This window comes from Adiantum capillus-veneris, chromosome 10, assembly GCF_014529385.1.
Source record: "Adiantum capillus-veneris isolate H3 chromosome 10, ASM1452938v2, whole genome shotgun sequence".
NCBI lineage: Eukaryota > Viridiplantae > Streptophyta > Polypodiopsida > Polypodiales > Pteridaceae > Adiantum > Adiantum capillus-veneris.
Window position 1 is genome coordinate 10323929 of NC_140940.1, and position 72089 is coordinate 10396017.

General features: G+C 42.2%; 1 protein-coding gene and 1 pseudogene across 1 annotated transcript; one reads left to right on the forward strand and one right to left on the reverse strand.

Moving 5' to 3' along the window:
• Positions 1 to 28228: 28228 nt before the first annotated feature.
• On the forward strand, positions 28229 to 38917 carry LOC147448438 (uncharacterized; annotated as a pseudogene).
• Positions 38918 to 49587: 10670 nt separating this feature from the next.
• Positions 49588 to 53755, reverse strand: LOC147448439 (10 kDa chaperonin 1, chloroplastic-like). The gene is made up of 7 exons (XM_086521057.1): positions 53585 to 53755; positions 53325 to 53437; positions 53141 to 53191; positions 50349 to 50414; positions 50017 to 50064; positions 49905 to 49934; positions 49588 to 49803 (listed from the first exon to the last, which is right to left on the reverse strand). The coding sequence occupies exons 1-7, from the start codon at positions 53691 to 53693 to the stop codon at positions 49735 to 49737; spliced, it is 486 nt and encodes a 161-aa protein (XP_086377183.1). The 5' UTR covers positions 53694 to 53755; the 3' UTR covers positions 49588 to 49734.
• Between the last annotated feature and the right edge of the window lie 18334 nt (positions 53756 to 72089).

The window sequence follows — 72089 nt, forward strand, 5'->3', positions numbered from 1 at the left end:
TCTTGGGAGCCATCACCAAACGACCTCCAATCAAAGTGCTTTTTGGAAATTGTGTATCTTAGGGTTGTGCACAGTTCTTTGGACTACAAATGTGCAAGTAGTCCGGGTGTGTTTCAACCTCCATTTTGGAATTAAAGTGTGTTTTGCATGCAAAATGCTAAGGTTCGGGCTTCTGCAAATCTTCATTTTGGTGATGCAAAAAGCTCTGTTTTGGCTCAATGTTCACACATACTATTTAACATCGTAGAACAAGTATATGTAAGCATATTATGGTTACATGTGGTAACTTACTATTTTTAGCAATCTGCTTAGAGATAGTGCATAGTAATGAAGTTCTGCAAGTATGTCTTGATGGACTTAACTAAATTGTCAATAAAGAGCTGGACAAGAACAACTTCCATGCTAAAAGTCTACAATGATCAATTTCCTTATGAGTAAAGGTTATTGGGAGTACATTGATTGAGATTATGAGAAAGCACCAATGTTTGCAGAGCAAGGTGCAATTGTTGCGTAGATAAAAGACTTTAAGGATTGGAACCAAGGAGTTCAGAAGGTCATGTATTGTCTTTTTATGAGTGTGCAGGACACTATGATTGGGCACGCACATGCTTGCATCCCTATGGTGGCTTGGGACATCCTGCTGTCATTGGATGTGACCAACATAAAAGCAAGGAAGCTACATTTGAAAATTGAGTTGAATTCAGTGCAAAAGAAAACCTATCTACCAATGACTATTCATTCAAAATAAACACCATAGGTGAGTCTCTTGCATCAATTGGCGTTATAGTTGACGATGATGATAAGGTGGACGTATTGTATGTGAGGTTTAGGTCTTAAATACAAACAAGCTCTTGTTCACCGCATCACTCCAGGGGGGATTTGTTACCATATACATGTGGTAGTGATGTGTGTGAACACACTAGGACCGCCGGAGCTTTTTTTTCCTCTTTAGGAGGTTTTTTCCCCCCGTGCATTGTATATACGCCCATCACCCCTGGGCTATCCATCTTTTCCATTGCACACTAAGTAATACACTCTCCATTGTGTGCCTTGAGCTTCCTTTGTCTTCTCCAAGCTGTGTGCATTTCCTTGCAACCCTAATTCCAACAGGTATAAAAAAGACTTATGCTCTCGTACGACGAGAGTTTTACTGGCCAGATTTACATGGCTTTGTTCAAGATTATGTCTTGCATTGCCAAAAATGTCAAGTTAACAAAGCAGAGAGTCTAAAGGCAGGAGGACTCTGACATCCTTTAGATATTCCCTATGGGAAATGGGAAAGTATCTCTATGGATTTTATTGTGGGTTTACCAACCACTGTACGAGGTCTTGACTCAGTATAGGTGGCTGTAGACCGGTTGACTAAACTATGCAAGTTTATTCTAACAAAGTCGACCATAAAGACTCCAGAATCAGCTAAGTTATTTGTGGACGATCTATACAAGTCGTATGGCTTGCCAAGTAACATTTTAAGTGATCATGATCCTAAGTTTAATAGTCATTTTTGGAGGGTTGTGTTTAAACGATTGGGTATACAACTCAACCTCAGTACAACCGATCATCCAGAAACGGATGGTCAAATTAAACGAGTTAAACAAGTGCTAGAGGATATGCTACGCGCTTACGTTAGCAAGAAAAAAACAGACTGGGAAGAGTAACTTCCTCTTCTTGAGTTTGCTTACAACAGTGCTAAGCATGTCACGATTGGATTTAGTCCTTTCATGCTCATGTATGGTTTTCAACCTAGGTCACCCGTTACGGTGGGGTTGGCAACCGAAAAACTCTAGCAGGTTAAGGATTTTCTCCAAGACCATATGGATATGCGAAAACTCGCTCGTCAAAATGTCCGGCAAGCGCATGATCGGTATAAAAAGTACGCTGTTGAGAAACATCGGCGAGTTACCTTTGAGGAAGGGGAATACGTGTTTTTACGTGTGCCAGAGCATTTGGAAATTCTGGGGACTGGGCCAACACCTAAATTATCTCCAAGATATTGTGGGCCTTTCAAGATACTCAAGCGAGTTGGTGATTGTGCCTACAAACTCTTGTTACCGACACACTCTCGTGTCCATCCGGTATTTCATGTAAGCTGTTTACGTAAACGATTACATGGGGATGACAATGTCATTGACCAACAAATTCTGGTCGATTTTGTTGAACCTCCTACCCCATCGCATGAACTTGAGTGGATTCTTGACTATCATGATTTACGTACACGTCATCATGTACGTCGAAAAGCTTTAATAAAGTGGAAAGATCGACCTGAAGAAGGTGCCACTTGGGAAAACATTAGTGCTCTTAAGAAGAAGTTTCCCACTTTTGTTTTCGAGGACGAAAACACTTCTCCGAGGGGGAGTAATGTCAGGCCAAGGGCTAGAGGGCAAGGCCGACCTAGGGGAGTCAAGGACTTAGGTCAAGGGTCGGACTGAAGGTGCGGATAGGGGATCCATTTAGGGCAAAGGGCCATGAGCCTCTATAAAAGGTTGGCTGGGAGGAGGATCCAGGATTCAGTCTCCTCTGGGTTTTACAAATCTGCACAAGGGAACTGTCTAAAATGATTTCACCTACAGAAATAAATTGCTCATTGATATCCTTGACACCAGCAAGCAAAGTGTCCATATCATCTTCCTCATGCATAATCTTTGACTCCACCTCTTTATGCAGCAACACAATTTTTGCCTCATTGCGGCTTGCATAAAGACCATCCAGAATATCCCAAGCTTGTTTTGTAGATTTCACGAATGTGAGGAGTAATGGTGTGCTTCAGAGACAATGCAATCAACGCATGAGCCTGTGTATCCTTTACATCCCAACGAGCTTGTTCTGCTGTAGGCAAAACAACTCTAACAATAGCAATCCTTGCAACAAGACCTGCAACATCCTCAACATCGCCTACATCCTCAGAACGAGGACGTACATCAATGCCCTTCACAATATTCTAGACGTCCTTTGACACAAGAACATGTTGCATCATGTCAGCCCACAGTGGATAATTGTCCCCATCCAATCTATCCGCAATAGCAAACATCTTGAACACATCTGTGTTGTTGTCAGCCATGGAAAATGCATGCACCCGATGTGAAAACTGCCCGAAATGAGGAGAAACTGAGTGGGACTAGCACGTGCTATATAGCACAACCCACAGTAGAATGTATGGGATCTGTTATGCAGTAATTGGCGCTGATAGAAATTTTACACAAAATTTGCATGTGCAAACCTGGCGATAGTGGAAACGGAGGTCGAAATGAGCCCGAATCAGAAATCTGAGCAGACTAAGCTCTACGAATTTACCCAAATGTTTTGTCGACCTGCAAACGCTTGCCAAAGCTCACTAAAATTGGAGAAAATGACCACGCGTATGTTGGAGTAGCTGGCAACTAAGCCCGAGAGGACGCGACCTGCTCTGATACCAATTGTTGGAATTAGGGTTGCAGGAAAACACACAGCTTGGAGAAGACAAAGGAAGCTCAAGGCACACAATAGAGAGTGTATTACTTAGTGTGAAATTGAAAGATAGATAGCCCGAGAATAAATGGGCGTGGCATATATACAATGCACGGGGGAAAAAACCTCCTAAAGAGGGAAAAAATGCCCCGACGGTCCTAAGTGTGTTCACACACATCACTACCACATGTATGATAACACATGCCAAAATTTTGCATATGAAATAGCCTTTGAATACACAATTAAATTTGCAAAATCCTATCGACACTTGTCATACAAAGTGAGCTTATACTGCCCACAACATAAAATGCCAGATGCAACAATTTCATCACCAAAAGTGAGATCATGTACTGTACATCTGTCATCTACAAATTTCACTACAAGACCAAGTCTAGCAAGTGCAGATACAAACAAAAGATTCTTCTTAATCCGAGGTACATAAAGTGCATCAACAAGTGTGAAAGAACTACCACTTGCAGAACCAGATAAGAGGCATTGTTGGCACAAGTTACTGAATTTCCATGAGGGATAGACCCAAGAGAGGTGAATAAATCATTATGTGAGGTAATGTGCTTTGTAGCACCACTGTCAAAATACCACACATGTGAATCTGCAGCAACTGACATGCATGCATCATGGACAATAGGATTAGGGCCTTCTTGTCCAACCTCTTGGTTACATTTGCTTTTTAGCAAACCCCCTCCCCCCCCATCTTTGGATAAGCACTCCCCACTCTATCCCATCCATTTTTGGTGAAGCTCCACCCCTCTCTACCTCACCACCATCTATCCTATCCTATTTCGATGGAGCTCCCCCATCCCTATTAAGAAACTTCCCGAAGATAGAGGAAGGAAGAGGCATAAATTTTGGCTTCCACTCATAAACCCACATGCCTATAAACTTACAATTTTTGGTAAGCTCCCTTCACACACCTTGGTCAATAACCTTTGTACTAACTTTGTTCATAATCTCACCACCTGTCCCCTCTCTATTGATGAAAAGAAATGCTTAGGCCTAGGGATTAAATACATTCTCCCTCCCCCAAACCCCCCTCCCAAACTCATTGTCAAAGCCCATGACTCTTTAGCAAGGAGACTACAACTCAAAATTTTTTTTCAATCATCTACATCCAACCCACCCTCCCCTTACAAAACCCCTAACCCCTCTTGGATGCCCCCCTCTTTAGATCCTACACTAGAGGGCATCACATCCCTTAACCCCCTCAATCTTAAAGATACACTTTCACACTACAAAGCCTCCCGCTCAAAATTTCCCAAATTCGTCAATTATGCCCTAAAAACCCTTTCAATAGACCACACAATAGTCATTTACTGGCAGATAAAAACCTAGGCCTTACCATGCTATCACGGGAATGGTATGAACAAGAGGCCCTTAGGCAACTCAATGATTCCTCTACATACCAACCCATAACCCCACCACCACAAAATTACCTCGCCTCCTTACTCCACTCCATCACCATCACCATCAAATATACTCTCCTCACCCTTGACAAAGCCACCTTTATCCTCACACCATTCTATAAACCCTTCAAACCCTGCATATCCAATTCCTCCCTAAGATACACAAACCCATACTTGTGGCCCGTCCTATTTGCTCATACCATGGTTATTTGTTTGAAAATTCTTCCAAATGGCTACACCTCCAACTTTACCCTATCCTCCTCTCACAAAAACAACACCTTAAAGACTCGTTATCCCTCATCACCGATCTCCACTCTAAACCCTTCCCTCCCCATTGTCTCCTATTTACCTTCAATGTGACGTCCCTCTACCCTAGAATCCTTAAGACTGAGGGACTCATAGCCCTCAAGAACACTATCACTAACTTCTTTGATACCCCAAAAATAGAGTTCATTATCTCACTTGCCACCCTTATTCTATCACACCATTATCTTTGCTTCAAGGATAAAGTGTGGAAGCAAATTAAAGGCACCACAATGGGATCTAATTTTGCATTGGTTTATGCTTGCTTATTTCTCTGCCATTAAAAAAACCACTCCCTCCTTATCCATAGCCCGAACCTAGTTTATTACAAAAGATTCATAGATAATGTTTTTGGGGTCTGGACGGACACTCGAAACTCACTCACCAACGCTCTTGCATCTTAAGTCTTCCCTTTGCAAGAACATATAGTGATCTCACACATCATATCCACTTTTGAAACTACCATCCTAGATGTTCATTTCTACAAGGGACATACTTTCAACCATTATGGTATTCTTGATTCCAATTGTTACCAAAAGCCTCTCAACTCCTACCAATATATCCCTTGGATCTCTTGGTACCCTCTCCACAAAAAAATAGCCCTTATCAAAACGAAAATTAGATGCTATATTATCAGGAAAGCAATCCCTTAGGATTCTCTCGTTTGAGAAACCTCTTCTTCCAAAGGCTCCTTCACAGAGGCTATCCAAGAAAATTTGTCCTTAAGGTATTTGGATTGATCACTTATAAGGAACGGACCACTCTCTTAACCAAAACCCCGTCTTCCAAAAATCCTCCCCCAAACATCCTTGAACTCCCTTTTACACCAGAAACCCAGAGATTAAATCCTACCTAACAATTGGCAAACCTCTCCATCTTTCTTGCAACCTCTCCCCCACCCTTTCTCATCTTGACAAACCCATCTTATGTTGGACCAATGGCCGCAACTTAGGCACTCTTTAACTAAATCCAAAAACAAAAATTGAACTTAATTTTACAAGCCTACTCTTTGTGATTACCCTACCCTAACTCCTACCTCTTGTTTTGCAAGTGGAATCTCTCCTCCCCCCAAAGTTCTCTGGTGGAAAAATCCCTCCTAACCACACACCCCCTTCTTTTTGGATTGTACGTTCCAAATTTTGTCTCTTTAAATTGTACTCCTTGAACACCATTTTTGAATCAACCTATTCTCCCTTGCTCCTAAGGTTCTCTAAACAAACCCCCCCCCCCCCCCCCCCCCCCCCCCCACCCCCCCAATGAATGTACACCATGATCTCCTCATGGAATCTCTACCCAATCTTGGATGAGGGAGTCTCTACCCAATCTTGGATTAAAAACTCTTTTGGAATCAAACACCTCTTTTTAATTAACACCACACTTCGTGTTATTCTTGACCCCCTCCCTGCCCTCTCTCCCCTCCTCTTTTTTGCTAATCAAACTCCCCTAATTATGACTCCTCCGATACACCTTTTTTGGATACGACTCCCCTATTTCACCAAACAATATTTTAGGCCCTAACACTTTTTGTGCAAAAAGATTCCCTCTCTCTCACTTCAACCACCCCTCGGTAAGAAGTCTATGAAGAATTTTTTACTCTCTTTTGGAATCAAACACCTCTTTTTAATTAACACCACACTTCGTGTTATTCTTGACCCCCTCCCTGCCCTCTCTCCCCTCCTCTTTTTTGCTAATCAAACTCCCCTAATTATGACTCCTCCGATACACCTTTTTTGGATACGACTCCCCTATTTCACCAAACAATATTTTAGGCCCTAACACTTTTTGTGCAAAAAGATTCCCTCTCTCTCACTTCAACCACCCCTCGGTAAGAAGTCTATGAAGAATTTTTTACTCTCTTCTTACCTATGTTGTTACCCCTTAATCTTTACCATTGGTAGACTCTACACCACCCTCTTTCTTTAGTTAGGTACGTAACTCCCTAACTAAACCCCTTCAAGTACACCCCCTTTAATTAAAACCCTCCCTCGCCCCCCCCCCCCCCCCCCCCCCTAATAAGAACATCCCCTCCCCTCTAGCCCATTCTTAATCTCCCTACTACTATCAGTGATGAGCTCCTCAAGGAGCAAAACGCGTTGGTACATCTCATAGCCCACCCCACCTTCCCTCCTTGTGCTCTAGAGCAAAGTGCTTCGCATGCTTAAATGTTGTTATTTCATCAACGTCACAGTCTCCTTTCACAGAAGACTCACAATATCTGCATTTGTAGTGGAACCAGCCTTTTTCTTCTTAGCCTCTTTGTCCTTCAACTTAGGACACTGCTTGATCAAGTGATCATTAGCTTTACAATAATGACAACTCCTTTTGCCCTTATCACCATAATTTCCAGACAAATTGCTGCTAGCAGAATCATTAGGAACGCGTGATTTTCCCTCTCGTAGAAGAACGCTAAGAATTGGCTGCATTGCTGTTACCACCTTTTCTTTGAGCAACAATAAAAGCCTGTTCAATCGCACACTGTCTAGTCCTGTTTTTCTAGAAAATGACTCTTTCAACAACAATGTGCACAATGCATCAAACTTAACAACTTCAGGATTTTCTTGGATCATAAGTCTCCAAGTACTAGCAAAAGTCTGGTAAGAATCTGGCAAGGCATCAAGAACAATTTGCACAAGGGAACTGTCTGAAATGACTTCACCTGTAGAAATAAGTTGCTCATTGATATCCTTGATACCAGCAAGGAAAGTGTCCATATCATCTTCCTCATGCATAATCTTCGACTCCAACTCTTTACGCACAGCAATGCAACTTTTGCATCATTGCGACTTTCATAAAGACCGGCCAAAATATCCCAAGCCTATTTTGTAGATTTCGCTGAACGAATGTGAGGAGTAATAGTGTGCTTCACAGACAACGCAATCAATGCATGAGCCTGCGCATCTTTTATATCTCAACGAGCTTGTTCAGTTGTAGGCAAAAAAACTCTAACATCAGCAATCCTTGTAGCAAGACCTGCAACATCCTCAAAATCGCCCAAATCCTCAGAACCAGGACGTACATCAATTCTCTGCACAATGTTCCAAACGCCCTTTGATACAAGAATATGTTGCATCATATCAGCCCACATAGGGTAATTGTCCCCATCCAATCTGTCAGCAACAAACGTCTTGAACACATTTGTGTTGTTGTCAGCCATGGTATATGTTGCACTTGATGTGAAAACTGCTTGAAAAGAGGAGAAGGAATGCGGGAAAAGCACGTGCTATATAGCACAAACCATAGAAGACCGTAAGGAACATATTATGCAAAAAACGGCACTGACAAAAATTTTACACAAAATGATAAAATAGCATGCGTGGTTCTGCCTGTAGTGGAAACGGAGGCCGAAATGAGCCCGAATAAAAAATATGAGTAGATTGAGCTCTTTGAGCTCACCCTGAATATTTGTCGACCTGCAAACACTTACCAAATCTTGCAAAAATTGGAGAAAGTGAGCAGGTATATGCTAGAGCTGTTGGCAACCAAGCCCGAGAGGATGCAACCTACTATGATACCAACTGTTGGAATTAGGGTTGCAGGAAAACACACGCAGCTTGAAGAAGACAAGGAAGCTCAAGGCGCACACAATAGAGAGTGTATTACTTAGTGTTCAATGGAAAGATAGATAGCCCTAGAATGATGGGCATATATACAATGCACAAGGGAAAAAACCTCCTAGTGAGGGAAAAAATGCCCCAACAGTCTTAAATGTGTTCACACACATCACTGCCACATGTATATGGTAACTGTCATCCAATTTAATATCTAACCAACTCAAATGATTTTCTCATATTAAATTGATCATTTAATGTGGGATAATAAACAGGAACAAGGGTTAGAATATAGACATGTGCTTATGGATCTATCTCAACACGGGGCCCATGGTAAAAGGGTCCAAATGAGAGATGGTCTATCAAAGATCAATGCTACCTACTAATGGAGCTTAAAGACCGTAGGGTTAGATTCATTAAGGACCTCCAAAAGTTAGTGTTCAAAAGTCCTTTGACCTTAGGCAAAGCTAGGGCTGACCTTGAGGTGGGAATCCTACCCAAGCATGAGGTGCTTGTTGGCTTGCTAAGTTTTAGTGGGAACTTTATCCAAAAGCTTGAGGTGTTTCTCACATTCTTAAATGATTAAATTTCTTGAAGTATTCAATTCAAAGATAACTCTCAAGAGACATGAACATGCCATGCTTGATTGAATAAGTTCTTAAAGTATTCCATTGAACCAAGTGACTTAATAAGCATAAAAGATATATGTTCAAATGATCCTCCACATGTGACCCTCATGATGTGTTTGAATGCTATTGGATAGGTTTTAAAGGAGTCCAATGAGAATTTAGATACATAAAAATAAATAATTAAGTTCTTTCTCTCAAAGAGAAAAAAGAAGACACATGTCCAAAGAAAATAATAAAATAATACACGAAAGATAGAGATAGAGAGAGAGAGAGAGAGAGGGAGAGAGGTGTGGACCAAGCACAAGAGGGGAGGTATACTCTCCCACATACACACATACACACATTCTCTCATTGTGCGGAGTGCAAAATGTAAGAGCTCCATCTCCTTCTCCAAGTTTGTTGAGAAGTGAAGAGCCTACACCAACACTCTTGGCTATGGAATGCAAATCCAACCAAGAGCCATGCTTCAATGCTTAAGCTTTCCATCTTCTTCATCTTCATTACTATGCTATTATGCTATGCTAAGCAAGAATAGTGATGATTTCTTTCTCCTATGGAATGTTTCTTCTTCCTCTTCCCTACCCTCATTCCTCGCTAGCTCTCTCCACCTTCGAAGGTATTTGAGGCCTTGGGACTGAGGCTTGGGATAGTTAATGATTTTTGCAAAGTTTATGTTAAGCTCGTGATGCATGAAGCTTTCCATCTTCATAGCATCAGCAAGGTCACAAGATTGTATCGTAACAAAGTCTCTCTTGATGGGAGAATATATAATACAAACTCCTTTTGTAGGGGGGACTGGCTCCAAGTAAATCCGCTCCTCATCTATTGTCATGTTATCTAATACTCTCTCTCTTGCAAAAGTATTGTTCATGCCAAGTTAATCACATACTATGTTTATGTTGCTACCATCAATTAAGTTCACCCTTCATATTCTCAAAGTAATCTCACAAAAATGCTCACTCTAATTCTCTTGATTCCACTATTCTCAAAGTTCATAGGCCATTTTCATTACATTGGTACCAGAGCATTGGTACCAGAGCATTTGGTTTCTCTTTTCTTGCTTAAGAAAAGAGGTCCTTAAGTATCCTATTAATGGTTGATTTGTTAATTATATTAGGGTAAGTGGGACTGGGATCTATTATCGGTTTTGTTGAGCTCACTATGTGGGATATGGTGCACACCTTGTGAGCTTTAGTCTTAATAATGGAGTCTTCTTAGACTTGCCTATGGCTTTACCATTATTGAGCCATAAGAAGTGCAAAAGGCGCTATCCCTCGGCAACTTTGCTATGTTAGAGCCACTCCACTACTCTTTATAATTAACCAATTCGAGGCGTGGGTGTAGATACTTAAGTGCCTATTTTCAAAGGCTAAGAGGAGTAGCAACTAAGGTTTTGAATTGCCAAATCATACACAAAGTAAAGACATAAGTTTAATTAACATGGCTGACAATAACCAAGAGAGTGGAATGAACATTGACAACTTTGATTTTGCACATGAAGGTGCTAATGATGATGCCCCCATGTTTGTTAATTATCTTGTTACTAGGTTGCAACAAGCTATGGGAAACCCCACTTTGCAAGCCGAAGTTACTCAACAACTTCGTTCTTATGGGATTTTCTTTCCTCTCCAAGAGGAGAGAGAGCTTAGGAGGCGTCTTGATAAGACCCCCAAAAGAAGACTCTCTCCTATACGAGAGGAGGAATCCAAAGAACAAGAAAGTAATGAATCCCTAAGTTCCTTCGAAGATGTGGCTCCACGAAGAAGGTGGACTAAACGATCGCCAACTCCTTCCAAGAGGAAACGGTTAACCCATAGTCCTTCTCCTCGTCACTCCAAAAGGGAAGAGAGGAAACAAAGGAAGAAAAAGGGCAAGAAAGAGGTCACCCTCTTCTCCTTCTTCTTCACCTTCCTCCTCTACCGATGAAGCTATGGCTATTCTCCTAGAGAATACAAGAGGGGAGGACATTGCAAATCTTACCCTGCATGGCAAAGGTCACAAAAGCTAAAGAAGTTCAAAGAGGGACGAAAGAGTTTCTCTTTTCTCACCTATGATGGCACCTTTGGTGCTACTGACAAAGTATTGGCTTTCATCCAACAATTTGATGCGGCCATTGGAGACAAGGGCTTCACGGAGTCCTCCAAGCTACACCATGTAGCTATGCACTTCCAGAAATCGGCTCATCAATGGTGGGCTAGCCTTTGTGGCAACGGCAAAGCTCCAAAGACATGGAAAACTCTACGAGTTCCATCATGAAGCAATTCCTTGCAAACGATGCAAAGGACAAAGTGATCTCCGAATGGTGGAGTTTGAGGCTTCTCTCTAATGAGTCTATTCACAAATATGTGGACAAGTTTTGGGATTTACATCTCAAGGCTACTGTCTTTCAAAAAATAGACTTCGTCGAGCAAAAGCAACAATTCTGTGCGGGATTACCTAAAGAGATGGCCGAGTATGTCAACTCTCAACGGTCTAGTTCTATCAGCGAAGTAATCCACCATACCATGGTTGCTTCGTACATCAATTTCCAACAAGGGGCTAGACAGAATGTCAAGCCCATGGAAAATAAAGACAAAAGTGATGCAAAGGGAAAAATTAATGCCCAAAATTCTTCTCAAAGCCATTCCAACAACAACAACAACAATCGGTCCAAGGAGAAAGGAGTTTACAAAGGTAAAAATAAGCTCTCTCCCGAAGAGCTTAAAACTTTTCGCAAGGATCACAAATGTTTTAAGTGTGAAGAGCAAGGACATGGTTATTGTTCTTGCCCCAAAAGAAATGGTCGCACTGAGACTCCTAGAGCTTCCACTATCAAAGCTCCAAAAGAGGATGCTCATTGCAAAGGATCACCTCTCTCCTATGCTTGGGGAAAGGTAAGGGAGCATGATTGATGCCTTCATTTTGTTTGACCTTGGCTCTACTCACAACTTCATATCAACGGAGTTGGCCACCAAGTTGGGCATTCAAGCTTTCAAGATGGGAGATATTGTAATGGCTGACGCAGCTTTCAAGGGACAACAAGCCTACGTTACTCCCTTGATTGGGAAGTTGAGGCTTCATGTTCAAAGCTATGTCGACAAAGAAGACTTTTTCATCTCTCCTCTCCAACATGAGGATGCTATCCTAGGGGCGCCATGGTTTGATCGCATGGATGCCAACATGAAGTTCCCTGAAAGGAGAATCTACTTCACTAGAGGGGAAAGAGCATGTATATAGATGCTAATGAGTCTAGTTGTACTATACCACTTGTAAATCCACCAGCTTTTAATAAGTCGATGAAAAGCTCGATTTTGGGGTGCATGATTTTTGTCAAAGAATCCACCAATGACGCTAATGGTTTATCAAGTGAAAATGGTAGGATTAAGAAGAGTTAGACTTGTCTAACTTTCTAAAAGGATTCCAAGATGTGTTCATCGATGATATCCCTATGGAATTACCTCCAAAATGAGAGGATGATGACCCATCGAATTGAGTTCCTATCAGGAAGCTCACCGCCTAACAAGCCTCCTTATTGAGTTTCCCAAGCTCAACAAGAGGAGATTATGAGGCAAGTACAAGAATTGGTAGACAAAGGGATGGTGAGGCCTAGCTCCTCTCCCTTTTGTTCTCCAGTCATTTTAGTGCAAAAAAAAGATGGTACATACTGCATGTGTGTGGACTATCGCGCACTAAACCATATCACTATCAAAACCAGTTTTCCCGTACCTCGAGTAGAAGATCTGTTTGATAAGCTACAAGGCTCTACCTACTTCAATAGGATTGACCTTAAAAGTGGCTATCATCAAATAAGAATAATGGAGGAAGATATCGTAAAGACCGCGTTTCGTACAACGTTTGGTCTTTATGAATATCTAGTCATGCCTTTTGGCTTGAACAATGCACCTGCCACATTCAATCGTTTGATGGAGAAAATATTTAGACCCTACCGCAAGTTCACTGGAGTGTTCTTTGATGATATCATCATCTACTCCAAGTCCTTGGAGGAACACAAGCAACATGTCCAAGTGATTTTTCAAGCATTGAGGGAGAACAAGCTTTTTCTCAACCAAAAGAAAAGTGAATTTTTCCTTTAAGAGATTCAATACTTAGGTCATATTATATCTCAAGATGGTATCCGTATGGATCCATCAAAATTAGAGGTAATAAAAGCATGGCCTAATGCAAGGAATCTACATGAGCTAAGAAGCTTTATCGGTATGTGTGCATATCATAGACGTTTCATAGCAAAATTTTCTCAAATAGCAGGACCATTACATGACTTAACAAAGAAGAACGTTAAGTATTCATGGACTACTAAGGAGCAAAAATCTTTTGACAAGCTCAAAGAGAAGCTTACCTCTCAACCAGTCCTCATGCTTTCAAATCTCTCAAAGCCATTTGAGGTCCAATGTGATGCTTGTGGTGATTGCCTTGGAGCAGTCTTGCTTCAAGAAGGGCATGCCATAGCATATGAGAGCCGAAGGCTCAATACGGATGAACAGGTCTTGGGCATTTTTGAGAAAGAGCTTTCAGCTGTTCTACATGTCCTAAACACATGGAAGCACTATTTATTGGGGACTCCATTCATTTTACGAATAGACCATCAAAGTCTCAAGTACTTCATGACACAAACAAAGCTTTCCGACAAACAAATGAGGTGGGCAAATTTTCTTTCGCAATTTCATTTCCACATTGCTAACATTGCTGGTAAGCACAATCAAGTGGCTGATGCACTTTCACGATGACCAAAAGTTAATGCTATGTCTATAGCAAATCACAATGATCTATCTTCTATGATAGATGAGTATGCTATTGACCCTGAATTTAAAGACATAATGTCAGCCCTTGCTTTGGGGAAGAAAGAGGAACTATTCACCTTGCAGGATGGTTATCTTCTCCATGGAAATAGCTATGTGTTACCCACTCCCTTCGTGAGAAAGTCATGTATGAATCCCATGCTCCTCCCTATGCGGGGCATAGAGGCATTTAACCTACTCTTCGAGGAGTAGAGACGTACTTTTATTAGCCTATCATGAAAGTGGACATACAAGAGTATGTTTCAAAATGTGTGGTATGCCAAAAGACCAAGTATGATAGAGGGAAGCAACCTGGATTACTCCAGTCATTGCCAATCCCTAATTCACCATGGGAGAGTATATCTGTGGGAATACAAAAATATGGACAATAGTCGACAAGCAAGCACACTTTATCCCTGTCAAGAAGACTATTAAGGCACACCAAATGGCAACTCTCTTCATATCCTAGATTTTCAAATACCATGGATTTTCAACATCCATCGTGTCAGATAAAGATCCTAGAATGACCAGTAATTTTTGGAAAGGTCTCTTTGAAAATCCAGGTACAAGATTGAATTTCTCTTCGGCCTATCACCCACAAATAGATGTCCAAAGTGAGATAGCCAATCTTACAATTCTTGATCTACTAAAGACCTATGTTACAGAAGTAGATCAACGCTCACAATGGAGAAAGTACTTACTTCTTGTAGAGTATGCGTATAATAATACTATCCATACTTCTACGGGAAAATCACCTTTTAGAATCATAGAGGGAGGACCTAAAAGTCCCTTGCTACTTAAAGTACATGGGAAGATCTTCGCTGCTGCTAATGAGTATAGCTGTGATCTGCAAGCATCTTTTCAAAAGATTAAGAAGGCTATATCCATCTCTCAACTAAGGCAAAAAGCTGCTACTGACAAGCACAGATGGGCCTTAACGTTCAAAGAAAATTATTGGGTCTTACTTAAGTTTCCTAAGACTCGATTGAGGCAAATGACGGGCAAAAATCCTACGGGCCATCAAAAGTAATATGCTAAACTAGCAAAAAGATACTATGGTCCTTTTCAAATTTTGAAGCCAATCAATGAGGTGGATTATCAACTCAAGTTGCCTAACCATTGGCTCATACACAATTATTTTCATGTCAGCCTACTTAAGCCCTACAAAGGAGAACCTCCAAATGAACCAATTATTGAAGACCCTCCCAAAATCGAAGACCAAGAAGAGGTGCTACAACCCGAAGGTATCCTTCGGCATGAAGACAAGGTACTACGACATGGTAAGATTATCCGACAGTATCTTATTAAGTTCAAAAATTATCCTTTTGAAGATGCTAGATGGATGCAAAGAATCTAGCTTAAGGATAGTATGAACCTTGTCAACACTTACAACGCTACATTAGAGTAAGCAAATGTACATGTTTCTATTAAATGATCAATGTTTTTGTCTTATAAGACTAATTCTCTCTGTGCACAAATTTAAGTAGTATGCATACTAAGAATCATGTTTGTGATGATGAAGTCTCTCAAACACGATGTAGAATTTGTCACTCTACTTGGGAGGTTGAAATGGACTAAAGAGTAGACATGCTTGCGGCAGCTATGTCTCCCAAGCACCAAATGGATTAGTCATCCATCTTGGAATTATGTCGTAGAGTAAAAAGGATTCTCTATCCGCTAAGACAAATTGACTAATGACTATGGCTTTATCTCTTTTACCTCATAGTCAAGGACGACTATGATTTCAAGAGAGAGGTAATGTCATAAAATCTAATATCTAACCAACCCAAATGATTTTCTCATATTAAATTGATCATTTAATGTGGGATAATAAACAGGAACAAGGGTTAGAATATAGACATGTGCTTACGGATCTATCTCAACACGGGGCCAATGGTAAAGGGGTCCAAATGAGAGATGGTCTGTCAAATAGCAATGCTACTACCTAATGGAGCTTAAAAACCGTAGGGTTAACTTCATTAAGGACCTGCAAAAGTTAGTGTTCAAAAGTCCTTTGACCTTAGGCAAGCTAGGGATGACCTTGAGGTGGAAATCCTACCTAAGCCTGAGGTTCTTGTTGGCTTGCTAAGTTTTAGTTGGAACTTTACCCAAAAGCTTGAGGTGTTTCTCACATTCTTAAATGATTAAAGTTCTTGAAGTATTAAATTCAAAGATAACTCTCAAGAGACATGAACGTGCCATGCTTGATTGAATAAGTCCTTGAAGTATTCCATTCAACCAAATGACTTAATAAGCATAAAAGACACATGTTCAAATGATCCTCCACATGTGACCCTCATGATATGTTTGAATGCTATTGGATAGGTTTGAAAGGATTCCAATGAGAATTTAGCTACATAAAAATAAATAATTAAGTTCTTTCTCTCAAAGAGGAAAAAGAAGACACATGTCCAAAGGAAATAATAAAATAATACACGAAAGATAGAGATAGAGAGAGAGAGAGAGGGAGAGAGGTGTGGACCAAGCATGAGAGGGGGGTATACTCTCCCACACACACACACACACACACACATTCTCTCATTCTGTGGAGTGCAAAATGCAAGAGCTTCATCTCCTTCTCCAAGTTTGTTGAGAAGTGGAGAGCCTACACCAACACTCTTGGCTATGGAATGCAAATCCAACCAAGAGCCATGCTTCAATGCTTAAGCTTTCCATCTTCTTCATCTTCATTACTATGCTATTATGCTATGTTAAGCAAGAAGAGTGATGCTTTCTTTCTCTTATGGAATGTTTCTTCTTCCTCTTCCCTACCCTCATTCCCCGCTAGCTCTCTCCACCTTCGAAGGTGTTTGAGGCCTTGGGACTGAGGCTTGGGATAGTTGATGATTTTTGCAAATTTTATGTTAAGCTCGTGATGCATGAAGCTTTCCATCTTCATAGCATCACCAAGGTCACAAGGAACACAAAGATTGTATTGTAACAAATTCTTTCTTGATGAGAGAATTGTGATACAAACGCCTTTTGGAGGGGGGACTGGCTCAAAGTAAATCCGATCCTCATCTATTGTCATGTTATCTAATACTCTCTCTCTTGCAAAAGTATTGTTCATGCCAAGTTAATCACATACTATGTTTATGTTGCTACCATCAATTAAGTTCACCCTTCATATTCTCAAAGTAATCTCACAAAAATGCTCACTCTAATTCTCTTAATTCCACTATTCTCAAAGTTCATAGGCCATTTCCATTACAGTAACCGTGGCTCGCAATGAATGTGCCCACAATCCATGAGAGTCACACCATGATTATGTAGCTTATTTGCCATTAATACTTAATGAAAAAGGAGAGAAATTAAGTGTGTAATTATGATTAATTAGAGAATACTGATCACTAACACACAAATGCGTAACAACAATCCTAGCTAGCACACCATAGCTCTGATACCACTTGATGGAAATGGGATCATGCTATCTAGGGTGGATGGAAGACAAACATCATGCACACAAGTGAGTGTGTATAGGCTAGATTGTTACTCAAGAAAATTAGGTTCTAGGATATATTAACTTGGACTCATAAACATGATCTTGAGTAGTTTTCTAACCCATCCTCTTATCCACCATCTTTGTGTGGCTTTGCAGTGGATATAGACCAGACATTGCACAAAATAGAGCCTTTGTTGCTGTGTGCAATGGAAGCGTGGAGCAGAACTCTTGATCCCAACAAACAGTGTCCACGAGCAAGATTGGGAGAGTCTTGTAATGTGTTGTCAGTTAATTGAATCAAAGCCCATTCAACTCAGTTGCCCACCATCGAAAACCACAACACTTATTGTCGTCACGTGCTTGCCCATCTATCTTGTATCCTGGATTTTTGCAAGGCTTCTGTCCATTAGTGATTCCAGTTGTAGCATTGTCAAGCTCATTTTGTTTATTTTTTGTTAGCCATTGTTCACACATGCGACTTGGGCTTGAAAGACTCGTAATGCTATGTTTTAGCACTACTTCTAAGGGTAATTTCTCACTAGAATCTATGTATGCAACACAAACAAAGAAATGTGTGTTTTTGTATCTCTCACTAAAGTGGTGTTTCTCACAAAAAATACAGAAGAAGATCATTGTCGAAGGGAAGAATCAAAAAAAGCTAGCGACATCCATCGTCATGGCAAAGACCAAGAGGAAGAAGAAGCAATAAAAAGTGGTAGTAGAAACCAAAAATGATTGTAACAACATGTACCAAAATCAATCAACATCACTTTATGTTTGTTTGACATCAATTTGTGAAAAAACACATTTGTCTAAATATTTTGCCAATCCTTGTGAGAGGCATAAACATTTATCCTTGTGAGAGGCATAAACATTTCCCTCGAGGTAAAAATAAGCCCGAGGATAAGATCGCATCGATGTGATTATATCAACACTCTTTTGTGACCACCCTTTTTGGGTAGGGTATGAGTGTGCTCCTGAACTGTAGTCTATATTGTAGGGGAGGATTTGTGTATCCCACCTTGTGTTTGGGGGATTATCATATTCCATACTATACTTATGCTATCTACCCTTGTGTGTGTTCAAGGGAGATCTGTGTTTTAATGGAGGTTATGTATATCATATCCTTTTGTGATATGGGATGACTTTTGTTTTTAATTCCACCTATGTGTGTTTTGAGGGGAGGCTATTGTGTGAGTGCAAACAAAACCCACATGGGGAGAATGGTTGGGTGTTACATCACAAGAACACCCTCTAGCCATGTGTGACGATGCATGTGATAAGCTATGTGAATCCATGTGTTCCATGTGATGTAGAAAGTGTAGTCAACATCCTTTGCAGAAGGTAAGTATCTTGTGATGTCACCCATGTGTGTGTAGAGATACCTCTTTGGCTCTCCTTAAGAGTCCCCAGTGTACAAACATCTTATGCAAGCAATCTACTCTCTATTTTGCATCAAGACTCTCTCTCTAGTGTGATAATCTTGTGCTACTTGTATAAGTCTTGCTAATCCATGTATTAGCCATGAATGCCTCATTGGCTAATCCAGCTTAGCCCTTTCAATACCTTCATGAAATTTGTATCTCAATTCTAAGCTTTTTTAAAAAAAAACCGTTGAACTCATTTGAGAATCATTCTCCCCTTTTATTTGACCTCAGACTCTTTACATGGTTTATTTTGTTTCTCAACCATTGCTTTGTAATTTTGAAAGTGCATAAATACCTCATAACCTTCCTTTTTTCCTTCATGAAAGAGACACATACCTTCCTCGTATAGTCATCAATGAAGCTCACATAGTACCTACATCCACCCACTAATTCCAATACATGATTATCATGATGAAAGGATGCTTTTTTTTCTTTCCAAATTGACAAAATTCACAAATTTTTTGCATTTCAACGACTTTAAATGTTGGAAAACCTCTAACCATCTCCTTTGTTTGCATTGTCCTTAGTCGTTTTTGTAGATTCACTTGTGCCAGATTCTTTATTTGCAATAACTCATCACCTTGTGCAAACATGATCGCATTCACCTTAGGCACATTTACATCTAAAGTAAACAATATGTCCACTTTCTTTCCCTTCACAACCAAATTTTCGTTCTTCTTGTACTCTTCCACATAGAGACCATCAGAATTAAATCTTACCTGCAAATCCTCCTCAACCATCTATTCAACAGAAACCAAATTCTTTGTAATATTAGGTATATGCATTACACCAGCCAAGTATTTTACTTTACCATTTGTCATAGACAATGGTACATTTCTTGTATGCATAATGGGATGTACAATATCATCTCCAATATTTGCATAACCAGGACTTTACAAATTTTGCATTTTCTTGAACCACTCACCCATGACTGGTCATGAAATTTGATGCACCATAATCCACATGGCAGACATTATCACATTATTTACATTGTGCCAACATCTTTAAATCATCTACATTCTTGTAGTGTAATAATTATTTTGTTGTTTCATGTTTGGACAATCACGTTCAAAGTGACCATGTCTCCCACAATTCCAACATTCTTCCCATTATTGTCACAATGTGCATTTCCACGACCTCTAGGGCTCCCCCTATCGCGGAAATTTACTCGACCACTTGCGTCCTATGTTTGGAGATTTATATGATGTTGTGCTAGGTGGCTTCCTTTTCTTTAACCACCTCCATGACTAGTACGACGTCCTCCACCTCTTCTTCCATTGTTGAAGAGGACCTATTCAGAATTATTTTTGCCCTACATAGAGGAATCTTTTTCAAGTTCCTTCTCTTCCACAATCAACAGGGACACTAAATCTATAAATGTTGATTGTTCTCTCGAAGATGGATACATAGTTCCCCCTTGATCGGAACAAAGGGTGCCCATAGTACATTTCGAGACATTTTCAGCCATAGCCAGAAATTGTTTGAAGCACACAAAAACTTTGGACTTTGCTTTAAGTGGAAATATCCATGCATGCCTAGAGTAATCATCAATGAAAGTCACCAAGTACAAGTAATTACCCGAGGACGGAGTTTGAATGGGCCCACAAACATCACTATGCACAAGCTGCAACCTGCATGTGGCCCTAATTGAACCATCCTTTGGAAACTTCAAACGCTGCATCTTACCCAAAATACAGCCTTCACAAACATGTTTGACAGGTGCTTCAAGAGGCGGCAAAGAAGCAACCATATCATATTTTTGCAAACGCAGCAAACTGGCAAAATTCAGATGACCAAAACGTGCATGCCAAAGTTTTGCATCTGAAATAGCCCTTGAATCAGCAACTGCATTTGCAAAATTTTTTCCACACTTGTCATGCAAAGTTAGCTTGTACAGCCCACGGCACAAAAGCCCAAATGCAACAATTTCATCACCAAAACTAAGATCATAAACAATAATCTGTCATCTACAAATTTGACTACAAGTCCAAGTCTAGCAAGTGTAGATATAGACAAAAGATTCTTCTTGATCCTAGGTACAGCAAGTGCATCAACAAGTGTGAAAGAACTGCCATTTGCAGCAGTAAGCACAATCTTTCCAACTCCCTGAACCGGATAAGAGGCATTGTTGGCACAAGTGACTGAATTTCCATGAGGGATAGACTCGAGAGAGGTGAACAATTCATGATGTGAGGTAATGTGCTTTGTAGCACCACTATCGAAATACCACACATGTGAATCTGCAGCAAACTGACAAGCATGCATCATGGACAGTAAGATTGTAAGTGCACTCTGCGCTAAAAGCGCATTCTGCATCAACATCAACATCACAGTCTCCTTTCACAGAAGACTCAACAATGACTGCATTTGTAGTGGAACCAGCATTAGCAGTGGAACCACCCTGTTTCTTCTTAGCCTCTTCGGCCTTCAACTTATGACACTGCTTGATCAAGTAATCATTAGCTTTACAATAATGGCAACACATCTTCTTTTTGCCCTTATCACCAAGATTTCCATACAAAGTGCTGCTAGCAGAAGCATTGGGAACAGACGTTTTGCCACTCGTAGCATAACCATAAGAAGTGGCTACATTGTTGTTACCACCCTTTCTTTGAGAAGTAATAAAAGCCTATTCAATTGCACGCTATCTAGTCCTTTTTTTTTTTTGGAAAGTGACTCTTGCAACAGCAATGTGCATAATGTATCAAACTTGACAACTTCAAGATTTCCTTGGGTCATAAGTCTCCAAGTACTAGCAATTGGTAAGAATCTGGTAAAGCATCAAGAACAGTCTACACAAGGGAACTGTCTGAAATGACTTCACCTACAGAAATAAGTTGCTCATTGATATCCTTAACACTAGCAAGGAAAGTGTCCATATCATCTTCCTCATGCATAATCTTCGACTCCAGCTCTTTACGCAGCAAAGCAATTTTAGCCTTATTGCAACTTGCATAAAGACAAGCCAAAATATCCCAAGCCTGTCTTGCAGATTTTGCTGAATGAATGTGAGGAACAATGGTGCACTTCACAGACACGCAATCAATGCATGAGCCTGTGCATCCTTTACATCCCAACAAGATTGTTCTGTTGTAGGCAAAACAACTCTAATAGCATCAATTCTTGCAGCAAGACCTGCAACATTCTCAACATCGCCTGCATCCTCAAAACCAGGACGTACACCAATGCCCTGCACAATATTCCATACACCCTTTGACACAAGAACACGTTCCATCATGTAAGCCCACATAGGGTAATTGTCCCCATCCAATCTGTCCTCAGCAGCAAACATCTTGAACACATATGTGTTGTTGTCATCCATGGTAAATGTTGCACCTGATGTGAAAGCTGCCCGAAAACAGGAGAAACGAAGTGGGAACAACACGTGCTATATAGCACAAACCATAGAAGACTGTAAGACACCTGTTATGCAAAAAACAAAACTGACAGAAATTCTACACAAAATGACAAAATAGCTTGCACAGTACTGCCTATAGTGGAAATGGAGGCCGAAATGAGTCCGAATCAAAAATCTAAGCATATTTAGCTCTACGAGCTATCCCGAAATTTTTGTCGACCTACGAACGTTCACCAAAGTTCACAGAAATTAGAGAAAGTGAGCAGGGGTGTGCTAGAGCTGCTGGCAACCAAGCCTGGGAGGATGCAACTTACTCTGATACCAATTGTTGGAATTAGGGTTGCAAGGAAATGCACATAGCTTGGAAAAGACAAAGGAAGCTCAAGGCACACAATGGAGAGTGTATTACTTAGTGTGCAATGGAAAAGATGGATAGCCCTAGAGTGCTGGGCCTATATACAATACACGGGGGAATAAACCTCCTAAAGAGGGAAAAATTTCCCTGGCGGTCCTAGTGTGTTCACATACATCACTACCACATGTATATGGTAACAATACCCGGGTGCCCTACACTTGGACTGTCATGACATTCATAATGAATTTGGCGCAGAATTTCTGTGTCTGTCAGTACACAAACTCTCCCCTTGTGGAGTAGGTACCCATTATCTATGGAAAAATTCTTTCATCGTTGCAGTTCATCACTCAACGGAGGAGAACTGTGTATGGAGGTTACCGACACACTACCAACATTGGAGTGAGAAGGATTCCTCATTTGCACATGGCTCCACACTTTGGAGTATGCATCATCATGCTCATAATTGCCCTTTAGAGAATCCAAAAATTCATTGCGAAGTTCCATGAACAAAAGGGAATTGATCTCAGGCATACGACTAAGAGCATCAACCACCACATTATATTGTCCTTTACAATACCGGAGCTTCGCGTCATACTCCTGAAGGATCTCACCCCACCTGGCCTCTCGACCCTTCAAGCCTGTTTGTTGTGTAAACAATTTTATGATTACATGGTCAAACACAATCTCAAACTGATCTCCATACAAATAATGTCGCCATGTCTTGAAGGAAGACACTATTGCGTAGAGTTCACATTCATAAGCAGAATAATTCTGATGCGTTGATTCAAGCTTCTTGCACGGTTACTGGCATCCGTTTCCAAAACGAATGGTTTCAAAGGATCCACAATAGCTAGAATAGGAGTTGTAGTTAATGCATCCTTGAGTGTATCAAAACTATGTTGCTGAACGACCCCCCACTGGAAGGCCTTTGCTTTGCCTTTCAATTGTTCCATCATGGGAAGAGCAATATTAGCATATTTTTTAACAACCTTCAATAAAAACCTGCAAATCCCAAGAAAATTTGTAACTCTTCCAGATCTTTAGGAGAAGGCCACCTCCGAATGGCGTCCACTTTGGATTGATCCATGTGCAACCCAGTAGCTGAGATAACATGTCCAAGATAATTAATTTCCTCCTTGAGAAGATCACACTTGGATTCTTTGGCATATAATTTATTTGTTCGTAACAATTCAAACACCTGCCTCAGATGTTGCAAGTGTTCTTTCTCAGAAGCACTATATACAAGAATGTCATCAAGATAAACGATAACAAATTTGCCCAAGTACGGTCTCAAGACACTATCCATGAGTGTCATGAATGTTGTGGGCACATTGGTTAACCCAAAAGGCATAACCAAAAACTCATAATGTCCAAACCTTGTTCGGAATGCAGTTTTGGGTATATCAATAAGTTGAATACGTACTTGGTGATAGCGTGCAAGTCTATCTTTGTAAAAATACGAGCATGAGTGAGCTTGTCAAACAACTCATCCATGCGTGATAATGGGTACTTGTTCTTAACAGTGACCGTATTTAATCCACGGTAATCTATACATATGCACATACTACCATCCTTTTTCTTCACTAATAGAATAGGAGAAGCCCATGGTGAAGAACTCGGTTGGATAAACCCTCTGCTAAGATAGTCAGCAAGTTGACTTTCCACCTCAGCAGCTTCAGAATAACTCATTCTATAGGGTGGTTTACTGACCGGTTTAGTGCCTGCGACCACGTCGATGTCATGTTGCACAGATCGTGTCAGCAGTAATCCTGATGACAAATCAGTAGAAAAACATCGTGAATTTTTTTTAATAAATTTTTTAATTGACTAGCAACCTTTGCGTGTTGAGAAGTAGCTATAGCTGGAAGAGATGGGAGAGAAGCATGCGGCATTGAGGAATGTTCAATAGATTCAACATTGGAAAGAAAATAACACAAGAAAACTTCGTCTATTTCATTATTAGAAACGAGATTCATAAGCTCTGTTGTACATATTAGTGGTGAGGAAGGCACATCCTTCTCTCTTAACAACAACACATGTGCGCCATGGGATTCAAACATCATGTTGTTGTACTTGTAGCTACACTTCAGTGATGGTCCTAGGCTATGCAACCATTCCCTACCAACTACCACATCTGCCCTCTCCATATTTATAACCTGGAATCCAAGGATGTGGAATAGCCTTGTATTTCCAACGATACAGCTCTAACTTGAGTATCCCCTACTTCGGCATCATAACCATTCATCATAGCTACCTTGTAGCGGCGAGAACTCGAAGTTTGGGGCAATTTGAGTTTTTTCACTAATCCATAGTTAATGAAATTGTGAGTAGCACTGTCATCTACCAAGCAATGCACCTTGTGCCCTTGAAGAGATCCGTACATACGCACTAACTCATGTGAACCAAAGGTTTGTTGCCACATGGAACTGTGATACAACATTCATGCACCACCTCGGTGTGTGTTACCTCCACCATGGAGAAACGTGAGGAAGACTCAAGAGACAACAGTTGCACCGTGTGCACTGCTTTCTCCTTGGCGAGAGCTAGGAAAATTCTTTTTGTCATGGACGCTTCCCAAGCATTGAAAGCATAACTTCTCTTTTTTAGCCTTCTCAAATTCCTTAGGAGAGAGAGAACCACGAGACCCCTTGGGTTTTTTAGCTGCTTCAAAATTGGCTACTAGAAATTTCATTTTATTGTGCCCATTTGTGTGCGTGTATTACCATGTGTATTAGCAGGTACGTGATTATTATGTGATTTCTTTTCATCTGGATCATCATAAATGTGTGCTTTCACTATGGCCTCCTCAAGTGTTTTAGGGTCCCGAGTCATGACGTGCTTCTTAAGCTCTGGCATCAAACCACGGATAAACCCACATACTTGTTAAAGGTGTCTAGCCCTTTCAACTTGAGGATAACATCCAGATAGTGAGAGATGTATTCAAGCAATGATGGGTGTTGGCGCATGGAACACGTGTCCCAAGCCGTCCAATTTCTATCTGCCTCATTCGTAGGCAAAAATTCTTTTTGAAACATAGCCTCAAAGGCTGCCCAACTCTGTCGTATGATATTCTTCTCCTTGAGAGACATCCACCATTTGTTGGCCTTGCCTTCCAGAGTCAGACTTGTTTGCACTGCTCTAACTGCATCCAGAGTACGTTGTAAGGCGTGAATTCCATCCCACTTACTGAGAAAGATATTCACTGCATCCTTATTGCGTTCTTGGTCCTCTCCCTTAAAAGTTGGTGGCTTGGTGTTTTTCAACAACTCGTCCACCTCCTTTGTAGTGAGAGAGTGCAGAGAATCCGGAGATGGACCTTGTCCATGACCAGAAGGGCCTTGCCCCTGATCAGCAACGTGCTCATGCATGTGTGTGTAACAGGGCCCTTGGCTTGGTGCTGCATAAATTGTATCACTAAAGTGGATAATTTAGTGACATTTTCATTTAGGGATGCAAAATTTGTTTCCATTACTGAGATGCGTGCTTGAAGTGCTCAAAATTCCTGGATATCGAACAATTCATAAGCATCATCTCCTCCCATAGCATCGAGGACACCCTCCGTGAGAGTATCCGGCCGTGAGCCATCATGGGAAGGATCAGGCGTATTATGCTCAAAATCAAAGATCATGTTGATATGTGAATTCATGGCAACATTGTGCAGTGTGAGAGAGAGAAAAAAGAATACCTTGATTCTAAAAACAATCTCGTAGCCGTAGTATGCACGGCAAATGGTGACAATTAGCCGTGCTAATTACGTTGTTCGTCAAAGCTTTGCCAATCCGTAATTCCACCCGTTCAAATACACCGCTTGAACATAATTGTCTCCTTGAAAACGTCACAGTCGACTTGATCTTCCGAAGACAAGTGGGAATAGATAGTTGTTTGAAAATCTCAAAGCCGTAGTAAGTTAACCTTGACTCACCTCGGCAATTTCTGCAATAGTGGAGAATTTGCAGAAAATTGACGGCCTGTTGAAGAATTTCCCGGTCCCTTATCGACGAGGTTATGTTGCACCTTGGCAGACAACCGAGTGAAAAAGTGTTACGCTGTGTACGGGGTGTGTGTCGGGGTGGGCATGTACCCTATTGTAAATAATTTGCCTAAGGCCAAAGACCTTAGGGCACTACAAATATGAAACCAGGCAAAGTTTTGGCGATGGCGTTCTTTACAGAGCCGCCGAGAGAGAGAGAAAGGGAGAAGGCAGCGCGTGTGTTGCTCGACACGCCCGCTTCAGTGACGCGTTTTCTGCAGCCGGAGCCTTGCACTCCCATAGAGCTCCACAGCGCTGGGTTCTAAGCAGGTTGACCATCACCTCGCCTCGCCTCAAGAGGCCCTGCACACAGTTCCCTTCGTCATCCTGTCCGTCTTGCAAGAGGTGAGTTCCACAATGCCCTTGCATGCATATGCAAAAAAGACCATGCCCTCTATCCAAAAATAGAACCAGCTCTGATACCAGTGTAAAACCTAGAGGAGACTGCATCTTGGATCCTCCTCCCAGCCAACCTTTTATAGGAGGGCCCATGGCCCTTTGCCCTAAATGGATCCCTATCCACACCTTCAATCTGGCCCTTGGCCTAAGTCCTTGACTCCCCTAGGTCGAGCCCTGGCCTCTAGCCCTTGGCCTGACACGACTGTTCTTGATGCCTTACCAAATTCTTACCAGACATTTGCTAGTACTTGGGGACTTATGACCCAAGGAAATCCTGAAGTTGTCAAGTTAGATGCATTATGCACATTGTTGTTGCATGTTGTTGCAAGAGTCACTTTCTAGAAAGAATAGGACTAGACAGCGTGTAGTTGAACAGGCTTTTATTGTTGCTCAAAGAAAGGGTGGTAACAACAATGCAGCCACTTCTTATGGTTCTTCTGAGAGTGGAAAATCACATGTTCCTAATACTTCTGTTGGCAGCAATTCGTCTAGAATTCTGGTGATAAGGGCAAAAAGAAGATGCGTTGCCATTATTGGAAATCTAATGATCACTTGATCAAGCAGTGTCCTAAGTTGAAGGCCAAAGAGGCTAAGAAGAAAGAGGGCGGTTCCAGTGCAAATGATGGTTCCACTACAAATGAAACCATTGTTGAGTGTTCTCTAAAAGGAAACTGTGATGTTGATATTGATACACAATGGCCTTTTAGTCCAGAGTGCACTTACAATCCTATTGTCCATGATGCATACATGTCAGTTGTTGCAGATTCACATGTGTGGTATTTTGACAGTGGTGCTACAAAGCACATTACCTCACATCGTGAATTGTTTACCTCTCTCGAGTCTACCCCTGATGGGAATTCCGTCACTTGTGCCAACAATGCCTCTTATCTGGTTCAGGGGGTGATAGCCGGTTTTCGGAAATCAAGAATTCAAAAAAAAGAAGGTTTATCTTTCCTCTGCCCGCAGCACGACAACACCACCAGAGGGCTCGACAATTCCCCGGTCAATCGGTGAGCCACGAATTCTCTCTCTTCCCCCCCCCCCCCCCCCCCCCCCGTCACAGGCCATGCAGCCCAGCTCTGAAGGCACCTCTAGCCATGGCGCATCACTGTCCACTCATTAGCCCCGGTTTTCAAAACCACGGCCGCAAGAGCCAACCCCAATCGGAGAGGAGCATAATACCGGAAAAACGATAAAAAAACGTTGGTTTTAACATTCACCACCCCCCTTCTATGCTTGCCCATAGCAGGACGCCACCAGTTTGGCCACACCCCCCTCCACATTATCACCAAAGGACAGAGGTCTCTCTCTCTCCTGGTCGGCTCCACCAACCCACCATCTCTCTCTTACCTTGCTTCTGTGTCACCTAGCCCAATGGGCGCATAAAACAAACTACCACCTTTTTTTTCTTCCACTAGCGGGCCGCCATGCTTTTACAAAAGTCTCCCTCTCTCTTTCATTAGTCACATTAGCTCTCTCTCTCCCTCTCTCTCTTACCCCTCCTCGCTCGTCCATACTCCTGCCCGATGGACTGCCATATCACCCTCCCCTCACACACTCTCTCGCCACCTCACCAACCCCCCTCTTGTTTGACATACGGTGGGCCGACCCTTCTCTCACACACCCTCCATACTCCCTCCCCTCACACTCACTCCTTCTCTCTCTCCCTACTCTTTCTCTCTCCTTTCTTCATCCTAACTCTCTCTCTCGCTCTCTGTGAGAACGGCCCCGCGAGCGCAACCATTCTCTCTCTCTCTCTCTCTCTCTCTCTCTCTCTCTCTCTCTCTCTCTCTCTCTCTCTCTCTCTCTCTCTCTCTCTCTCTCTCTCTCTCTCTCTCTCTCTCTCTCTCTCTCTCTCTCTCTCTCTCTCTCTCTCTCTCTTTCTCCCTCGCGCTCGTTGTGTCAAGCCTGCAGGCCATGCGGGCTTGACACAACGAGCTCTATACCGCAGGCCATGCGGTATAGAGCTCTCTCTCTCTCTCTCTCTCTCTCTCTCTCTCTCTCTCTCTCTCTCTCTCTCTCTCTCTCTCTCTCTCTCTCTCTCTCTCTCTCTCTCTCTCTCTCTCTGTGTCCGAAGGCGCAGTGAAAAAACACACTCTCTCTCTCTCTCTCTCTCTCTCTCTCTCTCTCTCTCTCTCTCTCTCTCTCTCTCTCTCTCTCTCTCTCTCTCTCTCAAATACACACACATCCCCTACCTCGCCACACCCCCACACACTCCCCGTCCCTCTCACACCCCCCCCTCACGAGCTCACATGCCAATGCCCCCTCCCCCCAGCCCACGTAGAAAAATAATATATATTATATATACATATATAATAAAAATACTCCCTCTCCCTTGTTCCCACACACGCGCTCTCCCGATACATACACACACTCACACCACCCCCACATACATACGCACACATACTCACAACACCCACACCCTCACACAATTACAAATAGCACATATATGCATTTACGCACTCGAACATACGCACCCATATATATATACGAGCACACACGCTTGCGCGCACGCACATATTCAAAAAGCACACTCACGTCATACGCACCCACCAAAAATAAAAATAAAAAAACAAAGGAATTGACATCATCGACAAAGAAGAAAGACGATCAAGTCGCGCGATGCCGACACCAAAACAAGAAAAGACGTCGAAGGCACGCCCCGACCGGCCCCGAAACTGGCGAAAACGCTTTACTGACGCACCAGCGAGGCCCGTCGTATATCGGCATCTCGTCCACGATGCATCTTTGCAGTAATATCCGTAGGTTATCATTATTTTTTCGTTTCAAGCCAAGAAAACCTGTAAATAACCCCAATTGTAAATTGTCACCTCTCTCTAGGTGATGGTCACAAAGGCCCACCTAGGAGTTTTTATTTTTTAAATTCCCCTAGGACAAAGCAAGGGTCAACCATCTGGGGCCGAATTACTTGCTTTTTCTGTCCTTATTAGGGCCCTAAACCTAATCAGATTACCCTAATCTAATGCACCCTGCACCTATAAAAAGGCACTGAGAGGTCACTATTGGGGGGTCAACACTTGGTAGCATTTTGGTGGGAGGCCTTGGCAACACTTGCATCAAGAGAGAGGGGACTTAGTGTAGCATTTTGGGAATTAGCACTATGTGAAGAAGCCATGTCTACACCTTGACTCCAATGGTCGCCACACACTCACGATAGTAGAAATCTCCATGTTTGTGAGTCACCTCTAGAGAACGCACTATAGGCTCACTATCTTGAAGGGGATCGGGGAGCACCACAGACGGAGAGTGAGCGAGAGGAGGAGACACACGACACACAGATATGGGTGGGGAGACTCAAAGAGTGAGCAGCCCCCTATACACTTATGCTATGTATAAGGTATACACGTCAGTGGGCGCCCAGACTCTGGGCGACCGGGCAAGGCACAGACGCCTATACCGCAACAACCTCCCACTTAAAGGCAACTGTCCCTTTAAGCAAGAGAACCTAGTCTAAAGACTACAAAAGGCGAGAGAAAACCACTCTCAACCGATGCCCATTGGCTGGCGGTGATCGTGTGCATCCGGTTGTCCTGCTCCCGTGTAAGTCCATACACCACCAGACGTACCGCACACGTACTGCAAGTATGTACGCAATACCTGCATATCTCCCTCGTGCACTATGCCATCATTAGTCAAGAAATGATTGAAGGGGATCGGGGAGCACCACAGACGGAGAGTGAGAGAGAGATAAGGAGACACACACACGATGTGGGTGGGGAGACTGTGAAGTGGCAGCTCCCCTTATACAGTATACTCACTATAAGTATAGGGTAACAGTGGGCGGGTGCCCATGACCTGGGCGACCGGTCAAGGCACATAGGCCTTAACCCCAACAACCTCCCACTTAAAGGCCAATGTGCCTTTAAGCAAGATCTACTAGTGTACAACTAATAGAAGGTGAGATATTCTCTCAACCTATGCCCACTGAATCTCGATGAGCTAGTGCATCCGGCTCTACTGATAGACAAACATCCCGCTGCGGAAGCCACACAGAGATAGCTCCAAGCTCTACAAAGAGTCTACAAGAGCTCATGCACTCCTGCAAGTGTCGGTCCAATACCTGCAAACCTCCCCTATGCTCTATGCGTAGATCAGTCATCGAACAACTAATCAACCCTGCTGCAAATGCTCCCACTACAGCTGCTATGTCGGGCCTCGAGATCAGCATCTCGTACATGAAGACACCGAACGTTGATGCAACCTTGGCAACCTCTGTGACCTCCAACTCTAAACTCAACTCATGGCAATCCTGTCCCCTATCATAGAGACCATGGCACTCTGACTCCGAGCTCTAGAGTGACTCCTCGTGCCCACCACAGATCACATGTGTACCAAGAGTATCCATCTGTCCTGAATCTGCATCAAGCTCTGGCATAAGCATATCAAGAAATGACTCCACAATAGCCGACATCTCAGCATCCATGTGAGTCATCTCTGTCATCACCTCTGATGACTTGTCCTGCTGTGACTCACTAGAGCTGTCCCACTCTACCTATGCATCCGTAGACGCAACCTACACAACAAGGTCACTGCTCTGCACTCCATGCAAAGCATCCTGCAACCCACAAGCAAAAGAGACTCGCCTACTCTCTCGCTCTCTACCTGGCTGCATATCACAGAGACAACACCGTCTCTCCCGTGATCCACATGCAATGGGTAACTTGTACCACTCTTGGCACCTCTCGCAATCACTAGCGAACCCAAATGCATCACAAAATCTCGCTCTCGTAGCGAAATCTGACATCCACAATCTCTAAGCTGACCAATCGAGATCAAACTCACTGTCAAATCTGGTACATAGCGCACATTTCGTAACAAGTAAGATGCACCACTCGGTAATGACAGTCTCACATCTCCTGCACCTGTTATCGCATGCACCGATCCATCGGTCAAACGTACACTGCCAAGCATCCCACTAGAATAGCTACAAAACCATTCACGATGCGACGTGACATGAAACATAGCATCTGCGTCTAGCAACCACTGCGAAGGGAGTGCACTATCCACATGTATAGCATCTCGTGCATAGCTCTAGGTAAAAGTGACATCCCCTTCACTAGTATACTCCGACACTACATCTGCCTCAACTGTCAAAGCAACTGAGTCCATGGCATCACTACATACATCTCTGAGACTGCCATGTCTCCTACGATGTCGCATACGACGAAAACAGCACCGTCTAACGTGTCCAGAATGACCACAATACCAACATGTCACCTGTCGGCGTGCTCGTGAATGTACATGTCTCACACGAGTCCGTGATGACTCAGATCTATCATACATATCATGTAATCTGTGCCAAAGTGCTCTCGAAGTAGTCTCATACATAACAAGAGCATATACAGATTCCGCAAGGTGCAAAGAGAGTGTAGATAGTGCCATCTCCTCGAGATCCTACCACTGATCGTCAGACATGTTTGAAGGTCTACCTGCATCACCACTCAATGGTCGATGCAACCCTCGATGTGTCAATGCATCAAGCATACACTCTCTCCATGCTGCAAAGTCTGACCCATCAAACATGTACATTTCGGAGAGATCATAATCTGAGCGATCACCTGTCTCTACCATGAGCACAATGTAGCAAACTAGAAAGCAAAACCACCTCACCAACAACACCTGGAAACTATCTACAAATATGGCCAGAAACACAATGTAAAATCTGTGAGACACACTCCAAAATAGAGCTCCCGCAATGTCAATACAAGCCTCGCCTGCTCTAGTATCACACTGCAATCTGTGAGCTAATCACCAAGCCCACACTATGCGGTATTGATACATACACATGCACAAATCTCCCACCTGCAGAGAACACCGCACGCAAATGCTGAGTGCAATCCGCAATCTCTACCTAGATCGGATAAATGATACGCATAAAACTCCTGGGAAAATTTCGCCAGAGTTTCGACGCACAATGGCTATCAACACAAAATAACCATTGTCCTGCAAGCTCAATACAATGAGCAATCAATGCGCATCAAACTACACTCAACATACATGCATAAGCTCTGCAAAACTATGGCAAACAATGCTCGAGATCACAAGACTCTCCCACACGAGAGCAAACCACTGTCTCAAGCAAAGAAAGATACACAACTCCTCACTCTTGCGAGAGTGGATACAAAAACACAAAACTGTGTCCAAACTGACAAAACTTGTCAAAGTGAGAGTAAGCACTCGATCACAAACTATGGCGAGAATGTGGGAAAAATCCGACAGAATCTCCCCTGAAAACTGAGCAAAAAACTCAAGTACAATCTCTACCATAAACCATAACACTACTCAATGCCAATGAGTAGAAATGCCAAAATGGCTCCACATTTTCACATACAATGGCAATCTGCACTCAACGTACATCAACGGAGTGACCGCGCATAAGCAAGCGCCAAAAGATTTGCAATCCGGAAACTTGATCAATGCGAAAACAATGCTCTCAAGAGAGCTCACCGGCACTTGAAAGTGCTCGCCAAAATGCATGTATAATGGGCATCAACCATGCACCATAACCATATGCAAACTATCCACAAAGACCATGAATCCAAGCACAAAATCACTGCCAAAGTATCCTGTGAAAATCAGTGAAAGAAGCTCCACCTGTGTGCTCCAAAAAACTGCATCTCTCAAGAGACCGCCTCGGTGGTGTGTAAACGCCTCCGTACTTCGTTGCCCAATTCTACCAAAAAACCCTCAAACCACAAGCTTAACACAATCTGCAATTGCATCTTCAGCTCAGAATTTATGCACTCAATATCAAGCATCTCCTGTGCTTCCAAAAGTGCATCAAACTCGCACACAATGCGACAACAGAAAATTTGGAATTTCTATATACAGTCAGTCTGAGCTGAATATAGCAAAACGGTGAGGAATTTGCAAAAAGTTTCTTCTGCAAAGTTTTAGACCACGTCGAAACGGAGAAAAAAGAATCTGAAAATAGTGCTGCTACGCACACAATTTTAGGGCAGCACCTTCACTTCCACACTCCTTTCTGAGCTTCCACAAGAGCATACATCACTCTCAACTCAGCTCATAAGCTCCCATTGCATTCTCACAGCAAGTCTTCCAAGCTTTCTTAATCTCTCCACCGTCGAGAGCGAGCGAGCTATCGCCTCGAAGCTCTCAAAGCCGTCGTGCTCTCCGCTATCGTCGTGACTGTGCACACACGCGCTCCCTCCGCACCTACGCTCTGATACCAATTGAAGGGGATCGGGGAGCACCACAGACGGAGAGTGAGCGAGAGGAGGAGACACACGACACACAGATATGGGTGGGGAGACTCAAAGAGTGAGCAGCCCCCTATACACTTATGCTATGTATAAGGTATACACGTCAGTGGGCGCCCAGACTCTGGGCGGCCAGGCAAGGCACAGACGCCTATACCCCAACATATCTCTCTCTATCTCTCTCTGTCACCATGGTTGCCACCTCGCCAAAGATAAGGTTGTTGTAAATATTGCATTAAATCAGTTTTCCCTCACACCTTGAGGGGTTTTCATCACCTGCGTCTCTCTCTCTCTCTCTCTCTCTCTCTCTCTCTCTCTCTCTCTCTCTCTCTCTCTCTCTCTCTCTCTCTCTCTCTCTCTCTCTCTCTCTCTCTCTCACAGTGTGTAGAGTTTGTGTTATTTCAAATCACCGTTGTCCACGTCCTAGCTGCTCAAAGCTAGGTGGTGCCCCCTATTCATCTCACCGTGGCCACCTCGGCGTGCATTCAGCTCCTGGCATTTTTGAGGCCGTCGGGGTTCGTGTCGCACTTTGCGCTCGTCATTTGGTGCCCCCACGAGGAGGGCTTCTTGGAAACCTTCAGTTTACATTGCTAAAGACAACGCACATCGTCGACCATGGACGAATGGATGAAATAATTCTCCAATTGGAGAATGGAGGAGGAAGAGACTCAAGAAGCACTGACCGCCTTCATCGAGGTGCTACTGCTAGGTTGTAGTGTCATCAATATCCAAGAGGTAAGCTCCCCATCTTGCATTGCTCGTGCTAATTGCAAATCAAGAGCATCAAGCGGGAGGACTATGAAATGTCTTCACTGTTGTCAACCAAAGCATTCTATCAATGAGTGCCGACAGAGGAAGTGAAGAAAGAACAGTGAGTCTTGCTTTTGGAAACCGCAACACTCTTACGTCAATCAAATTTTGTGTAGCACCAAGTGTTTTCTCTCTAATGGTCCAAGAAGAGTTGTCAACTATATCAACCCTATAAGTCCAAGACACAAAGCCTAAAGCATTTGGTGGACGCGAGCGGGCCTACGCTCTCCCTAGGTCTAGAGAGTTCAAGTAAAGTGCAACCACCCAAACGCCGTCGTCGCATGCAGAATGGAAAGCCAATTGAGGTAGACTCTTCTCGCCAAGTCTATTTTGAACCTAATGTAGAGGATTGAGAGGACTTCAACAGAAGGTAGAGGCATGTGGTGAAGGTGCCACCTTGTCAGCACTTAAGGTATGTAACTCTAGTAATCAGTTCTCTACACCCGACATGGATAATAACAATAGGCCATAAGTCTTTCCTTTTTGTTTCTTGCAACACATGCATGTAAACATATATATTGATATGAAGATATTCTACCAGCAAAAGATTGTTTTCCTATTCGGAGCAGAAATGCTTGATGAAATCCTGAGATCTCCACGTCCCATCATCTTATCCCTTCTTGATTACTACCACTCTTTTGACGTAAGCATCTTTATTCTGTTCTAGCTTTGCAATCCATTTTTATCATGTTTTAAGTCCATCCACCCAACCCTATAAAAAGCCGCTATGAGCCGCTAATGTCATTTGTGATTTTAAATTTTTTTAAAAAAATTTTATAACTTCCTGCTCATTGAGTTACTACCATGGCAAGTGTCTCTTTCCCCACATTCAATGGCAAAAAGGGAGAAGATATCACCATCGATTTTCTGGATGACTTTGCCATCGCCTGTGTGGTTTCCAACAAGGATGATGATGCCTCACGGCTACGAATTTTTCCTCTACTGATGAAAGTACATGCCAAGTCTTGGTACAATGCTTTGGTCCAAGCTACCAAGAATTCATGGGATGTACTACATGTTGCCTTTGTGATGAGGTTTGGTGGGGGCACAACCTCAAAAAAGTTATGGCAACTGCTGACAGAATTAAAACAGGGAGGTCTGCTAGAGTATGCCACGTATGAATCCAAGTTTGTGGATTTGTGGGAGAGATGGGTTGCCTCACTGAAGGAGGTGAAGGAGCACCTAATTTCTTGAAGAAGGACTGTTTCATTGTTGGCCTATGGTCGCCGCTTAAAGAGAAGGTGAAGGGGAGGTTCCCTGCAACGTATGAGTTGGCAGTGGAAGTAGCCGGCCTTAAAGATAAGAAGCTACACATGCAAGCAAGAGTCAACGAGTCAAAGGAATCAAGCTCAGTGGGACTAGCCCCAGTGACTGCAATAGCTACTCATAGAACCCAACCACAAGAGGCATCAGAAGAGCAGCAAGACCTGTTGAGTCACATCACTACTCAGCTTGAAAGTTTGTCCGTGCATCTGGTGTAGCAAGAGCATGCACCTATTAGAAATCCAGATCAAGGGAGAGGAAAACGAAGGCAAAACCAAGAATACCACTCCTACAATTGCGTGGAAGATAGCCATGGCATGTATTACTGCCCACATCCAAGAAGGCAGAACTTCAATAAAGGAGGAAGGCAGAATCAGATTTCTCCACCAAGGGCGAGGTCACCGCCGCCCAGGCAACCAATCATACCTATTCAAATCCCACCACCAGCCGTGCAACCACAGCCAGTCTCACCAATTCAAGTCCTATAGCCACCAATGCAACCACCGCCACAATCACCACTTACACTCATCCTACGCCCACCACCAATTGGCAGCCGCACACCAAGTGTCATTGGTCTTGCAAAAGAGGTCAAGATGAAGATAACAAAAGAAGGGTCAAGCACGAAGTTCGTTCAAAGGATTGAAGCAATGGAACAAAAGGTCAAAGAATCAAAAGATGCTACACCAATGAGGGAGGTAAGTCAAGAAAATCGTGTTACAAATGTTAGTACATCTCTAACCTTGGATAAAATAGACACCAAAGCGGTCAATCGATAGCATTGGGCAGTAAGGGTAAGAAGGTGTAAAGTGTTGATCAGGCCTTGTCAGAGTAAGAGGAATGCAAAGAGCATGGAAGACACAAGAGAAGAGGAAAACCAGCCTGCTAGCAAGGCTTTGCAGAAGAAGGACAACATATGAAGCAAAGGGGAGGGCTTTGAAAACAGAAGCCTTTGCACCAGCATGGACCAAGAATAGTGTAGCAAGCTAAAGGCATCCTACATCAAGGAAGTTTCACCAGGGAACCATAATGAAGAGTTAAGTATGAATGAAGGTTTGGAGCTGGATATTATTGCAAAGGCTTGGCAGCCGAGAAAGACTTTATTGTGTAGTGTCATAGACTTAGAGATGGGTAATGCCTCTAGTCTACTGAAAGGTGTTATAAACTTGGACATGGGTAATGCCTCCAATTTATGTGAGGGTGTTCACAGTAAGTTTGATGATCAACATGTTGCCAACCTTTTAAGGATGCATCAAACCTATGGCTATGGTTAACCACTAGAACATATAGAGGTAAGATCAGCATGGAGATAAAAGTTAAGGAGCCATGGATAGACAAAAGGCTGATAGAATGCAAGAATGAAGGCCTCATCCCCAATTTGGTGCAATTTTTCACAAATAGTGCATCCTCTCTTTGGAGAGAGGTGAGTGGATTACACTTGTATTTAAGCCGCAAGATATGTGGATTACTATCATCATCAGAAAAGACAGCTGACATGTTTGAGCACACCAAAGAGGAGCATGATATGCTTGCTGGCTTTTCCAGTCGCGGCAGTAAGCAAGATCTTGAAGACAAATGGAGCTCACCACACCAACAAGGCAGTCATATATGGTGGATTCTTGGCACACTCTTGGGAATCATAATTTTCAGTTTTGCCTTTGCAGGAGTCAGGATGCTCATTTCTCCTCTCGCTAATAGTGGTTACAAATTTGGACCCATTTGGCACGCAAATTTTATTGTTCAAACATTACAAATAATGATCCTATTCTTCACTTGGGATCTAGGAGGACACTGGCATAAAGTTCTAGAAGCCACGGGCTTCCCATTTAATCAGCCCACACTATTCCAAGGAACAGGCTATCATCCGGACCTATTACACATTCATGGATATCCCAGAAATCTCACCAATGGCCAAATGGGATGGCTAGTTCAGAAGGCAACTCGATATCGGCTTCTACACATCAGCTGAAGAAGAATCAGAAGTAGAGCTAGAGGCATGAATGCCTCTAGCCAAAAGGGGAGGGCTAATGATAGTCGGTTTTTGGAAATCAAGAAAAAAAAAAGAAGGTTTATCTTTCCTTTGCTCGAAGCACGGCAACACCACTGAAGGGCTCAACAATTCCCCGATCAATCGGTGAGCCATGAATTCTCTCTCTCTCTCTCTCTCTCTCTCTCTCTCTCTCTCTCTCTCTCTCTCTCTCTCTCTCTCTCTCTCTCTCTCTCTCTCTCTCTCTCTCTCTCTCTCTCTCTCTCTCTCTCTCTCTCTCTCTCTCTCTCTCTCTCTCTCTCTCTCTCTCTCTCTCTCCCCCCCCCCCCCACCACAGCCCATGCGGCCCAGCTCTGAAGGCACCCCTAGCCATGGCGCGTCACTGTCCACTCATTAGCCCTGGTTTTCAAAACCACGGCTGCAAGAACCAACCCCAATATCACGGAGGAGCACAATACCAAAAAATCGATAAAACACGTTGTTTTTAACATTCACCACCCCCCTTCTATGCTTGCCCACAGCGGTCCGCCACCAGTTTGGCCACACCCCCCCTCCATTATCACCAGAGGACAGAGGTCTCTCTCTCTCTCTCCTGCTTGGCTCCGCCAACCCACCATCTCTTTCTTACCTTGCTTCTATGTCACCTAGCCCAGTGGGCGCATAAAACAGACTGCCACCTTTTTTTTCTTTCACTGGCGGGCCGCCATGCTTTTACAAAAGTCTCCCTCTCTCTCTTTCATTATTCACATTATATATCTCTCTCTCCCTCTCTTTCTTACCCCTCCTTGCTCGTCCATACTCTTGCCCGATAGACCGCCATATCACCCTCCCCTCACACACTCTCTTGCCACCTCACCAACCCCCCCTCTTGCTTGACATACGACGGGCCAACCCTTCTCTCACACACCCTCCATACTCCTTCCCCTTCACACTACTCCCCCACCTCACACTTACTCCTTCTCTCTCTCTCTCTCCCTCCTTCGTCCTAACTCTCTATCTCGCTCTCTGTGAGAATGGCCCCGTGGGCGCAATCATTCTCTCTCTCTCTCTCTCTCTCTCTCTCTCTCTCTCTCTCTCTCTCTCTCTCTCTCTCTCTCTCTCTCTCTCTCTCTCTCTCTCTCTCTCTCTCTCTCTCTCATAAAACACACTCATACCACCCCATTCTCCACCCTCATCCCCCCTTCCCTGGCCCACTACTCCCTTACCCCATCCTCGTCTCTGTCGACCACACGCAACCGAGCCCGCTCTCTCTCTCTTTCTCCCTCGCGCTCGCTGTGTCAAGCCCGCAAGCCATGCGGCACAGAGCTCTCTCTCTCTCTCTCTCTCTCTCTCTCTCTCTCTCTCTCTCTCTCTCTCTCTCTCTCTCTCTCTCTCTCTCTCTCTATTCACACCCACATACACACACACCCCACACTACTCCCCCCATACCCCTCATCCCCTCAGCCATAAGGCTGCCATCTCTCTCTCTCTCTCTCTCTCTCTCTCTCTCTCTCTCTCTCTCTCTCTCTCTCTCTCTCTCTCTCTCTCTCTCTCTCTCTCTCGGAGTACAGAGTTTGTGTTATTTAAAATCACCGTTGTCTGCATCCTGGCAGATCAAAGCTAGGTGGTGCCTCCTGTTCATCTCACCGTGGCCAACTCGGTGTGCATTCGGCTCCTGGCATTTTTGAGGTCGTCGGGGTTCGTGTCACGCTTTGCGCTCATCAGGGATTGGAAAGATTGTGCTTACTGCTGCAAATGGAAATTCTTTCACACTTGTTGATGCACTTTATGTACCTAGGATCAAGAAGAATCCTTTGTCTGTATTTGCACTTGCTAGACTTAAAATTGTAGTCAAATTTGTGGACGACAGATGTACAGCTCATGATCTCAGTTTTGGTGAGATGAAATTGTTACATCTGGCCTTTTGTGCCGTGGGGTATATAAGCTCACTGTGTGACAAGTGTGGAAAAAAATTTGCAAATGCAATTGCAGATTCAAGGGTTGTGTCAGATGCAAAACTATGGCATGCATATTTTGAGCATCTGAATTTTGCAAGTTTGCTGCGTTTGCAGCAATCTGATATGGTTGCTTCTTTGTCCCCTCTTGGCGCACATGTCAAACATGTTTGTGAAGGCTGTATTTTGGGTAAAATGCAGAGTGCTAAGTTTCCAAAGGATGGGTCAGTTCGTGCTACATGCAAATTGCAACTTGTTTATAGTATGTTTGTGGGCTTATGCAAACTCTGTCCTTGAGAAATTACTTGTACTTTGTGATTTTCATTGATGAGTACTCCAGGCATGCATGGGTATATCCATTGAAAAAGCCTAATAGGAATTTACATTTGAACTTCCACCACTGAAAAGAAGCAACAAAGTGTCATAAATGTCCTGTGAGCTTACATTACTGTCTCTAGTACATGATAGCAAGGGCTGAACAGAACCTTCCACAAACACAACATCTCGTGAGACCAAGATACGCTTTGTTTGCAGATGATACAACCTATAACCTTTGCTTTCAGCACTATAACCAACGAAAATACATTTGACAACCTTATCATCCAATTTTTTGCGTTGTGTTTGTGGCACCATAGCATATGCCCAACAACCAAAAACACACATGCACTCAATAGAAGGCTTTCTATCATGCTATGCTTTATATGGAGTAATAGGCTAAAAAGATTTTGTAGGACACCTGTTAAGTACAGTGGCACACAAGATGGCCTCAAGACAAAACGAATGTGGCAAAGCTTGACTTTAAACCATACATTGTGCCATTTCCATAAGTGACCTGTTTTTCCTCTCAGCAACACCATTTTGCCGAGGCATATAAGGCACTGTACATTGGTGTTTTATCCTACAACTAGCCAGAAATGTATTAAATTCATGAGACATATGCTCCCCCCCTCGATCGGAAGGAGGGTGCCCATAGTACATTTTGAGACATTTTTAGCCATAGCCAATAATTGTTTGAGGCACATAAATACTTTGGACTTTCTTTTAAGCGGATATATCCATGAATGCCTAGAGTAATCATCAATAAAATTCAAGAAGTAAAGGTAATTTCCCAAGGACGGAGTTTGCATGGATCCACAAACATCACTATGCACAAGTTGCAACCTGCATGTGGCCCTAACTGAACCATCCTGTCAAAACTTAGAATGTTGCTCTTACCCAAAATATAGCCTTCACAGATATGTTTGACAGGTGCTTCAAGAGGCGACAAAGAAGCAACCATATCAGATTTTTGCAAAGGCATCAAACTGGCAAAATTCAGATGACCAGAACGTGCATGCTATTGGAATTAGGATTGCAAGAAAACACAGAGCTTGGAGAAGACAAAGGAAGCTCAAGGCACACAACAGAGAGTGTATTACTTAGTGTGAAATGGAAGATAGATATACTTAGAATGAATGGATATATATACAATGCATGGGGGGAAAAACCTCCTAAAGAGGGAAAAAATGCCTCAGCGGTCCTAAGTGTATTCACACACATCACTACCACATGTATATGGTAACAAATCTCCCCTGCAGTGATGCGGTCAACAAGAGTTGGCACGTGAGTAAAGGGAAGTGCCATGTCCTAAGGACATGATCAGTCCACAAAGGGGAGTAAGCCTAAAGCTTTGTGGAAAGCTTCAAACTTCTCACGAGACAATGCCTCTGTGAAAAGATCTGCAAGGTTGCCATGCGTTGGCACATATGCCAAGTTGATCTCTCCTGCTGAGATCCTCTCTCTGACATAGTGGTAATGCACCTCAATGTGCTTTGTGCGAGCATGAAAAATTGGGTTCCTCGCAACTGCCAATGTGCTCTGACTGTCAGTGTAGATAGTGTTGACAGTGTCCTATCCAACACCCAAATCATCCATATGGCGTCTGAGCCATACACACTCGACCGTAGTTGTGAAGACTGCTCTGTACTCAACCTCACAACTAGAAGTGGCCACAGTAGGTTTCTTCTTACTCAACCATGATATACATGAACTGCCAAGCATGAAACAAAAACCACTTGTAGACACTCGCGTGTCAAAACAACCAGCCCGAATCTGAGTCCGAAAAAAGCATGTAAGTTTGGCGGCAATGATCCCCCCTTGGGATAAAACAAGCCAAGATGTAAAGTGCCACTCAAGTAGCAAAAAATCCTCTTGACAGCCTGTCAATGCTTAGACCCCCGGGCTATGCATAAATATGCTGACCTGTGAGATTGCAAATTGAATACCCGGCCTCGTGTTATACACATGAATGAGGCAACCAACAACAGTTTGGTAAAGAGTGACATCAACGGGATCACCAGCATCATGTAGACTCAACTTCAAACTTGTTTTCATGGGAGTGGCAATATATTTGCAATCCTCAAGTCCAAACTTACATAGCAATGTCTCTATGTAACTTTTCTTACACAAGGCAATACCACCATCACACTGCTTAAATTGTATGCCCAAGTAAGGATGTCTTGAAATAAGCATTCAAATCAACCTTAAATTCAGCAATATGTGCCTCATTGGGACCTGTGATCAGCAAATCATCCACATAAAAAACAACAATAAGAAGTACATCGCCCTCACGCTTGACATACAATGTGCTTTTTGTTGGAATGTTATGAAAGCCTCGTTTGACCAAATGAGTGTCAGCTTTCTCGTACCAAGCACGAGGAGATTGCTTCAACCCATGCAAAGCCTTCTTATATCTGCACACTTTGTCCTCTTGTCCTTGCTTGACAAAACCGTGAGGCTACGTTACATAAACTTCCTCAAATATGTCACCAATCAAGAAAGCAGTAACAACGTCTGATTGATGTACATCCCAACCAAAATGAGCCTCCAATGCACATAGAAAACAAACAATAGTCATACGACAAATGGGAGAAAAAGTTTCTTTATACTCTATGCCTTTTTGCTGCGCATAGCCTTTTGCAACAAGTCGAGCCTTATGGTGATCAACCTCACCATGCGGCTTGCATTTCAACTTGTAAACCCACTTTGTACTAATGGCCTTTTTTCCAGGAGGCAAATCACATAACGTACATCTGTCATTTTCTATAAGTGCAAGCCTTAAAGATCTCCATTCCAAGCTCGGGAGCCCCCTCTTCTCCATCCCCAATTTCTTACTAAAAAAGTGTGTGTGTGTGTGTGTGTGTGTGTGTGTGTGAAAGAGAGATTTTTGTGTGTATGTCTACACACTATGAAGGCTGGCATAACATAGTTTTTCTTTGGAGCATCTCACGTGCAAGGCCATAAGCCTTGTTGGCTTAGCACACTTGTGTTAGGATGTTGACCCAGAGGTTGTGTGCTCAAAGGATGTGGCTCTATTTTGAGCAATGTGGGTGGACGCCAAACTTCATTGCATTCGATTTGTGAGCTCCAGAGTGGGTCCGTTGATTGTGGGTCACGCGACGGGCTCAAACCCCTTTGGCACAGCACCCGGACGTGAGCCCAGTTATCAAACAGATTTTTGGGGTGATCCCACAACCCCAATGCTCCATACCTTAAAGACCACTAAGCTCCTTTCTTAGGGACGCTTTCCACAATAGCAGCGGTAGTCAATCTATCCTAAGGGCCTACACCCACAAGCTCTACAGCAATCACCCAAGCAAGGAAATCTTTCTCAAATCTATCAAGAGTTTCATAGAGCCATTCAAAGCTTCACAAGGCCTCAATTTTCTTTTGGACTTCAAGGCTTCACCAAGCAATTAAAGAAGGAGAATATCTCTCTCGAGCTTCAAAGAAAAACCTTTTCACCCTTGTAATTCAAAGATAAAATTGTTGCAACCAATGTACAATCAGCAATGTATGTTTTACACCTATCATGCTTCGGGATAATTTTGTATGTGCTTGTATGGAGTCAAGGCACTGACCGTCTCCAAGTGCCATGGGGGAATTTGGGAATTTCACTTCAAGGGGAGGGAAAATCGTTAACAGCAACATTCGCATCCACATTAGTTTTTGCATCAGTGGTTTTTTGCGTTGCAGTTGTTTTTTCAATAAAGCTCAAGACAAAGCTACGGCGACATCGACATCATTGGCAGCAACAAGGTGTGGCTAGAAGATAAAGACCATGAAGCATTTGAATACAAAGCATTTAAGAAGATGAAGGTGCTCTTGGATTAGAGCGAAGCAGACATTTTTCAGGATTTGCTCTTGGATTAGAGCGTTCTTTTTGCTCCTGGATTGGAGTGTTATGTTGTTTGTCTCTTAGATTGATTCATTTTGTCTGTGTTCCTAGATTGGAGTGTTGTCTTTCTTCATCAAGTTGTAGCCCAAATCCCAAGGGAATGATTTTTTGTCATCCTTTGTGGATTTTTCATCCTTTGTGGATATGTATTGGCATCCTATGTGGATATTGTGTCATCCTTAGTGGATAAAGAATGTATTGTCCTAGTCCAAACCTCAAGGGGAGGATTGTAAGGTGTGAGCTTTGTCTTAGAGTCACTAAAGTATGAGTCAAGGAGAGAAAAGGTGGAATTATCCCACATGTAGTGATCCAAGGTTGTAGAACTACTTAAAGATCATTTCATGAATAAACAAATCCATTCCATGTTTGCATTACATCTCTCTTGTTTATGGTGAGCTTGTCATGGGTTAGCAAAATACTCAAGATCGTGTTTATGAGTCCAAGTTAATCTATCTTGGACTTCTTATTTGGAGTTAGTGAAGAAGAAGAAAGTTGTCTCTATTTGTGTGTGTGTGTGTGTGTGCGCGCGCACGCGCGCACTTGGAAGTGCTCAAGCTCTCTCCTCCACATTTTAACATGGGCAACACATAAAATATGAGTGGAGAAAATAATAAGGTGGCCGCATATTACCTTTGATGGTTGATGACATCTCTTTTGGAACCAAGAAAAACCTATAGGAAACTTGCTCCATCTTTGATAACATACTGAGGTGGAAAGCTTCTTTTGAAATGCTCATCCTCCATGCAACGTTTCTTAACAATAGGATGCACCGGGAAGTGGTAAAGGTCATCCCACGATCTGATCGTATGACCTTTGTGGCCTCCACACACTCTTCTAACAACCTTGTCCAAGACATTTGACGGATTGAAAATACGGCCAAAAAAGGGCATCCACACTTCTTAGAGGTGCGTAACCTTCGATGGTTATGACCCAATCTTCAAGCATTGGCCCATCGATAACACAAACAGTGAACTAAAAGTTTGGAGGCACATTGTTTGCTTAACCAATCTAGCTTTGTGTTTAATTACAATAATGTCCATAACTTTTTGAAAATCATCCTTCACCACAGAGTGTTCCTCAATACAACCTTTGAGCTTGTCAATGCTCTCTCACCTATCTTGTAAACCCAGACACGATGATGTCACAAAAAGGGAGCCTCCAACATTCTTGTGAACCTCATCCACATCCTAAACGATAGCACAACCACACATATCCAGCCATTTCTTCACATATGCAAGTGAGATTCCATGCTTCCTAATGTTAGTGCATTATGTAGATGCAATGGCTGCAACGGTTGCTTGCAAACCAAGATGTGCACTTGAATGGCATGACACAACGGTGCTCTCCCAATCTTCCACACAAGCAAGCCGCTTACCGTTGCTAAGTGCAAGACATATGGAGCCGTCCACTTCCATTACAATGTGAAGGGATTCTTTGATTCTTGTCCATTTCTTCAAGTCCAATATTCCTCTCCTATTCCCCCTTTTGAGAAGATCTATAATCATTGCTATCCCATCGTGGATGCATGCAATCATGAGGGTCTATGAGGCCCTATCAAAGGCAAAGCATCTATCAGTGGATGTGAAGCACCTCCAAACCAATCTTCCATCTCTTGGCTATCACTTTCGTCATCATCCTCTTTTGAAGCATCATTTCCATCCAAGTCCGAGCCACTAAGGGTGTAGTCCAGCTTCCATAGTCAATCATCTGAGATGGAGGAACTATCCAGTTTCGCATTCCATCTTAAAGATCTGGTTGTTCAGTCAAATCCCATAGCACCCTCGCCCCCTCATTTAATTGCATCCATGGCCATGTTCGTTGCGCCTTGAGTTTACTGGCCTGTGTAAAACTCTCCAACAGGGTTGGCAACCGATCCTCCCCAAGCACGTGAGGAGATGGAGGACGTGGGCCACTTGGGCATTCCATCTTAAAGGCCTGGCTACTTCTATGTTGAGAAAGCTTTCCTCTTAGCTTCCATGCGTGTCATTAACGCCTACTCGCCACCCCACCAGCACAACCTCATCATTCAAAACGTCTTATGTGGACCATTTTTGCCACGTATACCTAGCTAGAAATCCCAGTCAGCTAACTTCATGTTGATGCCACGTAGACCTGACGCCGCCCCTGCATTTTTCTCGGGTCTACATTTTTTTATAAACTATAAGGACAACCCGGCCCCTCCTACAAATCTCATTTGCTTTCATTCCCCAGCTTTCTGCCTTTGATCTCATCAAAGGGCTTTATTGAATATACATACCGCATAGTCTGAGAGGAAAACGCTTGGCTCCTTATGGAAGAAGTCTAATGATGATGGAGGCTAGATTGGAAGATTCTCTAGTCATGGCCATGTGGTCCATCTACTAGAGAAAACAATGGTCTTTTTGGGATTTCAAAATAGAATTCATGTTAGGGTAAAGATAGAGGATATTATGGTGCCCAAAACTTGCTACCGTTGGTGATTAGTGATCGCGATAGCCAAGCACGGAAATCTCAAACGGTCAATGCCTGCAAGGTGAATCGAACACACGACATGCCCATTGATAGACTACTACCCTAATCATGTGGGCATGTAGCTTTTGATAGCATCTAAGGCAAAACATACCCTTATACGGTAAACACAAACGAGAAAATGTAAACTTGGCCATCAAAGTAAACTTGGACAACATATGACGATGCACAACGTTACTCTTGGGCAATCGACGCCGTTTTGTGGGGTTTTTTTTTTGGGGGGGGGGGGGGGGGCTATGGGGGCCCAACAAGCATGTCACAAGAGCGAGAGAGCTTTACTCTTCGGCAATCGACGTCCAAATAGCGAGAGAGAACCCATGAATGGGGCTGGTCTACACCCCCACACACACACACACACACATCTATATATATATATATATATATATATATATATATATATATATATATATATATATATAAAGAGAGAGAGAGAGAGAGAGAGAGAGAGAGAGAGAGAGAGACTCCCTTAATCTACCTACCCTAAAAACATTCAATCCTTGATCAAGGGTGCAAAAGCCAGACCATCATTAGCCCCTCCCCCTAAGCTATAGGTATAGCCCAAGGTAGGGGATGTCGTCTCCTTCTCTGTCCTTTTTTTAGGTGGCTCAATTACTAGCTTTGGAACTAAGGCCTCAATCTAGTATGGTTTTGTGTAACTTTCCACTCGTATCTTGCAACCTATATCTACCATTGTCATACTTCTTCTTGGTGCATGTGTGACCAATTCCTATAACATGTAGGAGAGTGTGTATCCGAGTGAAACTTAAATGTGTCGATGTGCGTGTGTATATATGGCTTCTCAAAAGTAGCCATTTTTGCTATGCTGATCTGCCGCCAACCAAGGGTCCTCTCTTCAATTGTGTGAGGGCAATAAAAGGAGACGGTTTAAACAATCAAGGCCCGAGTTAACCTCTATATCTCTATCACAGTGTGTGTGTGTGTGTGTGTGTGTGTACCCATGATGTCATACAGGCCAACATCTGCTTGCATGTTTAATTTGTTTACAAGCTGCAAATTTATCGACCCTCTGGACACCTTGTTTATGAAGTCCTTGGTGATGATTGATACGCTGTGCATGGAAAGAGGGGCGATCCAATTTAATGCCACTCTTAAGTGTTTCTCTACAAGAAGATGAAATTGATAGGACACACCCACACTGACTCTTACAGAAGCATATGGAATGGTCTTCTGAATGGACACCTAGGGAAGTAAATAGCTAATGGGTGAGCAGCATCTAGGGTTGAGGTTGTCAAAATCTACTTGGATTGTTATTTCACAATATTTAAGGACCTGGGAAATTTAGGCGGCCACTAACCTGGGTCTTTCACTATACTGACCCTAAGTTGAACCCATTCTCAGAAAATGGGAGATGCATAAATGCCCCACTTTACAGGAAGTAGAAGGTGCATAAATATACCCATCTCAAATTAAGTGGGGCCCTAAATTTACCCTTCTGGTAATGTCAAAGGACATTATCAAGCCTTGCCAATCAGGCCTAGCATAAGGATTTGTCACATACAACCAACTCACCATTTATTTCAGGTGCATGTTCTGCACTTGGCACATACACTTGTCTTCATCAATTTGCTCCTCATTCAGCTCTCACTTAGTTTCCTTCAGACCTCTGGAACTGTCGCTATGCCTCTCTTTCCCACTCTAGCGCACCATTGTATATGAGCACCTGGAACATATCGTTTTTACAACACTCACCGAAGTAAAACATTTCCATCCAGAGATGTGCAACATGCTGTTAACATTGCTCACAATGACTCCAATGGGTCGCCACTTGAGAGATCATTGGGAGTGACTAAAAACTATTTGTATAAGAAAACAATAGCATATGCAATTCCAATAGTCATCCTGAAATTCCTAAATGTTTGGAAAAAATAAGAGCATGTGGAGAGAATGATAGTCAATGCTGATATATTGACACCATGCACAATGCACTCAGGAGGAACCCACCTTGATTAAAGAAACGAGGCACTCAAAATAATGGCTCCCTTATGTAGAGCCTTTTGACATAAGGATGATTTGCTCACAAAGCTTCAAAAGGTTGCTGAGTATCAAACAAGAGAGAGCTCAAAGATATCTCCACACTGTGAGGATCACACTTGACTGGGACATAGACAGAGAAGAAATTTGCAAACCCGGTTTGAGAGCACAATTTCAAAAACTATTAATAGGCAATTTATCGGGAATGAGATTCACACATTCATATACACGATTAGGGAATAGGGTTTTAAATCTTGGAAATGGACAGCAAAAATCTTCATTGATGGTACCTTTCTTTTGTAGTGATGGCATTTTGATTCTAATGAGCATTGCCTTCGATTATACATTGTAGGATGCAAAAAATAGAGACACGTGACCTTCTAATTTTCAAGGCACATCTAGCCACTTGCTCATTAGGGAAGTTTCACCAAAAATACATGAACCGAACTCCACGCAAGATTGACACACCCTCGCCAACGTAAACAATAAAATGTCACGACCTAAAGTCGATAGGCAATGAGGCTATGCATTGCAGAAGCAAAATTACTGTGTCAAAAATGTTTGTATACAATCCTCATCGACAACAATCTAAACGATCTCTCTACATTCCGAAGCTGCAGCTCCGCGTTTAAACGAACGAGAACTTCTGACCTTATCACTCCACAAAGGCCAAAAGATCTCCAGCCTTGCAAAAGCAAAGCCTTTCCTTGGTTCCTAAGTTCACCTGAAACAAGAATCGCAAAAACCTCATTAAGAAGCTCGCAAGTTTTCAACTTCTAGCGTCAATGCTAAAAATAAAACAAATTACTCAGTATTTGCAGATACCTCATACGCATTCAAGTCCGAAAAGAGAACCTTGCAACAGAAACAAACAAAGCACTTTGAGATACCATTTAAAGCATCTGATGCAAAGCAATTAGGTGACATATATACTAACCTTCTGGCCTTTGGTTACACCTGATGCTTCTTTTCCCACACTTACAACCTGAAACCATAGGAACCACATTTCAATGACACGCATGTGTTCTCAAGTGAAAATAAATTTGTGAATAACTCATGATGCCAACAAGTTCGTGACTCAGGTGTTCAAGTGGAGAAGCCCATTCCAATTGGCACACACTAACGACCACAGTTAGTGCCATACAGAATCTAGGCATTTAAAAATTGGAATTAGGGCTTTTCACAAACAATTCCTCACTTCTTACATACAAGAAACTACATCTCTAGGACATAAGAACAAGATGATAGATCTCCAACATGCATTCTTACCTCTCCACACAAGTAGTGCTCAAACTTCACAGCAGATTTTGGCAGTAGAACGCCTCCAGTCGATTGCTGACCAAAACAACAATCCCCATCAAGACATATTCAAATTGAAGAGAATCGCAACAGCAAGAATGAAAAAACAAGCATCCTGCTGCAGGGTTTTATCAAAGTAAACAACACTTCCAGCACTGCTACCGAATATACAAAACAGTTTTTCTGTTCGTTCACCAGGATTGCAGCAGATTAGAATAGGTTCACAAATGCACTAGAAGACTACATGCACGGATTCATTACAATTAAAAATAGTGTTAGCAAAGTAATTTTCCCCGAACATGGGCCAAAATAGAGAATAAAGAACAGGGGATCCGAACGAAGAACAGGGATTAAATTGCCCCAAAATCCTTGCCTAATGAATGTAGCGCAAACGAGTATTCATCTTTGGTAAAGACCACCTCCAGCAGGTCCGCTTCTGAGGGTCTTACAATTCCACTGACATCGCTGAGAAGTGAAGCTCTCGCTTACACTTCTTTGGACCAAGATTTTGGTGTTCCTATAATATGGCCCAATTGAGCATCAACTTAGCCAAATCATCAGGGTCTTGCACTACCTTCCCCCACAAGTCTTCTTCACCCTTGGGGCCTGTTCTTTTAATCGCTTTTTATATGCTCTAAGCAAAAGTCATCCTGAGCTTTTGGATTCTCCGATTCGACATCTTTATCTAGTTTGCTCAGAGCTTTTTTTTTGCCAGAAAGCCTTACAAAACAAAGAATTAGCCCAGTCCTAAATTTCAAAGATGTCCACACATGCAGAAAACGCAATCCCTCCTTAGAAATGAGGCAAGGAACATTTCCTTTTGGGGTGTAAACCGAGAACAGGGAACACATTCCAACTGCATCTCTCAGTTCTCACCCCTCATCTTCCCCTATCCTTGTGACCATGAGGCACAAGCTTTGGTTGCAAGCTAACCAGACACAAGCGATATGAAGAACGTCCAGCACGAAGGTGTATGTGAACACAAAGCTGCAATAATCTTAAAGTCACCACAGCAACACAAAGAATATCACCAAAGAGAGACACTGGACACGATGAAGCCAGAGAGCTGAACCGCAAAAGAGAGATGAACAAGCCAGTTGGAAAAAGGGCAATAACACAGAAGAAAAAGAGGGAAGAAAAAAGAAACCACGAGCTTAGGCCCCGTGTCAGATATTTTTGCTAGGGCAAGTGCAATACGTCGTGGCCAGCAGGCTGTCATCGCCACATGAGCTGAGTTAGAGCGACGTCAAGGCCAACCTTCTTAAATCCCACCTCATCAGACATGCAGTGCAAAATCCTCTAAAAAATTGATAAGCTTCGGTGGTAAAGAGAACTTTCGCACTCAAGAAAAGCTCTTGAGCACTGGCTATGGGTGACCTGGTGGTGGCCAAGGAATCCAGGATAAGCCCAGATCCACCCTTTAAAAAAAGTGCAAGCTAAAGACCCATGGTAGTCACCCACAAGACAATATAACCATCAGCTCCATCATCCATAGTATTGACAAAATACCACGACATCCCCACTAACGTCCCAGTGCCCAATAGTGGGTGTAGAACTAGGTAATAACATATGCTTCCAAACAGAACACATCACACGCACAACACAAGAGCATACATCGACACAAAGTTCAGCGTACTGAGTTTCTGTCATGACTCCGGGGATCAGGGGCAGACTCAACAATAATAAAGCCTAGCACTAAAAGAAGCATACAATGGATTGTATCCCACAAAAAGCACTACTCTCACTCGTTAAAAACAAAGTAACCACAAATACACACCTTAGGAATACAAAGAGAACCTTGAACTATTCCACGAATTTAAACAGTTCACAACCAAAATAGCAAAATGAACAATGCACAAACTCAAGTCTTAGCTTGTCACGAAGCGAGACATCATAATATAATGAATCTAACAGACAAAAATTGTCGTCCACTCAAGCTGAAGTAAGCGGATAGCAGAAAATAAATTTGTCGCTGACTCGTGTTGAGCAAGCGGATAGCGGAAAAGTTTTGAGACCTTCAAGGATAAAACCTTTGGCAGTATTTAAAGCTAGCACTAGATGCATAGATTTAAGAAAAAACAACTCATCCTGCCATTGCTTTTCAACAATAATATGTCAAAGATGTCCATGGTCATTGAAAACAATAGCTGGAGACTTTTCTTATGCCAGCCAAAAGAACAGAGTAGAAAAGAGAACTACGTGGAGACTTAAAAGTACGATAATTGTAGCAAACAGGAAAACAAAAACTGAAATTACCCCTATCCATACGAGTTGCACCATCAAGCCTTCCACTCATTTCCACTAGAAAGAAGCGTTTTAACAGACTGCAAGACAGCAGTAAAACTCCGTAGGAGTGGCGACTTGCACATGTTACTGCATTAAGCAATGCTAAGAGCATGTCTTTGCAGTCAAGCACTGATTGAACTAAAAGGAACTTACAAACCTCACAATATGTCATAAACCCATACACAAAACAAGAAGTGGAGATGCTATGTCCTAACTTGTGGATAAAGACAAAGCTCAAATTATGACCACGCTCAATGCAATATCATCAATGTTGATAGAACATCTCTATGCTAACCTCACATCCTCAATAGGCTTCACAGACATTAACTGCAGAAACTTCTCAATATCTCATTACACAGGACACATGTATTACTGCAAAAATCGACACACTTCAACCAATTTACCCTTGGAAAAATAGAACCCACAGCCACAAATCATATCACATCACAAGCAAAATAAAAAAGTGTCGAGATTACCTGAGGAAGCTCCTCTAATCTGATGAGGACGCGGTCAGCTTGAGGGACAACCTGCATACAAGCAACAGAAATGACATAAGAATGCAACTTAAAGCTTTAGTCGGAGAAGCTGCAATTACAGAGTTTATTCAACATATCTATTACTGCCACGCCCTATTCTAACAGAAAGGAGGAGAGCAGGAACCTTGGAAACGTCCACCTCCTTTACAGCAGCACTGATAGGCAGCACAATGCTCGCATGGCATGAGGAACCCTTGGAGGCAGTATTGGATGTCGTGAGCAAAGGGCGCGTATTCCCTGCAGATGAGGTGCGCCAAAATGAACCTTATTTGATGATACGCAACACAGATGGACGAAATCAAATGAGTCTCTCTCTCTCTCTCTCTCTCTCTCTCTCTCTCTCTCTCTCTCTCTCTCTCTCTCTCTCGGCGAGTAGCATCGTACATGCAGACGGAAAGGCGAGACTTCTCGAGCAGAGAAGGCGCTGATTCGTGAAGCTGGAAGGTTGGGCGATGGCAGCAGTGACCACGGAAGCGGAGGATAGCGCGTCCATTTCTTCTAGATGCCTCTGCAGCTCCGAGGAGTGTAATGTGTTGGGATTTCTCCTTTATTCGTTGAGCGCTGCGAATCGAGCCCTGGTCCCTCTAATGTTTTTAAAATCACGGCAAAATTCTAGGTGAGGAGGCATGAAGGTCTACTAAGTTAAGGGGGGGACGAGATTTATGGAGAGTAAGTTGTAATGAGTGCCAAAAATCACATAAAATTTTTGTTGTGTTTTAATGTAAAATTATATTATCCATTATACATACATAATCACAAATGATTGTACATTAGAAAAGGCCTCACTGAAATAACAAGGTGAAAGATGCACATTATCATTTGAAAACAAAATAAAATAAAAACGTACATTATATTATCCATTATACATACATAATCACAAATGGTTTACCAAAATATCCCTCTAATTTGTGGAAATTCCCAAGATATCTCTCAAATTTCAAAAATTCCCATAATATTCCCAATATTTGTCATAAATTCCCAAAATGTCCTCCAAATTTTTCAAATTTCTCAAATACCAATTGTGAGAGATTTAAAAAATTGTAGCATTTCATAAAAAGATCAAATGTCTATCGATATAAGATGTTAAAACTAGAATTTGAGTTGGTTACAGGCTTTGGAGATGAATGGCTTCATTATTTTTAGACACGAGGTAATTTGTGACAAATTACATGCTAAGCACTCAAAAATGGATCTCAATTGTCAAAAAGAATAAAGATTAGAAAATCTGGAACAATCCAACCAAAATAGATACAAAGGTATTTCGAAAACAATTGACATTTCAGGGATATTTTGGAAATTTCAAGGATATTTTGATCATTTTTCCAAAATAATAAGGTGAAAGATGCACATCGCACATTATCATTTTTAAACTAAAATAATAATAAAATAAAATAACGTATTGAAAACTAAAACACAAGATTATTGTAATGCCTTCATAAAATAGATAGATTCAATAAGCATAGAAATTTATTTATTTTTGACAAAAGTCACAATTTGTGAATGAATTGTATTGACACGGTGACAAAATTACAAAACAACCTCAAGCTCAGGCAAAGCCTTGAGGTGCTGAAGATTACAAATTGAATGTCTACAACCTCTCATTGAGGCTAAACATAACTAGCTTTACAAAGTAGGTGAACGCTTTTGCTTATCACAAGTAGACAAAACGGCATGGGTAACCCTAGACAAATCTCTCGAGTCTTGCTTGCTTTCGAGAGCATAGAAATTTAATAAAATAAATCTTTGTGAAGTCCTTAAATGAAAGGACTCTTTACAAATCAAAATATTTAAACCAAGTGAAAGGGTCACAATGGCTTTCTAAAACAATAAAAAAGTTTATAAAATCATAAGGTTGAGTTTAACTAGAATTATATAAGGTGAAGCATTGTTCAGGAATGTCTCTTTTATTAAGCGACCAAAAGCAAACCGTAAATACTAGCAGAATTTTTGAAATTTTGCACGACTTTTGAACTAAGCTCTCACATATTTCACTGATTTTTCTTCCTTTTACCATGGTTTTCTCATTAATAGATTAATATATGTATATATATCTGTGTATGTGTGTGTACATATATATATATATGTGTGTGTGTGTGTGTGTGTGTGTGTGTGTGTGAGAGAGAGAGAGAGAGAGAGAGAGTGTGTGTGTGTGAATATGTATGTATAGAGTTTACTAGAATTATGAAAGGTCAAGCTTTACTTTAGCATTTTAAAATAATAGAATTCAAGATAAGTCAAACCATGTAAGGATGTGAATGAAAGGTGAAATAAAAAGATCCATTTAATATTTTAAAACCGAAATAACATTTAAGGTAAGTCCAAATCATCGCTGAAAACATTGAAAGCTCAACTCTCCTCTAAGGCTTTTTTTTTTTTGGGCAAAACTCACAATTGTGAGTGGATAGTATTAAGAACATCATAAATATACCCAACCTCGAGAGCCTTGAGGGTCAAAGGATTAAAAGTTTTCTACTTGACAAAGAAACCACAACTACTCGTAGGCTTTACTTATTACAAGATGTCATCATGACCTGTATTGTTCCAGACCAATCCTCTGAGGCTTGTTTACCTTCGATCCTGTGGATCGTCACTCTGCTCTCTTGTATGATTTCACAAAAGCTTGCCATAGCCAAATCCCCCTCAAACATGCGGAGGTTCCTTGCTTGCCAAATATGGTGAAAGAAGTAGTACCTGATTATTTGAGTGTAGACAAGAAGAGCCAAAAATAATATTTTAGAAAGCCAAAAATAATGAATGAATACTTTACATCATGGATCTAACTCCTCTGAATACACTCTGTATTCCTTTGTTCCTGAAAGCTTTTTTGGCCATGCCTTAGTGAACTATGGGTGAAGGTCGTTCAATTTGCATTCACCTTTTTGGATTAAAAAGTGTATTCATAGGAGTTTGATCCCATGATGTAAAGTATTAATAAAGGATCCTTTGATTTAAAGACTTCGTAAAGATTTATTTCACTAATTTGTTGTATTATTTCCTATACTTATTAAATTTATCTTTTCTTATGAAGAAAGCACTAAAAGATTTTTTGTTCTGATTTTTAATTTTATTGTTTTTATTACTTCTTTCTCATTTTATTGTGTTTCAAAATGTTGATGTGCAATGTGCACCTTTCACATTATTTAAATGGGACTCTTTGTAATATACAAACCATTTGTGATTATATATCCATAATATATAATACAATTTTTATATTAAAACACAAAATTCAATGTGATTGTAGGCACGTATTTAAGCTTACTCTCTCTCATCTCCCCTTAACATAGTAGGCTTTCGTGCCTCCTCACCTTGTTCATCAAAAAAGCAGCTTTGAGAAATACCATTCGAAAGGACATGATGTCTTTTTCTTCAAGACTTTTAAGGCTTCTTGAGAGACACATGTTTAACAACTTTAATTGAACTACCTTCACCCATATGAACAGTAAGGCCTTTAGAAGCCCAAAAAGTGTCATCTTTCATTTTATAATTTGAACACCTTGTATAGGCACTCTTAAGCTTTTGGGTCAAATAACTATAGTTTTTAATGAGTGGACACTAACTTATTGTCCACAGACACATAAGTGTTTTGTTTCCCACCAGCTTTTGGTATTATTTTGTGAAGCTAAGAGCAGAGTTGCACCAAGGGTTAATGGGGAGAGTGGGGGGAGAAGACATTCCATTGTCATTAAACGAGAAGATCAAGGCAGAATTCTCAAATACAAAAGATAATCCTACTAGCACTCTGTAAAAGGTAGGTATTAAGCTATGTTTTCGCAAGCCCTTTCATCTCCTCTTTCATAGGCTGTAGCCTTCCAATCACAAGTGATCACGTCATTGTCATTCTCGCCTAATGAATTGCTCCCACAAACTCAGGGCAGAGGTTTGATCGGTTTTGTAGACTTGCCCCCTCTCCCCCCACAAGCACGAGCGCGATCTCTAGGTCTAACAACACCATTTTGAGGTCTTACGTTATGTAGTTAGGTTATAAGATGAAAGTTGAAGAATTTTCCCTTGTCAAAGTGTATACTATATTAAAAGATCTCTGATAAGTTCTTAAATTAAAAAATTCAACAAGATTCTAAGGTGCTTTCTAACAAAAAATGTAAAATGCGAATAGCTTTTTTAAGACATATATTGTCTCCATGTAAGCAGCAGCTAAAACTAACTCACAATGACAACAGCCATAGGCGTGTAACCATCCAACCCCCCTATGATTCTTGGAGGAGGCATATCTTGGATTGTTTATTGCCATGCTATATAGGGAACAAGTTCGTGCTAGCTGGGCATGGGGATTTGAGGATTCCAACTTGTGTGTGTCTTTTTGAGTCACGTTGCGTATCCTACATTGGTGGAGATGTAGGGTAGTAGCCTTTCTCCTCTATCCCCTGAAGCTCTACCCAACAAGATTCAACCTAAACTATTCTTTGGTCTTTCGATTGAGGAGGGCTTGACCACTACGACAACGTGGCAGCGTATCCTATGAAAGGTTATGGTGGCTAGGATAGGCTTGCATTCATGGTGATTGAGAGAGAATCGTGTGTAACCACACTAAGCACAATTAGGAGACTCATTGCACACAAGAGATAGACACAAAATAGGTTGATTATTGAAGCAACATACTAGTACATAGTGAGGCCTTTTATAGGCAAGTATATGGAGTTGTAGATGACATCATAGGTGATGTGAGGGTGATGTAGACAAGTGGAAATCAGCCCAAAAGGGTCCTTGGTCATCCATACTCCTCCATGCGAGTGTGTGTAGGTGTATGTAGCATGGGGAGTTAATGCATCTATCAAGTAAAGGAAGCAAGTCAACTAGGCAAGTTCAATGCAACTAGTCTAATGTGGTAAGAGGAGAGATCCATGGGTATGGTGTGATCAAGGCACAATTCCTAACAAGCCTCCCCTATTGTGTCTGAGAACACCAAAGTCAAAAAGTCCTACTAGTGGGGTCTATGCCTCCCATCTAGTTAGTCTCACAAATATGGTATACCTCACCTAGAGAATAGTAGCAGAAGGGGTAGGTATGTGTGGATCCTCCCTAGAGTATTGTCAACTAGGTGTAGGATGTCCAAATTGCCTCCCCTTGAGATTGTCAACAAGGTGGTAGACAAGCGTAAAGTAAGATTTGGTGTTGGTTGACATCTTTAGTGCAAATGCTACTAGTGTAGTGATATGGTAGGAGGATAGTTCCCCCATATTTGCTTTCTTTGTGGAAGTTTTTGTCTTTGTGCTTGCCTTTGTCTTCATCTGCATCTTTTTTGTGATCTTCTCCATGATCTTCATATTCATTTTCTTTGTTTGAAGTTGTTGATGTCTCCCTTCTCGAAGTAGAGTATTCCAAATGGGCCCATTGTGGATGCTTTTTATATAGGGATGGCATACATATTAAAATCTTGTGTAGATTGTGTGAGTGCCAATTGCATGCGAGAATGCCCCCTTTACTAAGGTTGGGTTGGTGTGTAGCCAGAACGTGAGATGACGTGAACTATCGCTTGTTTGGTATGTCCACCATAGGCATCAAAAAATGGAGCCGCATGTGAACGCAAGTAGCGAACCACCATATGGAAATCTTGAGGTCCGCGAAAAGGCCCCAAATGTAAACAATGCAACTTGACCTTGTGACGCACCACGTGAAGGCTTTGAAACGCTTCCCTTTAACCAAGCACCACTCTCGTTTCCTTGTCGATGTCGGCGTTGTTTGCAAATATTAAACTCGTCCTTGTAGCAAGTCGTGAGCAAATGAGCTTAAAAGGGTCAAATAAGCTCCAAATTGAGCACAAATAGGCTTATTTGAGAGCTATGGATGAGAAGCTTAATGCACACACATAAATTGCAAGGAATTTGGGCTATTGTAGGCTCAAAATTCAAAACACAAAAATAGGCTATAATAATCAACCAATCGGAAAGTTATTGTGCAAAAGGAACCTAAAGAATGCACTGCAAAAAGGTATAAGTGGCGGCCATTGCAAGCAAGAGAGGGAGGGAGCTCCAATGGCCTAGCTTGAAAGTGTTTATAATGCAAATGCAAGCTCAATAAGATCTAGTGCTACATCAAAGGACAATCTAGCTTTAAGCTTTGATACCACATGAAGCTTTGATACCACATGAAAGGTATGGCGGATGGTTTAGGCTTGCATTCATGGTGATGGAGAGAGAATCATGTGCAACCACACTAAGCACAATTAGGAGACTCAATGCACACAAGAGATAGACACAAAATAGGTTGATTATTGAAGCAATAGACTAGTACATAGTGAGGCCTTTTATAGGCAAGTAGAGGGAGTTGCAGATGACATCATAGATGATGTAGATGAGTAGAAATCAGCCCAAAAGGGTCCTTGATCGTCCATACTCCTCCATGTGAGTGTGTGTAGGTGTATGTGGCATGGGGAGTTAATGCAAGCATCTACCAAGTAAAGCAAGCAAGTTCAATGCATCTAGTCTAATGTGGTAAGAGGAGATCTCCATGGGTATGGTGTGATCAAGGCACAATTCCTAACATCCTACATTGGTGGAGATGCAGGGTAGCAGCCTTTCTCCTCTAGCCACAGAAGCTCTACTCAACAAGATTCGACCTAAACCATTCTCTGGTCTTCCAATTGGGGAGGTCTTGACCACTACGACAATGTGGCAAGCTAACATGAATGGTTAGATGCCCGAAAGTCCATGAAGGCCCGAACACTGTTTTGGGGGCATTGCTACGAGATGGTTCGTCTAGCAAGATGATTTTGGCAAAAGATACTGGGTAGCTCTCAAGACTCAACTAATTCAAAGCTTTGCACATTAGAACATCACACAAATGGCTTTGCAACAACTTCATAATCTTAAACAAACACCAGCAAGAACCCATCGCCCACTGTGCTGTCACGATGAATTAGCTCCTCTTGTGGGCTGATCCCACCATGCTTGAAGAGATGAAAATGTTTTTCCTATGGCCTAGACTTCATCCCGAAGCATGTACAAGATCAAGGGCCACTTCATTCGAAGCAACCATCCAAATCGTGTAGCATATTGAAGGTACACTCCAACATGATCAACAAACTGTTTTAGTTTTTCAACCCACAACAAATAATCAAAGCATAGACCCTTTTCCAACACTATGGACATAAATGTCCTCAATTCTCAGGTTAACACTAGTTTGGTACCAAAATAGAACACTTAAGTGTCCTTTTTTTACAAATTTAGATTAAATGCTTACTTGCATCAGACGGTGTATTGAAGAAACCTCCTGATATGCTTAAATATGTTAGCTAGAGGGTCTTTTAAAAATATAAGCTTGCACTTTAGAAGCTATCATGATCAAGAAATATACTCATCGAGTGAATACCCATAAGACTGCGATTGATGCTTTGAAGAAATTGACTTTATAAGTTCAAGAAAAAATGAAGTGGCCTTGTAGAAAATTGTACGCAACTTTTCCACAATTGTGATATAGATAATTTCAAGTTTTATGTGCAATTTTTATATTTGAGAGTATATAAAATAATGAAAAGTTTTGCGTGTTTGATATGGCCATTTCAAGCATATCCTTGTATACAAAGAAAAATATGTTTTTGACGTATTTATGAGTTTTAGAAAGTAATACATTGCTTACCCTCTAGAAAGTAATTCATTGCTTACTCAAAGTAATACATTTCATTAGAATAGATTCCTAATGAGAATTACAAGAGTGCTTGGGTGGAGAGAGCAACAAAAAACATAACACCTAGTTAGATAGCATAAACAATACTTTCAAAAGAGAGAGAAATTAAGCTATTGACAACAGTTGAGAACCGGATTTACATGGAGCCGGTCCCCCCCTCCAAAAGGCTTTGTATTATGGTTTCTCCCATCAAGAGAGACATTGTACAATACAATTCTTTGTGTTCCTTCAAGACTAGCTAGTGCAATGAAGATGAAAGCTTCATGCACTAAGCAAAACACTTATCAAACACAACATCCATTATCTCCGGTCTCAGACCCAAGACCTCACTCACCTTCGAAGATGGTGAGAGCTAGTGGGGTATGAGAGTAGATTGAGAGGAAGAAGGAGTATTCATACGAGAAAGATGTACATCTCCTCACATAATCACTCATATTAGCATAGCTTAGCTTAGTAATTAGCATGGTAGAGGAGATGAGCATGCATTGAAGCTTGGCTCTTGGTTGGATTTGCATCGCAAAGCCAAGAGTTGTTGGTGTAGGCCTCCCTTCTCACAAGCTTGGAGTAGGTGGTAAGCTTTCCATTAAAGCTTGAGAAGGAGAGAGAGTCTTCTTTACTTCACACATGAGATTGTGTGTGTGATAATGCCTTGCAAAAATCAGCCCCCTCTCTCTCTTGGTCGACCCCTCTTGCTATTTGCTCATGCTCCACTCTCATTGGACCTCCCTAGGGCTAGCCAATGATAATTAAGCAGTATAAGTGATAGCTTTCTGACATGTGTCCCCCTTTCCCCTTTTGTGAGAGCTTTATGCAATTAATAAATGCAACTAAACTCTCATTGGACCCCTTTGCCTCCTGACCAATAGGAATCAGGCAAGCCATTGGGCTGTTGAATGCTCATTGGACCCCTTGGGAGACTGTCCAATAGTCTTCTAGAGAGCTTAATTCTCATTGGTTCTTTTATTAAGCGTTTTTAAATTAATTAAACAAGATTTACTCTAGCCTAATTCTCATTGGTCCACCTCCAAGGCCATCCAATAGGAATTGGGTACACCTTGCGGGCATCTGGGCTAGGGAGCTGACAATTGTCCCTCATTCCCTTTGTGTAAAGGGAGCTTGTGTGTGTGTGTGTGTGTGTGTGTGTGTGTGTGTGTGTGTGTGACTTTCTCTCTCATACCCTACAAGCAAGGCTCGCCCCCTCCTATGTAGGGATTTGTAAAGACTTTTGGGACACACACAAAGCATCCAATTCCCCCCATGGCTGACCTTTGGACACAACTTTGAATTTTGGAACCTTAGCATTTTGGAAGTCTTAATGGGCTGAACCTTAGGGTCTTTTAAGCCCATTGTTGCACATGGATCTTTTGCAGATGGCCCCCCCTTTGGATACCTATTTTCCCTCCTTTGGATCCCTACTGTGGCCGGTCTGCTAGCTTAACCAATATTCTAGCTTTTTCTCCCCTGGCACTTCCCCATATTAAATGATCAGTTTAACATGAGAAAATCATTTAGGAAAATTAGATATCGATTATTATGACACATAAAAAAGATCATCTCTACAAAAAGATATAAGAATTTTATGTTTTTTTTAAAAAAATAGCTTGAAATTTTACTAAAATTTACGACTTAGAACATACTGGGTCAAAAGCTACCTCAATATCTCCTACTTCATAGGGTAATATCAGATCCTATATAGCATCAGGTATCACTAGATACTGCCATATCCCTTGTGCAACTGGCTCATCCACTTGTTTATCATCAATCACAGATAAAAGCATTGGTAGTGCACCTTTACTCTCACTAGTATTGGAATTCCGATCATGCGTCTCTGAATACATCAAGTCTCTGGAAAAACTCTCTTCATTAGGCTCACAAAATGCATCAGAAAACAATTTTCTATCTTGTAGAGGCTCAAAATCAAGTAGAGCATCATCCAACAACTGCATAAGGTCATCATCAGCTGCATCTGAACAAACTCATTCATGCATGAATTTGGATTTATTGGTATCCTTAGCATCTGTATTTGAGAACCCTTCCAAAGCTTCGTCCAATAAGCACATAAGGTCTAGGTCCACCACTTAAGAAGGTTCCTCTATCTTGTACATCTCAGGCTGCTGTAAACTAAGATTTCCACATATAACATGCATACTAAATACATCTGCTGCTGTAAACTGCTCTTCAAGTCTTTCACCCTCATCCAAATATCTTTGTACTTCTGTTGCACAAAGTTCAACATGCACATTGAAAATTTCATCTACTGCCCTGTCTGTATCATTGGCACAATGAAACCAATCATATTCAACATCAAGAGATTGCACTTCACTATGCACCCCCTCTGAATCAGCATCATCAAGTTCATGATCATTCTTCCATAGTGTGAGCTCTATGTCACAAATTCTTGATAGAGAAGAGGTTTGCTCCCCTTCTAAATCATCAGCAAATTCAGGATTAGTTTGCCACATCGGTAGCTTTGGATCATAGAAAATTGTCAAAGAAAAACTGTGCACCCCCTCTGAATCATCACCATCACATTCAAGATCAATTTTCCACTTTGGTAGCTCGGCTTCACAACAACCTGTCAATGAAGGAGTCTGCACCCCCTCTGAATCAACATTATGCAGATCTTCAAGCACATACTCTTGCTTAACCAAGTCCTCAAAATCTGGTACATCCAAATTCGATAAATCTGGTATACCCAAATCCATGATTATGCTACTCTTAACAGCAATAACCTTGCTTTGACCTATAACATCTGTATCATCATTCAACTCTATGGTAGAATATGTACTAGTATCATCAATCAAATCTATGGTAGAATCTGTACGAGAAAAATTTTGCTCTAATTCTGAGTTAGTAGCAAAAGTATCAATTGTAACCGAATCTTCCACATGTCTACTTGAATATGGTTGCACTCATTCGCCTGCACAATTTCTTCTTGAGCTTTAGCCACTTCCTTGTTTTGATCCCCTAATTTCTTTTCCTCCTGTACTACGTGTATAGGTTCTTTGCAAAATGCACCCCGTGTATCCTGAAGCTGTGAAGCCTCACCCTGAAAGACTTCTACTTCATGTAAAGCATGTGCTAAACCCATTTTTTTTTATACATAGTTTCAACTATATCTGCATCATTAGCATGTAAGAAGGTAGCATCTTGTACAATACACTCATCAATCGCATCTTCTAATTTTGATCATACTTGTTCGAATATCTGCGTAGTTTGGTAGACTTGGACTCTGTTCTTGATAGCTTGCATAATGCTCATAACTTACTTGTGCAATAGCTTCTTTGAAGTATTCTCGGTCATCGTTGTAGGATTTGGTAACCTCTTGGATCTGCTCCTTCAAATCTGAACTCACTAACTGCTCAAAAGATTTGATCAATAACTCTCCTGGTATCCCTCCTACCTTGGTTTCCAACTCATAGCACTCTATGTAGCCCTCTAGATCATATCCACACATCAAAGAATCACCTCTTGTCGTATACCGCATCTAAAGCTGCATCCAAAGCTTCATCGATTTGATTTTTCTTCCTTACGGTCTCCATTTCAAGCAGATATCCTTGAACCAATTGAAGCATCTTTGAAAAATCTGGAATGGTTGAATTATCATCAAAACCGTTTGCACTTAACTCTGCAATCATCTTCATCATCTGCTCTAAATTCTCCATCTTTACCTCCCACCCTGGCTTGTTTTGCATCGGGTTCACCAAAGATGTCGGGGGATATGTGTTTGAAACGTGAGCCGGACAGCGCTGGGGCCTCTGGCTGTGAGAGGTGTGAAAGAGTGAGAATAGCAGACACATGCTATTGGAAGAAGACGGCAATTGCATGAGGGAGAAGGATTCGAACTTGAGGAGAAAGGTATTGTGAGGGATTTAGAGAAGGAAGAAGGTGACTTGCTTTCTCTCGTGTATGAGCGAGGAGAAGCCGCACTCTATTTCTTGCTTTCAAATCTAAGCAAAGGAGTGGAGGAGCAATTAGGAGGTTCTCTCACCTTCCTCACGTTCAAGACCTTGCCCCCTAACTCCTTACCTTATGCTCCTCTCATTCCCTCATCGTTTTTGCCCTTCCCTTCACGTTTTTCTTTTCTTCATGCCACGATCTCTCTTAAAATATCCTTTTTAGGCAGTGGTGCCGCCGTCATTGTGGGAACACATAAGATGATGTGGCAGGTCCGTGGTGAGGTTGCGCGAAAACCGTCGGAGATGGCTCCAAACGGGAGGGCCTCTACCTGTTGAACCATTCTCGCTTCTTGCTCGGCATCGCCTGATGCCCCTTGTGGCCGGCGCGAGTCTCCTTCCTTCCCCTTTGCTTACACACTAAAGCCACTTTTATTTCAAAGTGGGCGGCCCTTATTCCCTTCACAAGTGGGCGGCCATTGCTCTTCAATTGGGCGAGCACTAGTGGCCGTCCGGTTTCCCTCAAGGACACCCCATTTGCCAAACATATCAACTAGAGCATTGCCAACAACAACATCTTTCTCCAGCAGCCGCTGTCGAACAATCTCATAAGGAATTTTCTCACCCTGTTGGGTAAATCCTGCAATCAATACGCTCTAGGAGACGACATTTTGGACAAGATCTCATCAAGAACTTTTTGTGCTTTAGTAAATAATCACCTCATTTGACATGCATATCGGTCAAAGCATTGCTCTGCGCGGCATGCACACTGACACAAAATTGACTCGCACCGCATTTACTTGCAGCAATATCATCGTAAATTTTGTTGCCCATCATCTTTCTGACCCTGGTTCTATTGATGCACAGTCACTTCCTGCTATCCCCATATACTGAGTACTACCCTCTCGAATCGTGTCAAGCTAAAAAAAAAAACCAAATGACATACCGACTAAGGTGACTGACCTGGCACGGAACTGGCCCTCGAGGAAATCTGGCAATATCTTGGTAACCATAATTTTGATCACTGATCTAAAAAGACAGACACGCTCCACAAAGTGAGCACTTCATGCCCGTGCATTCACTTCATTTTTGTCCCCTCCCTTGCAACTGCCCAATCCGGTACGGATCTACAATTGACTGAAACTTCAAACTGCCATAACTTTTGCACCGTAGCTCCAATCGACGAGCCGTAAAGACAAGCCGGTAGAGCACTTCAAGCACTACAATTCTAGATCATAATCTCCCATCTATGCTCTCTTCAAGCACACTCCTTAAGGCATATGTTGGCACTTTAAAGCCGCATCTGGCATACATTTAGCATCAAACCTTGCATGTTATCAAGCCATGATCACTGATAAGTAATCAAGTAGACTTCAATCAAGCACAATGTGCATCCTTTTGATAAATTTCCCATCATTGAAGCGGAGCTGCACGACAATGGGCAACACCATCTTCAAATAGACAACAACATCTTGAGATCCTTTTTGATGTTAACTGAATCCTTTGATTGTTAATCTCCACCATATCACCAAGAGCCAACTGTTCTATCAAAGCACAAGCCTGCGGCGGGTGGATAGGAATGCTTTGCCAATCGAGGTTGGCAAAGACTTGCAATCGTAAATCTTGCAACCATGCGTCCACCCGTCGAAGAGCTAGCTGTTGCACAGGTGTGAAGGGGATGCATTGAAGCAAGGAAGCTGTCATGGTGGGGAGAGCACGAAGAAGAACACATAAACACTGAGACGTAGCAGTGCAAAAGCTCTACAAATAGCGCGGATAGAGCATAAGGAATCTGTTGTATGCACTATACCACTCACAAAGAGTTCTCAAAATAGGTAGTGACACGGTGTCGCGACCATCATAGCCCTTTTTTTGCTTTTTGAGATTGCATGGCAGAGAGTCCCCAATCATGATTAAGGCGACTTTCTGCTCTTGTACCACAGCAAATGAACACTTGATAGTGGTAGGTGAAAAATAACGATGAAGTCGGAAACCATTCACCGGAACAACAATCACTTTCCCCTGCAAATCAGCCAAACCAAATAAAGTGGGCCCACATGACTTAAAGATCCAGAACGGCCCATACCATCGTAATTTCAGCTTCCTGAGCATCTTCCCAAGATGAGAATTAAATACAAGAACCAAATGGCCCCGCAAAAATTGTTTGCTTTGGGTCGGTCGAGCCATTTTTTCACCAGGATTGCAGATCTTGCAACACCACAAAACTGCGCAATCGCTCTTCATCTAATTCCTGCAAAACATCCAAACGATAAATGACTGAAGCTTTCGGAAGAAGCCTATTTGCAATCAGCATCCGCAAGCTTGGCACAACATGCTCCACTGCCGAATGCCAATTGGGTGATTGCCTCCATGACTGAAGCTTTCGGAAGAAGCCTATTTGCAATCAGCATCCGCAAGCTTGGCACAACATGATCCACTGGGTAATTGCCTCCATGCCGAATGCCAATTTGAAAGGTGTTAGGCCTGTTGCCACTTTATATGCCGTACGATAGGCCCATAATGTGGAAGGAAGTTTAACATCCCAATTCGTTAAGTGCAGATTGACTAATTTTGTCAAGATGCGGACCAATTGTTTATTAGTTGATTCTGTGTGCCCATTTTCCTGAGGATAATATGGAGAATATTTCCTATGTAATACAAAATCGAATTGCAACATCAAGAAATGGCTACCCCAATCACTAACCAACTCAATGGGACAGTCAGATTGGGAAAAGATATCCTTATATAAGCATTGAGCAACAGAAACCACTGTATTATCTTTCAAAGGCCATGCTTCCACCCACTTAGTTGCATAATCTGTGGCCGTCAAAATATATCGGTTGCCAGTGCTAGCTGCCACTGGCTTAAAAGGTCCAATAAAATCCAATTCCCATTTTTGAAATGGCCCCAAAGGTAACACTGGCTGTAGAGGCATTCTGGGCATCTTAGTAGGTTGCCCCAACCATCGACAAACATCACAATGTTGCACAAAATCCCTCGCATCTTGAAATAACATCGGCCACCATAACCCAGATTGTAGCACTTTTCGCGCCGTGATCAAAGCTGCAAAGTGTCCCCCAGCAATGCCTGTATGAACGTCCTCCAGAACGGATCCTTGCTCTTGTGGTAGGACACATCTAAGTAGAACATCGGCCACTGTGTGATAATACAACTTCCCCATTGCTATCTCAAAATTCCGGCTACGAATAGCCATCCGGCGACGTTGATGTCGTGACAAGAATGAGGGCATTTCTCCGCTATATAGAAAATGAAACATCTCCTCATACCAGGTCCAAGGAATGCTGGGAATCATTTGGGATGATTTCTGAACTAGAACCTCATCCGCAACTACTCCTATCAAAAATAGAGACGCATCCGAAAATTCATCCGCAACCCCCGTCGGTGGCTCACCAAAGTCCAGCCGAGATAGGTAATCAGTAACCGCATGCTGCACTCCGGGACGATGTATGACCTCAAAATCAAATTCCTGTAACAAGAGCACCCACCTGGCTAATTTTCCTGTCAAATTCTGTTGGTGCACCAAATATAAGAGAGACGAATGATCCACTAAAAGAAAAACCTCTGTCCCAACAGATAATGACAAATTTCTTCACCAAATAAATCATCCCTAAGCATTCTTTTTCTGTCTCACTGAATAATTTTTCTCTGCGGATGATAATCACTTGCTTGCATAACAAACAGGGTGAAACCACCCATGAGTTTGTTCCTGCATCAATACAGTGTCAATAGCCCTATCAAAAGAATCCACAAAAACATGAAAATCCCGACCCCAATTAGGAGGAATCATGATAGAAGCTTTGGACAGCTGAATTTTTAATCTCTGGTAGACCAGATCACATTTCGGGGTCCATTCAAAAACTTTGGCATGCGCTATTTGGTTAAGAGGAATTGTCAAATGTGCCACAAAGCACAAATGCCTCCCATGACACCGAGCTTGACCCCAAAAATATTGCACACTATTTTGGATTTGCTGGCGGAGGTGCCTCCATAATCGCTGCTACTTTATTAGGATCCACTGAAATGCCATCCTCGAAAATCACGTGGCCCAATAATTGACCACTCCTCATCACAAATGCACATTTTAGAGGATTTAAGCTGAATTTCACCTCACGACATTTCATAAAACATAAATGCAATTGCTTCAAATGCTCTAATTACGCTCCAAAGACACTAAGGTCATCCAGAAAGGTTCGCATAAAATCTGTCAAGTAAGAACCAAAAAATTGAAACATATCCGTTTGAAAAGTTGAGGGCGCATTCCGTAATCTGACCCACATTACTGTGCATGCAAAAACACCCCACACCGTAATGAAAGCTGTTTTAGCATGATATTCCTAAGGCATCCGAATTTGATTATAGCCACTAAATCCATCTAGAAAAGAATACATTTCATGACCTGCCACATCATCCAAAATAGAATCCAAAAATGGGAGCAGAAAAGGGTTTGGAACAGTAGCTGCATTCAGCTTCCTATAATCCACACAAATTTGAATTTTCTTGTTCTTCTTTGGTACCACCACAATAGGAGAAATCCATTCTGGAGTATCAATAGGGGTAATAAAACCCACTTGCAATAAGTGATCAATTTCCACCTTGACTTGCTTGGCCACATTCGGATTCATCCTATATGAATGCTGCTTCATTGGAACTGCATCTGGTTTTAAGTGAATCTTATGTTGATAAAACTTTGAATCCAATCCTTTCATATCCGCATACTCTCATGCAAAAACATCCTTAAATTCCATCAACAAATTAATAAAGTCTTGTCGGAATCGGGCCTTAAGTCGTCGACTGATATGGATTGGCTTAGTCTCTTCCGAAGCTCCTAGAAAGACTGTATCCAGTTCATCCTCCTTCACCCTTGTTACTTTACTCATCTGTGCTTCAAAGTCGTGTTCTTGCCGAATAACCTCCTCCAATGGTTCTGGCATAAGCAAGGCTTCTTCTTGCCGAATAACCTCCTCCAATGGTTCTGGCATAAGCAAGGCTTCTTCTTTCCCCTCTGGCGCTGCCATTTCTTGATCCCATAAAGACTTCCCCTTAAAAATCATAGAAACATTTGCAAGATAAAGAGAAACAAAATCCGAATTAGCCTTCAAGAATTGCTCCTCTTCATCCTCTTCTAATCTTTCCACCATATTCACTGTTTCTGCTATCACATGCCATGCTACTTGAATTGGTTGTCTGCAGGTTCCCAACATCACCCGAAATTTCCTGCGACCCTTTTTTACTGTCAGCATGTTTGCCTCCCAATTATGCTTTACCTTGGCTTGGCATAGCCATGGTCTCCCCAATATAATATGATAATCCTGACTATAATCTTCAACATTTAACACCACTAACAAAACAACAAAGGACAGACCAACAACATCCAACACAACTCCTCTGAGCAATCCTACTGGTTGTACTCTTCTCTGATCCGCCATGCGAACTACAAAGGAAGCACGTTTCCAATCACCAAGGCCAAAGCGCTCACAAGCCACTTGAGTAATAATATTAACTTTGGCACCTCCATCTAATAAGACTTTGTCGATATACGTTCCATGATATCATATTGAAAGCTCTGGGATGCGTGTATCCGTAATCCTAGTTGTTGCAGGCAACGGGACTGAATCATCCCACACTTCCTCAACTACCGCAACTTCGACTTCCATCTCTTTTATTCCTTTAAAATCCTGACTCAACAAAGATTTATGAAAATTTGGAACTAGTTTCAATAAAGACCCCAATCTCATTTGTAATGGTGATTCTAGTGCCTCCCTCCAAACAGAATCCCAATTATCCTCTTCCATGGTACTTGCCCTGTTTTTGGCTTTTCCCTCTTTCTTCTCCGTAGAGCTCGCCGAAGATCTGGGTGATTGCAATGGTGACACTAACTGTGGCATCCATGTGACAATCTTTTTGTGTACATCCTCTTGAGTTGACCAATCCGGAAGCTTAACATTTGCTACTGGTACCACATTTTTTCTAGGACGGGTAATCAACGAAACCACCGGGTCAGACTCCTCCAATCCCTCAATCTGAACCATTGCTACACTAGGCTGCTTTTTGGTAGCACGTTCCTGTTTTTTTTACTCATATTCCAAGGCTTCTGAACACTCCGACCGCCAATGCTCCTCTCCTAAACAGAAAAGGTAGGTCTTCGGTTGATTTGGATCCCGGCCACCTCGTCCACGAGGACCGCAACCCCCCCTTGACCCCGTCGGCCGACTGGTCCTAAAAAAGGTGCCTCTGATGCATGAGCGTGGGCTAGCGCTACCATAGGCTCTTGTCCTGGTTGTTGTGACTGCCATGTGAAAGAATCCCGACTCATACGGCCACAACCATTGTAATAACATGTTGGGTTTTCAAGCCCTTGTGGTCATAACCTGTGGGAAACGGTTCTTCTATAGCATGCAAATAAAGTTCAGTGTGCATGGCAAGTTTGTGGTTATATATATGTAATAGAATTTAATCAAAAGATAGCATATAGCGTGAGTTTTCTTTTTGTGCTGAGTGTCGACACTGCCAACACTATCTACACTAATAGTCAGAGCGCATTGGCAATTGCAAGGAACCTAGTTTTTCATGCTCGCACAAAGCACATTGAGGTGTATTACCACTATGCCAGGGAGAGTCTCTCAGCAAGAGAGATCAACTTGGCTTATGTGTCAACACAGGACAACCTTGCATACATTTTCACCAAGGCATTATCTCGTGAAAAGTTCAAAGCTTTTCGCAAAGCTTTGAGCTTACTCCCCTTTGTGGGTTGATCATGTCCTCAGGGCATGAAACTTCTCTATAATCTATGTGCCATGTCTCATTCATTGCATCACTCATAGGGGGGATTTGTTACCATATACAAATGGTAGTGATGTGTGTGAACACACTTAGGACCGTCGGGGCTTTTTTTTCCTCATTAGGAGGTTTCCACCCCCCCCCCCCCCCCCCGTGCATTGTATATACGCCCATCACTCTAGGGCTATCTAATCTTTTGATTGCACACTAAGTAATACACTCTCTGTTGTGTGCCTTGAGCTTCCTTTGTCTTCTCCAAGATGTCTGTGTTTTCTTGCAACACTAATTCCAACACGATCCACGTAGTGGTTTCCATGTGGCACAAGTAGATATAGTCATAGCCCCAGTTTTGAACCATTTTCAATTGGTGTATGAAAAATCTTCCTAGATTAACATTTTAGATATTCTTAGGACCAAAATTTGCTACAAAAAATGTATGCATGTACTCAATTCCACAAGAAGCCATCACTACATGCTCTCGAACTCCAATAGGTTTCTCACCATGGCCGTCAACTAATTGTAATTTTATTTATGTCTATCTAAGAGAAAGTTTT

Coding starts and splice junctions, on each gene's coding strand:
- LOC147448439 (XM_086521057.1), bottom strand. CDS start 53,693: ATGGACGCGCTATCCTCCGCTTCCGTGGTCACTGCTGCCATCGCCCAA. Junction 50,065..50,348: donor AGCACTACTTGTGTGGAGAG/GTAAGAATGCAT, acceptor CTATGGTTTCAG/GTTGTAAGTGTGGGAAAAGA. Junction 49,804..49,904: donor CGGACTTGAATGCGTATGAG/GTATCTGCAAAT, acceptor TTCTTGTTTCAG/GTGAACTTAGGAACCAAGGA.